Here is a 71108-nt window from a genome sequence, read left to right as displayed (position 1 = left end):
ACACCTATCTTTCTGTTCTCTACTTCTGCTGTATCTTGTGAGATTAAGGAAACATTTGACTCAGCTGGGTGACATCAGGTGTAACCAGTGTCTGAGATGTGGGGACATCACCAATTCCTACAGCACCTGAATGATTATGTCTGTTTCTGACACAGAATTTCACCTGCCATTTTCCTACCACATCAGTCAGTATCATGAAGTCCTCACTGCAAGAAGAGCTCTAGACACTGAATCAAAAATTAAAGTTGAAAACAAACTCAATTTTCTCGGCTGAAGTGGTGAAAATAAGAGAAATGGTATGACTATTGTCCACTGCTTTACAGTAACTCATCTTTGAAGAATCATAAAATCATAGAATGATGGAGCTGCTGATAGCTGCCTGCTTGATAGCACAACTTTCAAATCCCTTTTTCTTACCAGAGATGAAATTTTCCACCCTGCAAAGGATCAACATTCATATACTTCTCAACATTCATATACATACACAGGCCTTAAGAGGGGCTTAAGTAATACTTAAATTTTATACTAATTTCAAGAAAGAGAGCGTTCAGTAAGTCCATATTTAGAATCACAGAATCATAGAATCATAGAAAGGTTAGGGTTGGAAGGGACCTCAAGGATCATCTAGTTCCAACCCTCCTGCCACGGGCAGGGACACCCTCCACTACACCAGGTTGCTCAAAGCCTCATCCAACCTGGCCTTGAACACTTCCAGGGATGGAGCATCTACAACTTCTCTGGGCAACCTGTGCCAGTACCTCACCACCCCCAGAGAGAAAAATTTTTTCCTTATATCTAATCTAAATCTGCCCTCTTTCAGTTTAAAGCCATTGCTCCTCCATATGATTGGCTTTCTGGGCTGCCAGTGCACATTGCCGGCTCATGTTGAGCTTCTCATCCACCAGCACTCCCAAGTCCTTTTCCTCAGGGCTGCTCTCAATCCATTCTCCGATCAGCCTGTACTTATGCTTGGGATTGCCCCGACCCATGATTTGATCAAGAAGCTAGAGAATTGTGGAAGAAATCCCTTTGTATGCAAAATGGAGGGCACCAGCTCCATGGAGGTTCTGGCTGACACCACAAACAGTGCCCGAGTGTTGCAAGTGATGTCCTTACCTGCCACCTGGCAAATGGCTCATGGAGGTGACATCCTGCCAGGGCTGTCACCACAGGAGCTCTAGCAGCTGAGTATAACCCTGTGCTCTCGAAGAAGTGAAATAAATACAAAAGCAGCCATGTTTCTGAGCCACCCTAGAATGAATAATAGCCAGATGAATTTTGTTTTGCATGTTAGTTAAATTATTTAAAAAATTGACACTGGAAGATAGAATGCTATGCATAGTGGAGCCAGAAAGTGAAAAAAAGAAAATGTCTCTGTGAGCAAGTATAAATCCCAGGAACTACAGCCTCTGGCAGCTGCAATGGCACTACATTTTTAAGATGGCTTTAGAAGGTAGAGCGTCTACATGCAGAAGTCAGGTTCTATGTAATTATTAAGGTCTCTGGAGAAATAAGAAAATGGATAGACCAATCAGATATTTAACAGTGCATAGGCACTGGGACATAAACTATGTGCAATAAAATAAATTTAACTCTGTGCATGTGCATGTATATGTATGCTCTCATGTATTAGCAAGCCTATAAACAGCGTGCATTCATATCCCATAAACGAAAATTTCACTTTATAGCTGCTGTGGCAAGGTACTTTGCTATCATTGGTGTTCAGCACTCAGGCACTTCTGGGCAAGGAAATTAATAGTGAACATAAATAAGCCTATACTTTCCATATATAAGGAAATATTTGTTATAGCAAAATGGACTTAGTCTGAGCCACAGGAGTTTAAATTTAACTACATTTGAATCTTGATGACTACTTGTAAATGGTTTTTCTATACAGTTTGTAAAAGTATTAGGAATATTAATGAGATGTCAGAATAATATTTGGTAATTTATCTATGTTACAGCTTTAGAAGGCAATTTTGTGCACAGTTATATATAAAAATACTAAAACTATAATTCACTTAACATATAAGATTCCATTTGCAGAAGCATTTATATGTACTGTATGAGTTCATGTTTTATTTTTTGAGGTTGACAACAAAGGAGCAGGTTCCATTTTGGTCAGAGGTAGAGTGACGTAATGCACTTCTTTCTTTCTGCTTTTCCACAGTACTGTTCTATTCCTATGAACTTAAGCATTCTAAAATTTTTAATCTCATTATGATTAAGTATATTACTGTAATTCTAAATTATATTATAGAAATATTTATATGGAAAAGTTCAAAATGAGAATAAGCAAAAAGGCTGCTTTTATTCAGAATTTAATTTGGTTTATTTCCAGCAAAATAAATTGAAATTTTCCATTTTTCCTTGAATTTTTCCTCTTTGTTTAGGTATTACTCATTTTAGACTTTTAATTTTTAAACTCAAGCTTCAGCACATTCTAGTTATTTTTATTAAATCTTTTAACATACATACTCATTTGACTAGATCTAAATAACTTGCTGAACTAACAAAAAGACCAGAGATCTACGGAAATTGTTTCCCTGAATTTAATTAGACAGACAAGCTTCCTCTGGAGCTCTTCAGAGACATCCTCCTTTCCACTAAGTACTTTCTGGAGTGACTTCACTAGACTTCCATGTTTTAGGTGCAATTTAAATGATCAGATTATACAGGACACTCAAAACACACAATACTAAAGAGTCTCAATCTTAATGACTGCAAAGTAATTGGGCTGTAGTTATTCCAGATGTTTGTATAGAAATGCATTTTAAAAATTAGATAAATGATAGTCATCAATATTTCCTCTCATTTATATCCAGAACTTGTTGTATCAGCTCAAAAGCAGTAAGCCCTTGCTAATTACCTATGTCTCCTCCCTGCTGCTATGAGAAGAGGAACACTTCAGTCTCTGAATAAATGAGTTTCAGCCATACCTTAGACTATGAGCTTTACATCCAGGGTATAGTTTAATTATCCTGTAGTGTAAGTGTCAATTTTCATATTTTAGGAGTGCGGATTGTGTACATGCAAAAGTTTTTAGATGTTCAGTGGGACTTCCAAAAGCATCTAAGCATTTGAAATTATCAGAAGTTCATTCCTGGTACCCAAAAGCTCCTACAAAACCTTCACAGCACCCAGCTGCCTTGTCAGGCACTTTTAAATACAAGTTAAAAACCGGTCCCACAACTTGACTAAGGACAACTTTGGCCCAGAATTGATTTTTCAGTCATTCAATTTAACATGATTATTTTCCCAGTATTGAAAAAATAGCTGATCCACCTGTCAAAGAGGTGAGAACCCATCCTTGTAATGAGTTGCCAGCCTGAACACTGGAAGTGATGGTGCGGCATTAACATAACTTCAAATATCGGCCAGAAATAGTCCAAACCCATTTGTGTTGAGCTGACCCTAAAATTTCTGACTGCAATTAAAATAGACTCTCCCCCCTTAAAGTGCACTTGGAGATATTACTTACCAAGGCTGGGTTTGGGTTTTTTCTGCTGCATAGAAGTTTTGCCCCAGGGAGAGCATCAACAGCTCTCTCAGCAGTAAGGCATGAGCAAAGCATGAGGCTCTGACTCATATTTGCACGTGGATTTAGCCAGGATGGCTGAAAGAGTCATTGTCCTGCTGCTCCCGAGGGGCTGCTGCCCACAGAGCCAGAGCAGCATGATGGCACATGTGTCTCCCCACCCAGTGCAGTGCAGCGCAGCGTGGTGCCCTGCGTATCGGGACAACGTGACCACGGAGGCAGTTTGCACGAGTACAGCAGGCTGTGAATGGTGGCCTTTGGAGGTGGCCATGCATCCTGTTGGGCTTTTCCTTCTCTGGGGATACCAACCGCTGCAAGAGGAATGGTGCCAACAGTGGGAACTGCTGCAGTCACCTCCGTAGCCCTGCCTGGCAACACAGGCAGCAAACGCAGCTGGAGCACAGGCAGGTCGGGAGGTAACAGCCACCAGACTTCACAGATATGGCTAAGAGGAGGTTTTTAAAATCAGAATTCCTCAGAACAAGTAAAAAGTCCAGATAAGAATGAGTCTTGTAAGTGGCATGGACCAGTTCCCTCTCCTGCTGTCCACTGTAATGAAAAGCTGGTGAGAAACAGCTGTCGTCTCCACGCTGAGGGTGAGGGACTCGGTAGCTGTGGCTGCATTAATAAACTAAAGAATGCTGGATACCAGTCTCTGGTCCCACGGCCAGCTGGAATGGCCTTGCAATGTTCCCAGTGCTGAACTGGATCAGGAGACACGCTAACAGTTTAACTGCACAGTTGACTGCATTGCAGTGCTTAGATCTGTACCATAGCATTTTCTGATTTACTACCAGGAACGTGGTCTGTACATAACCCTATACTGATACTCCTCAATGGGCACTGGTTCATGGGACATAGGCAGCTCTAAAACTCTTAGTTTGGGAACTGGCTCTGGTGTTTGCTATAGCCATACCTTCCTGGATTTCCATGAATTTTTGCATAAATTCGAACTCTAGCTGCTGGCAGCCTATTTCTTAGTCTCTGGAAAAAAACACAACAAACTACAACCCCCTCCACTCAGCAGGGCCTGTCATTATCTTGCTAATCAAAGCAAGCACTGTCAAAGGACCTGCTGAAAGGAGACTTATGTATATACGTCAAGCTTGCACCAATTAAAATATTGCTCATTGCCTAATTCATTAAACAGTAGGAAGTAGAAATGAAGCTTTAAATTTAGCAGAGATGCTACTACTAATTATTAACCACGGTCTATCATTAAGCAGTTGTCTGTCATTCTAATGAACAATATGAACAAAAAAGGATAAAATATAATCTACTAATCAAATTGTAATCTAATGATATTCCATCAAACAAGTATGTGGTCATTTTCTCAAAAGATCAAACAGTGGTTTTATCTTGCTATTGCTAATTAACTGGGGCTTCAGTGCTCAAAAATAACGTGGATTATTTCCATATCACATTCCTTACTGTCACAAATAAGGATGGAAGAATACTCGGCACTTGAACAAGAAGCACCGCCACGGGATGTAACTCTGTTTGCTACCTTTGTACTCCTTTACGTGATAAGGGATAATTATCTTCACAGGACAAAATCTCCCCATGTGACTCAGATTTGACTCTTCTCATGGTCAAAGGAGTTGCTTTGCGTAGATGTTACATGATTTACCGCTCTATGTGCTGGGCTCAAAAGCAAATTTGAGTAACTCTTATCTGCCATACTCATCAAATATAAGAAGTGGATCAATATCTAATTGCTCTGTCTAGGTAGCAAGCTAGTAGTTTCAAAATCACCTGTCACAGTTGTGTTGAGGCCAGTGGTTTCTCCCTGTGAATGATTAAAGTGTTACAGTAAATGCTGCTTTTGTGAACACCAGGAAAGTAGCTGAAGGCAATGTTTGCAGTTGTCACCCTTTCCAAGAAAATGTAGATTATAATGGTACTTTTTTTTTTTTTCTGTAAAACTTGAATCAAGCTGAATCCAATGGCTTGAGATTTTTCTGCAGTTTTCCAGTTTTTCTACCTAGCTTTGCAAATCTGAAGTGGGTACTGTGGAAAAGTTACGCTTTGTGATCTCTGTGAAATCCTGCCATTGCTGCAGCTTAACTCAAAGGATTCCTAAGAAAGGATATTTAAATTTGAGCTCGCCTCTAAAAATACACTAATGAGAAGTGTCTTCCTCTCAAATCCATTCCCCTGTCTCCTACCGCCAAGGAAATCAATTACTGAGGATCCCAGTGTGACAAATCATGTAAGAGTAAAAATGGTAGGATTTAAGTGATGTGATTGTAGATGTTGGGAAGCTAGCTGCCTGTTTGTCAACTGCTCGGCCATGGTCACTTCACAGCCAAGAGGCAATTGCAGAGGGCAATTCATTTGACCCACGAATGCAGCTATCTTAGTCTGAGAGAAACTGCCTCCTGGAAAAGCCTAGTTGAATCAACTGACTGCAAGGAATGTTTCAGTTAATTAACTTTGACTTAGCCATCTTTTAGACAGATAGTTCAGCTGAGATGAATGCCACCTTACATCTGTCATTTGTGACATAAACATAATATTATGTACTGATATCGTTTGCAGTATGTAAGAATCACAGGTCTGGGTATCAAGCCTGAACAATTATTTTCTAGGCTCCCTCTTTGATCAGGACCTCAGGACTTGACAGGAACGAACTACACTCGATTCTCCTTTACTTTTCAGCACCACTGGGTTTCACAATATTTGGGGTTTTTAACAGGTAGCTTTAAAAACCCTATCCCGCACCACTTTGTTTTGCAGTTCTGAGCACACCACAATGCAACACTTCCTGGAGTTAATTAAGGGTTATCATTTTTCTTTGCTCCAAACGTTCATTTTAAGACAGATCAAAAAATGGCTAAAAGAGCACTTGAAGATGCTCTTTTCTAAAACAGGTTATTAATTAACCTTCCCCTTTACTGTGCTTGCTAAAAACTGCACAGCTCTTTTTGCTAACTCCTCATCTCTTAACCTGTTATTTAAGCCTGTGCCCTTGGCCTTCAGATCCAAACCTTCATCTTTCTTTGGCTTGCAGACGGGTCAAAGGGCTGGTCCTTTAGTCCTTTATATCCCTCTCCCAGACTTGGCTACAAGGAAGATTGTGAAAGCTCCTGTGAACTGTCAGCATTCTCCCTTGTTATTGCCCCTCTCCTTTATTATCAGTGAACTTCAAAGGTTTATTGCTGCTGCAACACCTTGATTTGTATTAGATTTTGTGACTGTCTAATTAGCATTAGGAGTTTAGTATAAAGCTACCCAAAAGGTAACATTGATCTTGCCAGGACAGTTATAGGACTAAAAATGAAAGAATTTGTCTTCAATCACCTATTACATAAAGATTAGCTGTGGATGCTGCATTCTCAAATTAAGATATTCCTACTCCTTTCCTCTAAGCAGTTAGCAGTACAAAAGGCTGTCCTAGTCTTCTCAGCTTGTTTTAATGATGTTTTAGTGTTTTCCTTGAACACATTGGAAACAACACACCCCAGTGCCCACCAGAGCCTTTCCTGCAGCTTTAGTCCTCGGTGTCCCTCTGCCAAGCACTCACGTTTGCTCCCCATGCTACCTGCTGTCTTCATCTGACACAGTTTAAGCCACAACCAATATTGTCACCACTCACCTCATCACAGCCTGGTCTCGTTAGCTTGTGATTGACTTTACCATGCTGCCCACAGCCTTGGGAAGTAGCTTATTGTCTCCAATGTCCAATACATAATGGGATATTTGATTGTATTTTCCACTTAGCCTGAAAAGGCTGCCACAGTTTGTCAGCTCTAATAACTTTGGAATAATATCCTATTCGGTTCTAGTCTGACCACATTTGCAAATAGCAGCATTCATGTATTATGTCTGGAAAAAACATTAATAAAAGACATCAAGGGTAAGAAGACTGGACAGCTGGATTATAGAAACAAATCTAGGTATTAAAAGGTAGGACCTTTACCTTCGGAAGTGAACAGGAGTGTCCTCACAGCTGTCAGTGCCTCTCTCTGCAGTAGGGACAAGATTCCAGCTCCACTTATACTCACAGCGTGGTCCTATTTTCCTCCTTGGCCTCAGTGGCCCTACTTACAGTTTAACACTACAGCCACTGGGTCTCTGCTCATCAAGGGAGGAATTTGGCAGGACTAATACAGGTGGTCCTCCATCTGAATCAGTAACCTGTGCCGTCATCGTTGATGGAGAGGCATGTAGAAGTTTTAGGCTATGATTCATCTGGTTTATTCAGATGTCTACATTAAAATGACATGAATCACATCTTAAAACTGCCTGTTTCTCACCACAGAGCTCAGAGTGACATTGATTTAAATGTATATTGTAGGCATCTATACTTAATCAAACAAAACCACTGTAGGGGTAACATCTATACTAATGTTGCAAGCAGTATCAGGGCGAGCTGGCAGGAGCAGGCCAGAAAAATGCTCTCTCAGCCTTCAGGAAAGGGTGGCAATGTGCAACCTGCCACTGGAAAAAGTCTCTAGCCTGAGATCACTCCTCAGTTCTTCTCAGCAGTGCTTTGGGGGGGTGCCAGTTGAATGAGACCAAAATCATGTCAAGGACTTTTCCAGCAAGTTAATAGTGTGGACAATCAAGTTCCCAGTTGTCGGTCCATGTCTTGCCACTCTTTCCTTAATGTATGTACCCACAGTGTCATAGCTACTCTTTAACAGAATCCTGATACTGTGTTTCTCCCTCAGCTTTAAGTGCTAAAACAGACTTGGGATGAGGAAATTTTGGTAAATGTATTATTTCTCTCTTTTCTCAGGACATCTAGGAATTTCCAGAATCAACACCTTCCCAAAGACCGACCGTATTGCTTTGTTGAACTGCTCTACTGTCAGATAAATCACAGTTTAGCATCACACGCCATCACCCGGTAACTTAAAGGACTGCACACGTCTCCATCTGTTATTAAATGTTTATTTATGGCTGGAGGGAATGAGATGCCCACACACGCACAGAAGCAAAAGAAATTATTCTGTGATGCTGTTTCCATGCAAGACCAAATCATTTACAGAGCTCCCATCCACAGCAGATACTACCTGTTCTCCAGGATGGGAACCAGATCTTCCCTGCCTGTGCTAACTTGCTGCCTGCTTACCCTGCTCATTTACCAACGAATCCTTCCAGCCTAAAGTACAAGGACGAACAACTTTGATAGAAGGGGTTCAACATCCTCTCTTTTTCATCTAAAATGACATAGCTCAATGCTTAGTTTCCCTACATGAGATGTAGATTTGAAGATCCTCAGGCAAAGAATATAACAGAATAAATAATCTACCCATACTCTATTTTACTGCAGTTTGAGTGGACTGAGCTCTGTAGGGCATCTGTCAAATCTGCAGAATTACTAGGTCTTGGCAGGCCATGGGTATGATACAGAACTCTGCACAGCTCTGTAGAAATCAAGGCTATTCTGGCACACGTAGAAGAAGTCCCAGTACCTGGTTATACTATTGTAGAGAACTGAGCTGCCTGTGAAGCTCAAGCATCTCTGGTAGTAACCACATGGGAGTTTTGAAGATTCAAGTATTTGATTCCCAAGATATAGCTTAAGTTGTTTTCATGCTCAAGGGTCTAAGCCATTTGCCCAACACAGAAAATGTCATTTCCTCATGGTGGTCTGCAAGGCCCCCAGGGAAACTCTGAGCCTTAAAGATATATTCCTAACTTTGGATTCTCTGCATGCCAGCAAGTTACATGGCTATGCCTTGAGAGTGAAGGTGGTCTTAGGCCACTGGTTAGAAAGCTCATGCTAGAATAGTCTTGACAATGATTTTTCAATTTGTATAGTTTGATGTTTGCAAGCAAGGTAATTTGAAGATACCAGATATCTTGGTGCAAAGAAAGATTTCATTTATGGTTGAAAAAGAAATCAATGCTCTTAATTCAAAACCGTTCAATTTACAAGACTTCCTACCTAAACTGATACCTCTGGTTCTTGGCTCAGTTGTAAAGTATCAGAGACCCGTATGTCTCCTAGTACCCTCAGAGCTCTGTATGGATAAAGTCATTGTGATGTTTTTTACTGGTGGGCTCTTCTTGGCTGAGGTTTCTTTTTTCTTTTTCGGTATGCTTTGTACTTTACTTGTTGGTTAGTGCAAGTAGCATGCTATATGCTACAAAGAGGCTTTCCTGTTTTCCTTTAAACAAAGAAATTTCTACTTATGATGTATATTTGCCACGTGCAGTGCAGACATACTTTCCCCTCAAATGATGATAAATCCTGAGTTCAGAGACAGCCAGTAATTAATTCACTGCTGTTAAGTCCTGGGCTCCAGGGGCTCAAGAAAAAGTCACTGTTGCATATTGTGTTGTTCTAGAGCCACACTAATGCAAACAAAATATTAACTAAAACCAGTGATGTAACCATGTACCATAATCTGGGTTGCAGTTGAAAAAAATGAAAGATATCTTCCATGCTTTCAAAAAATGTGTACTCTTTTGACATGAATCCAGATGTATTCTTATTCTAACGGGGATGCTCAGCCAGTGCAGTGAAATATGGGAACAGTGTCAGAGACATCAAATTCACCATCACCTTTGTACACAGTTTCTGCAGCTTTGCTGTACATTTAAGAACAGAACCAACGGACCTAAAAGATATATTCTCCAGATCATAGTCAGGATGTGAAGTAGGGCTGGAAAAAGCTGTACTTCTGTTTAGTTTTACTGCCTTGCATTGTCTAGAAACTATGAACTCAAATTAAATATTTTAAAAAGATCTTCCGTTCTTACTTGGAGTGAGTAAATCCTGTGTTCAAATGAGCAGGGTTACTCAACGTTTACCGTGGTATGGTTCAGACTGTGTTACAGCTATGTCATCTTCCAGATAACAGTAAATGTGTTACGAAGCAGTGAACAGCTGCCAAAGCCATCAGGCATGAAACAGGCACTGACACAGAGATACCAGGACACCCAATCTGTCTAACCAGGTGTCTGCTTGCTGGCCAGGAGAGCATCCCTCCCCTCTTCCATCTTGGTTCCCCTGATCACAGAGGCAGGACTGTCTGATGTGACTTTAGGATTTATATAGTGTTGCTGACATGCCTCTCTAGGCACTGCTGGGCTTGCAAGATTCTGCTCCCCAAGAGGTCCCAAAGACTCCCCAAAATGTCTCTCCAATTATCTGTGAAGCCCAGCCATTTCTCAAGTAGCTCCCTTGCAATGACCTGTGAAATCCAGCCTTTTCTCACAGTGCTGGCTGTAACTTTTGGCAGTCTCTCGCATCGCCAGCTGCCACATGCAGCAATTTCTCATATCACATCCCATAGTTTTCCACATCCCGCTCAGGCAGCTTCACCTCAGGCCAGTGCGCGGTTGGTGACTTGCCGTCCTAACATAGCACATTACTCATAGAAAGGTAAGCTCTTCTTGGGACAGGAGCTGCTGATGGTTATTTATTATTATTATAATTATTTATTGCATTATTTGGTATTTATTGCTGTATCTCTTCCAAGAAATAGTAATATTCCTCTCCAAGTTAATTGAAGTCCCTTTTAAAATTAATAGATGCGCTTTGGCCCTGGAAGAATGAACGGTGTCATGGCTGAGGACGAAGGAGCTGGTAGCAATGTCATAGCAGATGTTTCACTGAAATTTGTAATCAAAGCAGAGCTAAAATCCCTGTAGTTCATATTTTTATGATTAAATTTTGTCTCCATAACTCCTGCAGTAACTCTTCTGGGGTCTATTAAATTGTCTGTATCATATTTTTAGAAAAATATTCCTCCAACTATTGCTAGGGAACAATTTAAATTTCTCCATCCTGGATTTTAGTCTCAGCTTTAAGGATTTCGTCTCATCATCTGCAGCCCAGCTATATGTATCCTTAGATTACTTCTTGAAATAGAGAGCAGCTTAAAACTCACTCACAAGAATTTGACCTCTGACTGTTTACCCGACATGAACCCTAGACAAATTTTTCTCTGCCAGGAAAAGTTCAGATTGGGGAATCTTTCCCTTTCTAACAGAGCAGAAGAGTAAGTTCACAGCCTTTGTTATTCTGAGACCTTTCTATCCATAACAAGTTCTCCCGTGTTGCCCTCCTCCTTGGCCTCAAGGGATTTAGGAGGGAAGAGTTGTGATTTATCCTCTGCCTTATTAGAAACAACTCGTTCTCCCACTTCTGTGGCTTATTCCAGGCGCAGCCTCAGCCTGCACCAGCACACGAGACTTGCACTCACCTGTCTTAGGAGGTATGAACAAGGAATGGAAAATAAGACTAGGGCAGAGGGATGGAGACAGCAGTTTCAGCCAAGCTTCCATGCCCACCTCCCTTTGCTCACCTGTCTCAGCTGGAGAACTCTCTTCTCCAGCTCATCACTGCATGAACAGGATGAAGTGATTTTGAATGACAGCTCTTTATTTCCTTGTCTTTAGAGTCTGCATTAATGAGATATGCAGATTAGCAAACCAAAGTTAATTATTTTTTGACACAAACTAGGGGAGATGAATCACTGATGATTAAAGCAAGTTTAAGGTCTCTCTGCACAGCTCACATAAAACAAAGAGGAAAGCATCAGTCTCATGCAGGTCTGGTGGTGCCTATAACATCCCTGAGGAAGCAGGGATAGATGTTTACATGAGCACATCTCACAGCCACCCAAATAATTTCTCTGCAACAGAAGGTTTCCAAAACCACTGAGGAGTTTGCCGTATGTGGGCAAAGTATCTAGAGGAGCTTGTATTAGCCAAAATGGACAGGAATCCACTTGCTCAGGCTTCATCTACCTGAAGATTAGATATTGCATTTACCCAGGTTCTTGGTATAGATCCTGGATAGAAATTGCAGCTCACCTGACCTATCTTGATACCTGTCTTGATATGAAGTTAGTAGTTATCTCTCTTTCTTAACTACAAAGGCAGCACAAGATCCCTTCATCATCTATGTAACTCCTAGAAGTTAGGTAGATGACTCCCATGCTAGATGTTTATTTATCTGTGTTTGTCCTCTGTGTTTTCTATTTAGAAAGAAACTCAAATAAATGGCTTAAAAATATGGATCAAGTGTTTTTAGTAAAAAAAGTTACAGGGTTTTGTGGAAGAAAAAGAGTCACATGGAAATTTTACTTTGCATCTCATCTCCTAGCTCTAGAAGTCATGTAGGGACTGTACCTACCATGAGAAAAGAAGCTATTCTGAAATGTATAAGACTATATTTGTACTAATAAGCTAAGCTAGAGGCATAGGACACTTGATTTTCTAGAGTGGCTGCAATAATCTATGTTACAGTCTTGTCCCAGGCCAACTAGGACTTCCTTACAAAATCTTGCTGCTTACAACATTAGTATAGATGTTCCCTCTACAGGGGTTTTGTTCAATATCGAATATAGATTCCTACAATATACATTTAAATCACTGTCACTCTCAGCCTGAGCACAAGCAAGGCAGCAACAGAACATAGAACTACCATGAAAGATACAGGGGTTCTTTTTGGCCAGCCTGACCAGGCCAGTTGAGTGATAAGCCAGAAGCTGGTCATCTCAGATGCATCCGTGTATTTTTTTGCTATTCCGTTTAATTTAATATTCCAATAACTTGATGTACACTATCTGACTAGAACCAGCTAGGATCCTAACTCAGTGTTGCTCCTCTGCCTACATTTGTTAAACCAACCCAGGTCGGTTTGACTTTCCCTGGAGTGATGTTCAGTTTTGGAGTTAATGCAAGCCAGGGATCAATTCAGATGGAGAAAACATTTTTCAGAAGCTGAAGAGCTCCATAGCATGGAAGTGGTCAGATCAGGTCAATTGGTCTCAAGGCCAAAAAACGATCCAGGTTTTGTTGAGTTTACTAGTAGTTGTATAAATGCAGTATATCAACAACGCAAAGCAATGAAGCCAAGAGAGTCATGATCTCCCCTCAGCAGTTCTGCTGTAATTACATTGAAATTGATCAATTTGATGGTAAAAAGAGGAAAACTTGCCTTATATGTTTCAGGCTAAAAATATAACATAAAACTAACCATCAGTTATTCCCCTTTGTGAAATCTAGGCATCGTATTTTGCATTCACTGTTGGTGTTCCTGTCTTCATATACAGCAGTGTAAGGAAAGGACCTGGCTTTTTTGAGAAGTTTAACAGAAATATCCTGAGCAGATGACTACAAGAGCAAAGAGCCAGAGTGCAACATCAGAGCTGCACAGGCTCAGAGGTTCAAAGAGAGGTTCTAACAATAATGATACTTGCACAAATTATACCTCACCTCCTAATAACGTGTACTTGTATATTGACCTCTCTCTAATCACACTTCCATGTGTGCCCAGCTGGTATGATCATATTGTTTATTTCAATATTTCTTTAGCACCTCCAAAGGCTAAAGACATAAATTTGAAACTTAGATGATAAGAGGCAGATATTTCAATCCATCATCTGTCTCCTGTATTGTAGCCCTGTCAGTAAAATTTCAGAAGAGGCTTTAGCTATGTAAAAACAGGCCTCTCTTTAATGTACCGAAGCCTTGGGGTCTAAGCATCCTCCACCTGAGCACAGTAGGTCTGTTGATTCATAGAATCATAGAATCATAGAATGGTTAGGGTTGGAAGGGACCTCAAAGACCATCTAGTTCCAACCCCCCTGCCATGGGCAGAGAAATCCTCCACTACACCAGGTTGCCCAAAGCCTCATCCAACCTGGCCTTGAACACTGCCAGGGATGGGGCATCCACAGCTTCTCTGGGCAACCTGTTCCAGTACCTCACCACCCTCAATGTAAAGAATTTCTTGTCCTATCACTACACACCCTTGTAAAAAGTCCCTCTCCAGCTTTCCTGTAGGCCCCCTTTAGGTACTGGAAAGCTGCTATAAGATCACCCCGGAGCCTTCTCTTCTCCAGGCTGAACAGCCCCAACTCTCTCAGCCTGTCTTCATAGCAGAGGTGCTCCAGCCCTCTGATCATCTTCGTGGCCCTCCTCTGGACTCGCTCCAGCAGCTCCATGTCCTTCTTGTGTTGGGGACTCCAGAGCTGAACACAGTATTCCAGGTGGGGTCTCACGAGAGCTGAGTAGAGGGACAGAATCACTTCCCTCGACCTGCTGGCCACGCTCCTTTTGATACAGCCCAGGATACAGTTGGCTTTCTGGGCTGCCAGCGCACATTGCCGGCTCATGTTGAGCTTCTCATCTACCAGCACTCCCAAGTCCTTTTCCTCAGGGCTGCTCTCAATCCATTCTCCGCCCAGCCTGTACATGTGCATGGGATTGCCCCGACCCACGTGCAGGACCTTGCACTTGGCCTTGTTGAACTTCATGAGGCGTGTACAGGCCCACCTCTCCAGCCTGTCAAGGTCCCTCCGGATGGCATCCCTTCCCTCCAGCGTGTCCACAACACCACACAACTTGGTGTCATCTGCAAACTTGCTGAGGGTGCACTCAATCCCACTGTCCATGTCTCCAACAAAGATGTTAAATAGCACTGGTCCCAGTACCGACCCCTGAGGAACACCACTCGTCACTGGCCTCCACGTGGACACTGAAATCAATTAACCTCTAATCAGTCAGCCTTTTCTCGCCTGTCCTGTTGAAGGGCAGCAGCATATTGGTGGCTGCTCATCCGAGAGCCCAATGTCATTGCTGCAAAGCTCTGTGGAGTCCAAAGTTGAATACAAGCCAATAAACACAAAATCAGCATTTTGTGAACAACTGTGGCACTCAGGTCTCAAGTAGTGAAACGTCCTGCAAGCTTCTTTCAAGACTGTGCATTAGTCAGTATTGGGAAAAATCAGCTAAGTACATACACATTGTCTTTACATCTCACCCAAGTAACTCTCATAAGTGATGAAGAATGCTGTGTTCTTAAAGCTTCACATTTCACAGTGGGAATACGGATCAATTTTGGTAATTACATGTACATGAACCTTCCTGAACAGGTAGTATTCCTTTGAATAAAGCAAATGTTCTGAAGCAGTCACTGACAAATACACTCCTCAATTTCATAAGTCTTCCTTTGAATCTCTTAGTATCCATACAGGACTCTGCTCATCAAACAAATGTCCTTCAACATTCAAGAAACCACTTGTTCCAACTTTTAGCAACAATGCATGGACACATTCTTGCATTCCCCTTCATTACTACATTGTCAGCCTCCAAAATTAACATTCAAGATTTTATTTCCCTGTCATAGACTGAGTTGACAGGAGAACTCATGTTTTTTAATTTGAAATATTGCCCTGTTCTCTGCAATTATGTTTATTTCTGTAAGTTTGGTGAGAAGGAAAATGTCTTACTCTGCTATGTCCATTTCCCTTATACCTAGTGACTCTGCACTAACATTTGCCTAATTTAAATGCAGTGTCCCTATATGACTGGTGACGTTAAAATTTGTAACAGAAACTTTAGGATGGGTCCCAGTGGAGAAAGGAAGGAAATGTCCAGATGTGGATGCACCAGAATGCATGGAAGAAATGGAGGTATAAGAATGGCTTGTATTCATGGCACCTAGATTAGCACGTCATCAAGATCATAGCATATCTACCAACGGCTTCTGCATGTACCACACTTGGGTTGGAGAAAAAAAGGAGAGCCTAAAACAAATCACAGCCTACATCAAAAATAAAACAAAGACTCAAGACATTACAAGATGATGGTCAGAAGATAAGGAATGGGAAATTTCATTCAAACATAAGAAAAAAAAAGAAAAACAAATGAAAGAGTGGTCAAAACTGGTAGTTGTGGAGTCTCCACTCTTGGAAATACTCAAAACCGAACTTGACAAGGTCTTAAGCAACCTGCTTTGGTTAACCCTGCTTTGAGCAGGGGTATTGGACTAGACAATCTTCAGAGGTCCCTTCCAATCTTAACCATTCTGTGACTCTAACAGGGCTGGATCCTTAAAATGCCCTCATAAGGACACAAAGGACCATGAGTAAATTCTAATGAGTGAGATGCAATGGCATGGTGAGGCAAAAGATCAAAATCACCGTCAGCTTCTATGGGTGCAAAAAAGTTTATCCAAAACTATCAAATAGTCATCAATTTAAGGAGAACGCAGAAGACATGATGCCTACTCAGTAATTAGGGTCCTTTGTACATTTTTTCACCACAAGGAACCTAGACCAGACCTACCTTGCCCACCTGATCCACCAGATCACCTTCTAGATGCCTGAATGCTAGGCAGGCCACTTGGACACACACGTCTTGGTGCTTGAGATCATGAAGGTATGAGAATGGGAGAAACTGGATTTTTTTGTAAATAAAATAACCTTTCTCTACCTATAACATCTGGCTTTGAGCTTGATAATATTGTTTCGACAACAGTGCAGCATTATTTCCTACAATGATGTGATACAACATAGAATCATAGAATCATAGAATGGTTAGAGTTGGAAGGGACCTCAAAGATCATCTAGTTCCAACTCCCCTGCCATGGGCAGGGAAACCTTCCACTACACCAGGTTGCCCAAAGCCTCATCCAACCTGGCCTTGAACACTTCCAGGGATGAGGCATCTACAACTTCTCTGGGCAACCTGTTCCAGTGCCTCACCACCCTCTGAGTGAAAGATTTCTTCCTTATATCTAATCTAAATCTCCCCTCTTTCAGTTTAAAGCCATTGCCCTTTGTCCTGTCACTACACGCCCTTGTAAAAAGTCCCTCTCCAGCTTTCCTGTAGGCCCCCTTTAAGTACTGGAAAGCTGCTATAAGATCAGCCTGGAGCCTTCTCTTCTCCAGGCTGAGCAGCCCCAACTCTCTCAGCCTGTCTTCGTAGCAGAGGTGTTCCAGCCCTTGGATCATCTTTGTGGCCCTCCTCTGGATTCGCTCCAGCAGCTCCATGTCCTTCTTGTGCTGGGGGCTCCATTGCTGAATGCAGTATTCCAGGTGGGGTCTCATGAGAGCAGAGTAGAGGGGCAGAATCACCTCCCTTGACCTGCTGGCCACACTCCTTTTGATGCAGCCCAGGATACGGTTGGCTTTCTGGGCTGCTAGCGTACATTGCTGGCTCATGTTGAGCTTCTCATCCACCAGCACTCCCAAGTCCTTTTCCTCCATGCTGCTCTCAATCCATTCTCCGCCCAGCCTGTACTTTTGCTTGGGATTGCCCCGACCCACATGCAGGACCTTGCACTTGGCCTTGTTGAACTTCATGAGGCGTGTACAGGCCCATCTCTCCAGGCTGTCAAGGTCCCTCTGGATGGCATCCCTTCCCTCCAGCGAGGGAGTGAGCATGAGGCAATGTGAGCTGTTTCTTCTACTGAAGCACTGTAAAATTCAGTGCCAGTGATGGCTACATCAACTTATGAGTACTCAGTTAAAAAAAAATACTAGTCAGTACGTCTAATTTTGCACACAGGAGTTTCAATTTTGATGTTAGCAAACAATGCAACTTCTCATGCTAATGCAGTAGCTCCAACTAATCTTACTTGTGTTATCTTTGATGAAAATCATAAGGACTTTAAGACTCACCTCTCATCACCCCTTTTTACTCTTCTCCTCCTCCCTTGATCTCCGTTCTCCAGCATACAGCACTTGTTTGAACAAACTGTTTTGACAGTACCAACAGTTGGATACAAGATGCTGTGTATCAAAGGTAAGCAGCACCATCTGCCAGCTCTTTCTGAGCACTGCATGGAGTAGCAGGCTCAGACTGAACTTCCGCAATCCTGTGGTAGCCATGAGTGAGAAAAGGGAATATCATATTCCCCACACACTTCTCACTTCCCTATAACGTCCTATAGTAAAGACAGCTGTTTGTGTGCCATTGACTCAGTTCATGACTCAAACTAATCAAGAATTTTTGAAACACACCGAGCTACAACAGTGCAAATGTTCCAGAACATTTTGATTTCTTGTAATAAAAAAGTATACAAAGTAATATGTTAGTTTAATTTAAAGACTTTTGGGTCCAACATGGGTAGCTGGTAAGAGAGACTCTGCCTCCACTTGACTACAGGCATTTATAGATAATCAATATTCTCTTGTCTCAAATGATCCTCTAATTTCTCTCCCAGAGAATCTCTAAAATAGAGCATGAGGATTACTATTCCACCCATTTCTATTCCTTCCCTCTCTTCATTTGCCCAGACACATTCCCTTCTAGATGTGTGAGTATCTGAATGAACATGCCTTTCTGCACAGGCACAGCTGGTTAGAGACTTTCCAAATATTCTTTTTTTAAAAACTTTTGGGAAGCAATGCAAGCAGGTTAGTTAGGAAAATAGCCTACAGGACTCTTTTGAGGACTTGATCCAAGTCATCCTCCCTGACAAAAAAAAAAAAAAAAGGAAAAATAAAAAAGATAAAAATTAGATAGTCTTCTAGACCTTTAGCTTCCGAAGAAAAAACATGTCACATCTCTAATCTGCCAGCGATACCCTCTCCTCAGCCTGCTCCTCTGTACAGTAGTGATAATTAACTTTCTCATGGATGACATGTTTTAATTAGCGACAATGGCAGGCTGAGTGAGAGGAAAACAAGGTAAGTTAGTCTGCAGACTTGTAAATTCTGGCACACAAAACATGTGGCACAGCAAGAACTAGAATCCAGCAGGATCCAAACATTAACATGAGGAAAACACACGCCTTTTCAGATGCTTAATACAGAGTCTACATATTTCTAAATGCCATCAGTTGATTTCAGACAGAGTACCAGCTGGCGTCTGGAGATAAGGTGCTTTGATTTCTTGCTTGTCACTCATTTGTCACTCAAATGAAAAAGTGCAGAACTCAAAAGACAATCGAACCCATATTTGAAAAATAAAGGGCATCACTCCAGGGAAAGTCAAACCGACCTGGATTGGTTTAACAAGTGTAGGCAGAAGAGCAGCACTGAGTTAGGACCCTAGCTGGTTCTAGTCAGATAGTGTACATCAATTATTGGAATACTAAATAAAACAGAGTAGTAAAAAATACACATGTGCATCTGAGATGACCAGCTTCTGGCTCATCACTCAACCGGCCTGGTCAGGCTGGCCAGCTGCTAGACAAAAGGGGCACCTGTAGCTTTGGTGGTTCTGTGTTCTGTTGCCACCTTGCTCATGCTCAGGCTCTCCTTCTGTGGTCTACTGTAAATGACAACGCTATTAACACTCAATTGACTATATTTAAATGTTTTGGTACTGGAAGGACTCAAGTGAAACTGGCTGCTGTTTCCTTTCAGCTTCCTCCCTGAGAAATTCTGTACCTGTCACATCTTGTCTTTGTCACAGTATCAAACATACACGGAACTGCCATACAAACACGTGCCTGCACCGTAGCCCTCGCTATCCATACGTTCACAAAGATGTGCATGTGGCAAACAAGGCTAAAAGCAAAATGGAGTGCATAGGAGAAAGTTACAAGACCTTTTACAAGATAAAAGTATTTTTTTGTGTTTTCCGATGTATAACATTTACATATTCTCATCTCCTTAGTATTAGCTTAATAATGAGTAATCTCTACTGTTTGGTTTTCAGAAGGTTTTAAAACCAGTCTATTACAAAGGTTTCTTGTCAGAGATCCACCAGCTAAAGTGAATTAGAGGCACTGATTTCATCCCCATATCTAAGCGGTCTTTGGCCAACGGCTCAGCCTAGTGTTGAGTGCTGAGAGACCGAGACAGCCCAGAGCTGCAGCTGAGATGGAGCTGGAATGGGGCTGCCAAGGAGGGCTCGGGCTGCAGAAATGGCACTGTTTAGCTGGAGGAAAGGCTTGGGTAGCTCACCTAAGGTCCAGCCAAGGATTACAGTTCGTTTCAGAGCCAAGAGATAAACTGAAAGCTACAACTGTTAAGGACTAGAAATTATCTTTCCATGTAAACTAAGGGCTGCTGCCAGAAGTCACTTTGGAAGAGTGCCGTCAGCCCTGCTCCTGCAGCTCTGGGCTTTCTCTTCCTCTCAACTCAACACTGAAGTAAAGCATTGGCTTTACTAGAGCTCTTATCTGAGGAATAATTAGCCCCTGGATTGAGCAAGGCCTCTGGTCTATGGCTTACTTAATAGCTAGGGTCAGGATTAGGTCTGAGAGCATGAGCAAGACCACAGTTGGAGCAGGGCTGGAAGAAGACAGAGAGGGCAGCAAAAAGTATCTTCTCTTGGACATGGCGTAACTGGGAGAAGGTCTGGGATGCCCTGTCCAAGGGACACTGTAGGATTAGGGTCAAGTTGAAAGAAAAAGTCAGCCCAAAACTACAGCTGAAATAGGACAGGAAGGTATATCCCAAAGCAAACGAAGGACTAATGCCCTAAATCTTCTCTAAAGGATATTTAGCCCTGGGGAAGCTCTTAGCTTGGAGCAGTGTGTTTATCCCCACCAGAACCTTCTAAACCTCACTAAAATCTTCTGACTTAACAGTGATCAAAGAGGTTGCATACGACAGCACAGGTAGTGTCACAAGGAGGTAACAGGTCACAACACAGGCAATGTGAAGCAATGTTAAAAAAGGTGGCAATATGTTGCGGCATGGAAGATGTCACTTTTTTTCTTCTTTTTACTCATGCTTACGTGCATTATAGAGCTTTTGTGAGATTGTAATCTCACTTGGTAGCCCTGAGTGAGGATTTTGCTGGCTGTCCCCAAGCTCACAGACACAGGCATGTGGCAACTCAGGCTAAGCACAACGAAGAGCTTGCAGGGGAATGTTACAAACCTCTTAAAAAGTAATGGCCACTGTTGCTTCCTATTGTATAACCACCAATCTCTTCAGCGTTACCTCACTAATGAATAACCTGCCCTGTTGTTTTCTATGACAGTGTTGTCATTAGTCTCTGTGGGATTATATGCACACAAAACTACGCATACACATCTTCAAATGTTCTGCCAAGATCTCCATCAGCTAAAAGTACCAGAGCTGCCACTGAGAGGAACATATTCTGCTCCGGTCTGCAAAAGGCATCTAGTCTCACACAGATTGAGAAATGGCACAGTGGCATCTAGTGGGTACCCGTTGCATTAGCTGATAACCAGCAATAATTCTGGATTCATTAGGGCCATACTCTGCACCAATGCTGAGAGAAAGGAGTATAAAAATGGTGGCAGGGAAAGGGAAATAAGGAGGTCTGCCCTTCTGTCTCCATCTCCAATGCAGAGAAAACCCCTGGCATCAGGGGCCACTCCCTGGGCTCTGCCATTCTCAGTAGCTCTTCCAACAAACAGCTTAAATGAACTTGTCTCTAATTTCTTTCTACCTCTCCTTCTGCTTCCACATACTACAGTAAAAAAAACCCTTTATTACCCGGATATTTGTAGTATACAGATACTTGTCATCTTTTTTCATCTACCTACTCAGTGTTTTCTCATTACTTAGGAAACAGGTCATTCCAGTTCATCTTTCTAAACCTTCCTTGCTTTGATACCTTTCTCTAAAACAATTTCAATTTATTGAAGGTTTTTTTAGCAAAGCAGTTTCAATTTTTTTGTCATGGTGCAAATAAATTCAGGTTTATATATTGTTCAGCCGCCCATTAGCACCTCAAGCTAAGAAATTACAAACAAATTACAAGCAAACAAGTTTGGTGGTAACTGCCCTAGGAAAGCTTTTTACACCCCATCCCCAAAACAATTAACTTGTTAATGAAAGATAGATAGGTATTTGACAACATAAAACAGCAATGTGAAAGCAGGCTAAGGAGCCATCCAGCTCTGTATCTTGGAAGAAGCTAATAACAACAAAAAATAGATACATTTTCCCAGTGCAGTCTCAGCCCCCATCATTTTGTGGTTAAGGGACTTTCCAAGACAGGGTTCATGGCTAACCAGCCATGAGTGCCTTTTCTTTCCATTACTTTGTCCAGTCACTTCTTTAATCCATTTAAAGTTTTACCATTCAAAATATCCTGCAGCAAGGAGTTCAGTAATGTAACTACCCATCAGAAAAGGTATCTGCATTTTCGGTTTTGAACCAAACGTCTATTATTTTCATCTGTTGTTTCTTAATGACTGACTCTAGTTCTTGTATTACACAGTAAGCAGCTGTTCCCTATCCGCTGTCTCTATGCCACTCACAAATTAACTCCTTCACTTTTATCATATGTTAAAACAAAACTTCACGAGGCTATGCAGAACAGCTTTTTACCACCATGTTAATCTGTAATGTATCAATGTGTTGTTAATGCGACAGTACATTACAATTTGTAATCACTTATTCTTCATCTAAGTCATGTCTCCTTCTCCTGGATTCATGATTCATGTGAGAGCAAAACTAGCTCAGCTTTTCCACTCCATACAGTGCCTTTACCTTTACTTTACGTTTGCTGCTCACCAGAACTAACTGAACAAAAATCCTTCCTCTATTGAAGTCAGGGGAAACTTGCCATGGTTTGTAGTGGGGTCAGGATTATTCCTCCAGGTATTTTAGGCTTTGATGGCTCAGAGTGCCAGAAGTTCAAGCCAGTCTCCCAGGCAGACTAGCCTGCAGTTCCCCAGACTCGGTCTCACTGATCTCACTGATGGTTCCCTTAAGTCTTTGATATACTTCTTTGTATCTAACAACTTCCAGAATAACACTGCTTGTGGATCTCATTGATGCACTTTTTTCTTTGACTTCCTGATCCTGGTCCTAACCAGATATGTTTCTATTTTACTGCAACCTTACCTGTACTGTCTACAGCCCGACGGCCAATATTCAGGCTATACTTTCAAAATGTCTCGTATAGTTCAGTCCTGATAACATTTTTTTTTTTAGCCTGAGTTTCCCTTCACTGTTGTTTATCATTTTTAATAGTTTATCATTTTTAATAGTGTCCTATATGCCTTCCCAGTGCAGAAGATGCCACGTGGAGAAGCCTGTGCCTTCAGGACAAGATAAGGCAGAGCAGTCAATCACAGTAAACACAGAGTTTGCCCGCCAGCCAAAAATACAGCCTGCCACTGTGCAGAAATACTCTGGTGGAGTGTACTGCCAGCCAGGACTGACCAAGGTGAAACGAGAGGAGCAGTACAAGGCTGCAGCACCCTGCCCCACCAGCCAGCACCCCGGGGTGGCAGGTACCACTGGAGCTGGCTGGGTGCGTGGGCTCCCTTCCAGCCAGACTGGGCTTCCACCTGCCTGACACAAGCAAGATAGTAGAGATCTACACCTATAAAACCTCTGAAACGCTCCCCTTCTGTCATGGTTTCAGCTGGGACAGAGCAAGCTCTTCTTTTTAGCAGCTAGAAGAGAGTTCTGTGTTTTTGTTTTAGTCTGGGACTCGTTATGACACCTTCACTGCCATGTTTGGTATTTTTCCTTTCTTTTCACAGTTTCCCTTGGTGCACACACACTGCTGTATTTTTCAACTCCCTCAATATCTGCTTTCTCTTAGTCTTTTTCCACTCAATTCTTTACTCTTAAAGGTCTCAACCGACCTTTAAAATCGACAATTCTGAAAGTTCCACTAAAACACAGGCAAAGCCAAGCTGGCCTTAAGAGACGTGTTTATTAGGTTTTAAGGTGAACTTGCCTGTTCAGGGGTAAAAGAGAACCAACCAGTACAGTCTAGAAGAGCTGAAGGAACAAGGTTTCTATATTCAATGACTTATTAAGCAAGACATCAAGAGGGGGAGCTGAGGCAGCCTCATGAGCTGTATGTGAGCTGTCTGAGAACACAGATTTTTGCAGAAATACATGTTTCTAACAAGATTTATGTAGCTTCAGCCCTTCAGGGACAACTAGAAATCACTTGATTTGTTTTAACTTATTTACATTCCCTCTAACACAATCTGACAGGAGTTTTAACTCAGGTCTGTGGTGCAGGCCCTTAGCTTTTCAATGGGCTGATTTTTTACTTTATTGAATGGAGATTTTAAGTAGCCGTAGAGATGCTGTGCATATACATGCAGTGCTTGTCTAGTAGAGTTCCAGTGATTAGATGTGTAAAACCACGCACAGCTTTTATGCAAAAACCCTGTGTGGTAAAAATTTACCTCATCAGAAAGCCTTGCACAGAAATACAGTTTGTCATGCAAAAAAAGCTTTAACTATGCAAGTAATGCTGTGTTCATTGCATAGAGCAGATGGCAGGGATGGGCCTTCTGAGAGTTAGTTAGGACCACTGGAGCTGATCTTCAGAGCCAAAGTTAGGTCTGGCTGCTCAGGGTCACATTCAGCTGAGTTTTAATATCTCCAGGGATGGAGGTTCCAAAATCTCTCTGCCTCAATGCTCAGTCACTCTCAAAGTAAAAAAATATTTTCCCAACATCTAACCAGAATTTCCCTTGTTGCAATTTTCCTTAGTTTCAGCATTTCCCACAGTTCTTCCTCAGGGTAGGCATAGTGGGAATTCAAGCTTCAGGAGTGAGGTTCTCCACACCATGGAGAACAAGCTGTGCTCACAGGAATTCACAGTGAGCTCCAAGGCCTTTCTATACAACAGGTCAACCTATATGTGATACACAAATCAAACCTATTTGTCCTAACAAAAGACAGCTATACTTACTTATTACAACAGATTTTTCTCCTTGCCACAATGGTCAAATAAAACAAGCCAGCCATTAAACTGAAAAATGACAAGCAGCTTACTGGGCTGCCATAACATTAAGTATCTATTATACTTATCTCTTCCTGACAATCCCAAGGTGACTTGCAAAGTGACAGATAGTCTAGCTTTCTATACAACATATATATATATGTATCTATATATTATTTGTATCTATATACAATTTAGTCAGTCCTGAGATTCATGAAGAGACCTGAACTTCCATATTTAGTTCCATATTTAGCACAAAAGAGAGGCCCAACCACAGTAATGTCAATCACCTGGAGGTACTCCTAAAGGATACTGTGGTCTGGGGTATGATGTCCTCCCCACCAAGTATCATGTTACTTCCTGAAAAACTTACTTGTTTAGTTGATATGGTTTTGTGCCATGCTTTTCTTTTAATCCAGAATGTTCTGGTATATCTGTCAGGAAGAAGTTAAATATTTTATTTAGCTGCTGAAAATGCTGTTTCTGTGCTGCCAAGCCTTGTTAGATACTTCAAGCTAGGAGGATTGAGAATTGTTGTGTTTGCAAATAGCTTGGTCAAGCTGAAGAAAACAAAGAAATGGATCCAGAAGCACCTCCAATTTTTTTCAGCAAAACAAGAATTCATTTTTCCATTCTGTTCCTACTCCCTGTTTGGAATTATGGGCATAGGAAGCCTTGGCATCATGTACTCTTCTGGACAAATTTTGGAAACTCTCTTATGTATTAACTAACTGAACTTGAAAAGTTTTCATGCCTCTGATATTACAAACTAGATGCTCATCTTCTGTAATCTCTGATCTCCTCTTATCTGGTCTGACACATTTCCTCCTGCATCATCCACTTCTTCACTGCTCACAAGTTTCCAATCAGTACAGAGGCATCCTCAACAAACTACATCCTTATTACCAGTTTTCCTTCTGCTGCTGAAATCAGAAGGGTTCAGTCTATGGTACCTTAAGCTACTAAAAGTCAGGACTGTTGGGGTCCTGCCAGACTCTTGCCTCTGAACCTGCACCATCCCTTGTACAGCTGGGTTGGGGAATTGAGACAGATGTAAATGAACGCTGCTGAAAATAGAGCTATTAGCTTTCAGCTGAGTGTCCCTACATTCCTGCTCTCACGGCTTCCAGAGGCATCAGAATGAAATGAGGCCAGACTAGTAACTTTGCCTCCATCAGCACTGTCCACTCCTCTTCATAGGCAATGGTAACACTGGTCTGGCAGATATTAAGGTTGTAAGTACTAAGAAAACAGAGCCTTGCTGTTGTTTTGAAGGAGTCCGTGTATATGTGGGTAACAGATATATATTCATATATATATATTCACGGCTCAAGGGAGGGACCTCTAAATGGTATACTGCAGGAAACTAGAATCTAGAAAAGGCCACTGGAAATCTTTCTGAAGCATATTACACTCACGCTGCCTCTCACACGAACCACTTGAATGGCAGGTGACTTTCTACAGCAGTGTGTCATTTGCTATCCAGCTCATTTGTTATCAGGATATAACCTAAGAAAGGAGACATCTGGGTCTGGAAAACCTTCTGTTACGCAAAAAGAATAAACCTCATATTGGTGCATCACGTGACGTGGTGACAGGAAGCTACATGATCGGTCAGAGTAGGTGCATCTAAACCAACTGGTTTTTCAACGCCATTTTAAGGGTCTAGAAATGATTGTAGAATGGCTATGTAACAGGCTAATCCCAAATAAGTTATGATATAGAAAAGGGGAATGACAGGTCCTGTTGGGGACCTGAATGACCATGCCAGTAACAACTTAGGAGAGAAAGGCCTGGATCTGAATAGGTGAATGCTCCATTTAAGTAACAGAGAGGAAAGGTGGTGGATTCCAGCTGTGGTGGGGGTAAGGCTAAAACAGTCGCATCTGTATGAGGATAATGTTGAAGCTTGAGAATTTAATTCACTCCTTGTGATGGCCTCTACCTGATCAAGGCAAATGGGCTTCAAAGCTGACGATGTCTGCTGCTGTCTCTGAACAGCAGATGCTGGAGCCTGGAATATTTGTGTGGCTACACCTGCTAGTTAGTGAAGGCCCCTCAAAATTTTTGCTGCCTCCAACTCTTCCTCTCCTTCTTCAAATATGTCTTCTGGTCATGTGTATCAAATGAGCCATCAAAAGGCCTTTTTACAGTTTCTAACCTTCAACTCAGTCTCATCCTAAACAGATAATAAGCCTCATTAAGCAGAAAATAGCTTGTCTTAAGCTTCATCCATTGCTCCTTCTGAGGCTGTGCAGCAGCTGGCTCTCCTCTTCTAAGAACAGACCAGTTGTAACAGGGAGCAATCCTTATCCCCACCTGGTTTTACTAGCTCTAAGGCTTCCCCTGGTTTTTCTGTCTCCAGTAAAAGCCTCTGTCCACTGCCTCCTGGCAATCACAGGCCACTAAGATTAAATGCATGTTAATACCACAAATGAAAAACGCTTCTTCAGGCGAAGCTTGCTTTACTGTGAATGGCATTCCAGGAAACCTCAGCCATGTCTCAGTTTTGGAATTAGGAAGTACCCAGAACCTGTAAAGCCAGAATCCCTGTGTGTTATACTTCTCTACTCATCTGCCAGGGCAGGAACCGGGCAAGATCCCTGGAATGCAAGAATATTCCTCACATTTATAACACTAATCCTCTCGCTGCCTGTTCTGTACAAGTGTTCTTCAAACACTGTATTTCCATCCCCTGGTAACTGATTTCAGGTTTTGTAACAGCCGGCTCCCCTGCACACATCCATGGGCTCTCAGACTCATATATGGAATGATGTCTGCTATATCAGTGTGCTGACCTCAGAAATCTGCAAAGTCCCTTCTAATCCTGTCCCTGTGATTACCTATACATTTTAAAACACAGGCTCAATAACTTGTCTCATGAACCTCTGCAGACAAAGTATCTTTCCATTATTCCCCTTTTTACATAGCCATGACTCTCATGAGGTTTTTTGTCATTAATGTCACAGAAGTTCATGCTGCAACGGAGAAACAGCCTCTAAATCTCTTTCAGACTCCATTCAAGGATTGCCTTCACTGAGATAGTAAAGCCGCAAGCGAACTCATTAAAACCCTTAAGGCATTTTGTCTGAAAGCAGCTCATTTATCAAATACTCTGTATCGTTGCCCTGTTTTCATTGTTATGTATCACTCTACTAATATTTGTGTTAGCGCAGGTTTTATCAGCACTATCTTATGTGTATTTCCAGAACACACATCAAAATGTTGAATTGCTCCTGGTGTAGAATCGTTTCCCATAGAAACTCACTAGGAATTTATCGAGTCAGTAAAGATCTGTGTTAAAAGCTTCTTACTCAGCAAAAAGTACTTTCACACATGCTTCTTGGTGCTACAGAAATGTTAAACGCAGCCATTCAACTTCCTGTTGCATGACACTGATGAAAAATAAAACACACTACTTCTATGCAGTTCCTTCTGTTAACCACCACCACCCCCAAATTATCAATTTTCTCTGCCAATTTACATGCCATAAAACTATTGTTCAACTATTTCTGGTTTTAAGGATCTTACTTGAAGCTAATTTTGTACTAACTGCTCAATAGTGCCCCAAGATGTCATGTTCACTTTTTGCATCATACTGGTGGAACATAAGAGAAACTCATTCCCTTGGGAAGGGTGGTCAGCAAAGCAGCTCCTGTTTGCTTTAGGAGTAAAATAAGAGAAGAGTTATGTTTTATCTTATGATCTAGGAATCACCACAAACTTGAACCTGCCTGCTTAGCAGTCTGCTCTTTTATGGATGGAAATGCCAAAGTGTCAGTATTTTGTAGCCATTCTGAGTAAAATTTTTATTTCATGCATCCCTGTTCCTCCATTTCTGAAACAACTTGAGGGTGCAAATGACTGTCTGGTCTCACTGACGTGCTAACAATTTCATGCTCTTAACAAGCAGGACTTAAAAGTACGGGAAAGTGCTACTTGTGAGCATGAAGCAATGGGTGTGTGGATGGGGATAAAATTTAGACCACTTCAGATCCAGCTGCTGAAAAATTCTATTTCAATGGTACATTAAGTCCAGCTACTACTACTACACTAAAAAAAAAAAAAAAAATTAAAATCACAGCTCACTTAATTGTTGACTCCTAGCTCAGCAAAAGCCTCCATCTGGATCTCTGCTCCCCAACTCGGCCTCAAGCTCCAGTACCCCCCTGCAAAGTACAATCATTGGTGGGGGGAAACAGCCAGCTTTTCCCATCAGTTGTTTCTGGAGCTTTTGAACTGGGATGCTGTTTTTTCATACAAAATAGCCATATATGTGTTGTGCTGCTGAAATCTTCCACGTCTCTGTTGGATGCAAGCAGGTTTTAACAGCGCTTGGGTTGACACGCATCAGCCCTCCTCTCCCCCTACTTCTGTTTCCTTGGCCTAGGGCAGATGCAGCTAGCCTAATTTCTACTTTTACATGCAAGCTTGCGACTTGTAAACAGATTTATTTATTTACTTATTTCAAATCTAGATGCCTGCCTTGGTTTTCACAGTGACATCATTTAGACTGCCAAGTCCCTGAGACTTATGTTTGCACTGAGAGGCAGTACAATGTTCGGGCAGCGAAGAGGACAATCCACTGGCCTGCCTTCCTTATCCCTGAAGACCAGCGTGGATTTCAGCCTAGGCCCGGACAGCCCCCACCGCGGAGGCAGGGCGAAGCTGGAGCAGGACCACGGGCAGCCGCTAGAAGCAGGCTGAGCACTGTCCCCAAGATAGCGCGCTGGCCGCGCTCACGAGGCACGCCTCTGCCGCCCTCCGCAACTCCCGGCCAAACCCAGGGAGCCGCCAGCGCAGCTAAACCGAACCCCACCACCCTCCTCTCCCACCACCCTCCTCTTCCTCCTCCTCCGCCCCTCAAAGCCTCCTCCGGCCACTCGCGCCCCGCAGCGATTGACGCGGCCGCCCTCCATTGGCTATCGCAATGCGCGAGCGCGGGCACCGCCAATGGGCTGCGGCCACGGCAGGGAACGCGCGGCGCGTGGGCGGAGGGGGCGGGGCGGGCAGGCTCTAGTCGCGGCGGCTGAGGGAGTTGGGGGCAGCCATGGGGGCGCGCGCCGCGGGCCGGCTGTGGTGGGGTAGGAGCCGTGGGCTAACGGGGCGGCCGCTGAGGGGATGAGGGTGCGGGGGGGTGGTGGGCCATGGCTTCCCTCTTCCCGAGCCCCGCCGGGGGTGTGGGCCCGTCGTAGCGGGAGGGGGGCTGGGCGCCGGGCTGAGCGGGAGCCGCCGTGCGCCCGTCTCCCGCCTGGGAAGGGGCGAGGGCTGCGGGCCATGCGGGGCGCTCCGCGGGGTGGCCGGCGGTGGGGCGGATGGCTTATGGAGTCCGGGGGCAGAGCCCACAGTCGCGGTTCGGCTATTGCTGGTGCGAGCCGCGGTGCCGCCTGCGGTGGGGTGGGGGGCTCAGTGGGCTGCGGGAGCGCAGGTTGGTGGCCTAAAGATCCCAGCAACAACACCACAAAAATTAAGAAAACGATGCTTATCTGTCACCTTAATAACAACAATAAAAAAGGCTCTGCGATTTGCAGTAAGCGGTGATGTTTTATTTGCCTGAGTGCCGTGATCCGAGGCTGTAAGGGCAGGAAGAGTAATGGCCGAAGACAAAGGGAGGAGCCCGTGGAGAACTGTACTTCCTTTTCCCTTCCCCCTGCTGCGGGGTCGCCTGTGCCGAATAAGTCGGTGAAGCGGTTAAAGGGTCCCGCTCGGATGCTTCTGTAGAAACAGCGACGGTGCCGGTGCTCGGGGCTGAACGGGGAAGGCTCTCGCTGACCGGGCGCACGTGTGCAGGGCTGTGGGAACTTCAGCACACCGAGCTCTGCTGCAGAAGGGCCGGGTATTTTAGGGAGAAAGTTCACAGAATCGCTATCATCATCATCATCCTGTAGAAAAAGCTTTTTTCCATAGCTCTTCAGACTTACAACTCGGTTTTTCGATGAGGGCTAATAATACCAGCGTGGAGCTGCTTTAGTTGGTTTAACAACACTCCTGTCTGTGTAATTCACTTACATTGGAAAACAACTTTTGAAATCAGATTATCTGAGATTTTTTTTTGCGTCATATTAAGGACAGATTCGCATTTTCCTGACTTAAATGCTTGTAGGAAAATTATCTTTTTATTTGCTAAAGATGAATTAAACCTTGAATATTTTACTATAGAAAGGAAAATTATGCCCCCAGTTCATGAGTCATAGTTTAAAAAAATATAATGCAGTGATATGTGACTAGGTGAATTTTACCATGTGCTTCCTTTTGTGAGCTCCCTTTAGCAGATGTTTTTGCGTAAGCTAGAACTTCTCTATTTGAAGTGACAGAAAGGGCTGGGTGAACTCTGTTCAGCTTCCGAATATATTCTGCCACAGATACCTTTAGGTGATGCTAAAATACCCTGATTTCAATTTAATGGTCTCATTCCATCTAGAGAATGGTTTCTGTCTTGAGAGTGGCTCTAACATTCAAGTAGCTTTTTCCATCCTTGTTTTCTTTACCCCAGCGGCAGCTGCTGCTGTAGGTCACTGTAACATGCTGTGACAGCCACAGATCGCTTTAGAAGTCAGTTGATCAGTGCTGATGAAGTGCAGTTTGTGTGTGGGCATGCTGAATGGAGAGAGCCCATCTAATGTGTAAATCTGGTGCTGGAAACCAACTAGGATCACCCCAAAAGAAAAGGGCTGGATACCAGGGTTAGAAGAAGCCGTTAGGAGGGGGAGTGGTGTGACAGGCAGGGTGCTGGGTTGCAGTGTGGCGATTCAGTCCTGATCTCTGGTTGAGTAGCCTGGAAGATGTTATTTCTGTCAGCTTTTCTCACCTGCAGAGTAGGTGTAATGCAACTGACTTTTCTTGAGCGGGACTGATAAAGCGTAGGTGATGCCATGCAGTCTGTGTGCCATGTGCTGTAGACTTTCTGCATCGCTGAACTGTATCTTCCTCTCGCGTTCAGTCTTGAGAATGTACAGCTTCCTATGCAAGTTATTAACTGCTCACAGCAAAGCTGATTTTTGCCTAGTTCTAACTTAGATGTCTGAGCTCTTACCTCCACCCCGGCCCCCCCCCACCCCTACTTTGGTAGATTAAGAAAAGTCTTTTCCTGTATGGATTTTATTAGAGATGCTTGTCATCTTTCATCAGGTCATCTCTTAATCTCTCTGACTAGGTAGAAGGAAGGATTATGAAGTTTTACATGCAAAGTCTCAAACAATAATAAGATCCAGAAGTGACCAGAAGTAGGAAGTTTTTCTTAAGATAAAGCAAATTCCTTGTATCTTTTAACGATTTTTTTTTTTAATATTCTAAAAGTGCTTGGCTTGTTAACCAGAGAGCTTTAGCTGTTGTTCTCCAGTCTGACACTAGAGAGACAAATCAATGGTAGATTAAGATCCTCATGAGCTCTTGAAGGAGTGAAGAATGAAGGAGCTCTTTACACTACCAGTGTATCAAGTGCTGGTCCTAAAATCAGTGTAACTGTTCCAAGAGTTGTTGAGACAGTCCTGAGTTATGTGATCCTATTAAAGATGTGCTTGAGTGCCTGGTGTGCAAGAGGTATGGGCAACTGGCTTAAGAGTTTCTGCAAGAAAGAACTGAAATAAGATGTAGCTGATTGTCAGGATCCGTGTGGAAATTCTGCTGGTCTTGTACCAGTAGTAGTTAGGGTAGAAGCTTTGACTAAATGCTCTCTGGAGAGCCGTAGCAGGAGTGGCATAACTCCAGCTAGCTTGAAGCACAGAGAATATATTACATGATCCCATGGAATCATGATGTTAGGTGAGGAGGAAAAGAATATATCTTGCCTTAACTTCCTTTTTTTTTTTTTCCAGTCAAGCTGGAATCCCTTTTCCTTTTTTTTTCCTCTCTAGAATCATAGAATGGTTTGGGTTGGAAGGGATCTGAAAGATCATCTAGTTCCAACCCCCCTGCCATGGGTGGGAACACCTTCCACTAGATAGGTTGCTCAAAGCCTCATCCAGCCTGGCCTTGAACACTTCCAGGGATGGGGCATCTACAACGTCTCTGGGCAACCTGTTCCAGTGCTTCACCACCCTCATTGTAAAAAATTTCTTCCTTATATCTAAGGAAGGTGGGTTTTTTCCTGCTGATTTGCAGGGAATGAAGAGATGATTTAGCCATGACAACAAGAGAACCATAAATGTCCTCCAGGAATGCTGATTGCTTTGCTTTTTGTTCTAGGCACAGTGAGCTGCACATTATTCCTGGCAGTTAACGGTTTATATTCAGCCAGTGATGATGTGATAGAGCTAACACCAACCAACTTCAACAAGGAGGTCATTCAGAGTGAGAGCCTGTGGCTCGTGGAGTTCTACGCCCCATGGTAAGAATTACAGCTGCATACTTGCTTCCTCTTGTCATGGAGGAGCAGCACATGAATCTGTTGCTCATCAGTCCAGGATTTCATTCAGTTGTTGGCAGTACAGTTATTGGTTTGATGGCCTTGTGACTAGCAAAATAGCTGTAGTTGGGATTCCCATTTTAAATATTGTCACTGGGGAAAAAAAGCAGGAATTGGTTTCAAGTTTGCAAATGGGGCCTAACAACAAAACCTTATACGCCATTTTACTACTTCAGTTTTTTTACTGAGATTAGTATTAAAAATGACTGATCAAAGTGCAATAGGTAATTGAGAAGGCCTCTGACTTCTGTCTTTCTGAACCTGATTCTGATGTGAAAACACAGGTCCGAATTCACACAGAATTTCCAATTTCTGTTAAAAAGTACTGGCTTTATGCATCTTAATTTAGCACTTCTGTTTCCCATCCTGCTCATGTCCAGATTATGGAGTCTTTTCATCTTCCATGTAAATTCTGGTGATGCATATTCCATCTTTGCACAAATCCTCTGTAGTATTGTCATCCAAAGCTCCACATTCTGGAGAAAGGGGCCTTTCATTGCAACAGCCTGTGTCTGGACTGAGAGGTTTATGGGAAAGATTGCTGTGCCTCTTCTAGTGTTGTTGCAGCTTTATGGGCAAGGGGAAGCTTTACTGAGCAATGACAATAAAGTGTAGAACAGGTATAAGTAAATTATAGAGAAAGCTCCTTTTTCTCTGCGGACTTGTGCTGTGATTATACATTAGTTGCTGGTCAACTGTTGGTTTTCTCCCCCCAGACACCTCCAGGTGATGGTGTGCTACAAATTCTTTCTAGTTAAGAAGATATCTCTAGAATAGACTTTTCAGTCCTCATCACAGATCTGTTTTAGCTTGCAACAAGCAGACTAGTGTACAAATCTGGATTTTGGTGCTCATGTTTGCATCTGTGTTAGGAAAGCCAGGTAGCTTTTGAGAGATGGAGGTGTGTGCATATTTTTGTATATATATGTGTGCGTGTGTGTATGTATGCACCTATATAATACACATGAAAGCTTTTCTTCAGAAGTCTGAGTGATGATATGATGTTGTGGCATGACCTTTTCCTCTTTTCAGGAGTAGGTCTAAAGTCTCACATAATTTGCTGTGTGTGGCTGTTCTGTAATTGCAAACCCAACAAGGCCACTCTGTACTCTGTGAAATAGTTATCAGAGCTGAATGACAATTGCTGTTTGTTGTTTTTTTTTTTTCTAAAAGGTGTGGTCATTGTCAAAGACTAACCCCTGAGTGGAAGAAAGCGGCGACAGCATTAAAGGTAAGTTTAACCTTCCAAATGTGCTTGTAGCAGTGGATTGAGGAAGGTTTGTCGTCTGGCCTGGGAACATGGAGGTGGGATTTGGTCCCCAAAACCGTATCACTTTAATCGTTCTTGTACAGCCAGAGATGGGGCCAGTCAGAGGCATTCAGTCTGGGTTTTTGTGATTTTTTTTCGTTTTTTAAAAGAAGGCATTGAATTGTAGAGGAAGCAAGGTAAATTCTGTCCCTGTGGATTCCCACTGCTATTTTCTAAGGCTGCTTTTAACAGCACCAGAAGACATTAGAATCCAGCTATCCCCCTAAAAAACATGTTTTTCTTTTCTTCCTCACTATCCTGTCACCTGCCTTTGAAGTACAGGCACAGCACGAACTGAATGTTTTACCAACAGCTTAAAGTTGTGTTCATGAATATTTCTTTAATTACAGAAAACTTGGTTATGTAGTGATATGCAGAGCTCTGGCCTATGTAAGATATAGTCTCCTTTTTAAAAACAAACAAAAAACCAACCAAACAAACCCAACTGCAAACCAACCAAACAGAAAACCCTACCAAAACACCCCAAACAAATGGACATATGTGGTGTTCTGTAGTTTAATGCTTGAGTGGATAACACGTCTCTTTTGGTGACTGTTTTGTTACCCTCCTAATAAATCTCTCTCCAGTATGCACAGAGTATAAAATGCATTAAATCACTGTCGAAGTCTTGTCTTAGTTTTCATTTTTGTTTCCACAGGGTGTAGTGAAAGTAGGTGCAGTAGATGCAGATAAACATCAATCCTTGGGTGGACAGTATGGAGTCAGAGGATTTCCAACTATCAAGATGTTTGGAGCCAACAAAAACAAAGCAGAGGATTATCAGGGTAAATGTGGTGCTCTTTCATGCATTGCATGCCTAAAAATTTCCCTGAATACAGTAATTACGGTAGCTGTTACTGCTGTCTTGTGTGGTGTTTCCTTCCTGTCTAGTGCTTCTTGTAACTGAGACACAGATGGGTGGGACTTGTTTGACTAAATTGTGCATGTCTTAGCGTGGGCTAACAGTCCCACCTGCTGTTTGTAGTTGGTGGAGGTTGATAGACGATTCCAAAGAATTACTCCTTTCTTCCTGTTTACTGGGAGCTTGCCACAGTCATCCCCATCAGATAAGGTGGATAGTTAAAAAGTGGTGTAAAGTCAATCCTGCAGCTTGTGTTGAAGTTAGTGATGTCCCACCACTAGTACCGTATCACTCATAGCCCAGTCCTGCTTTTCCTGAAAAATCCTTAGGGTGAGAGAGTATTAAGTTTGTAATTAAGTCATGGGCCTGCCTTAAACTGGCCTTTTGATGCTTTGATCACTCATTTTGCTGTGTTGCAGGTGGCAGGACAAGTGACGCTATTGTTGATGCCGCTCTAAGTGCTCTTCGGTCCATGGTGAAAGACCGCCTTAGTGGCAGAAGTGGAGGATATAGTTCTGGAAAACAGGTATTTGAGGGAACGTGTGGGTTTGTTTTCAACTGGAGACTGTCCTGTACAGGAGATCAGGGCTCGTGCTCCTGACTCAGTTGACAGAATGGTTGAGGTTAGAAGGGACCTCTGGAGGTTGTCTAGTCCAGCCCAGTACAGGATCAACTAGAGCAGGTTGCTCAGGGATGTGTCCTATGAAGTTTTGAGTATCTCCAATGACTGACTCCATACAGACTGCACTCTTTGGGTAGCCTGTTCCAGTGTTTGACCACCCTCACAATAGAAAAGTTTTCTCTAATGTTTAATTTAAATTCTTGTATTTTAGCTTATGTCCTTTTTGTACTGTCACTGGGCATTGCATAGAAGAGTCTACCTTTGTTTTCTTTACTCCCTTCCACTTGGGTATTTATCAACGATTAGGATCCATGCTGAGCCTTCTTTCTTTCCAGCTGAGCAATCCCAGCTTTCTCAACCTCTTGTCATATGTCAGATGCTCAAAGCCCTTAATCAGCTTTGACCCTTGGCTGGACTTGCTCCAGTGTGTGCATATACTGGGGAGCCCAGAACTAGACCCAGCGCTCTAGATGTTCCACACAGTAAGGGAAAGATCACCTCCCCACACCTGCTGGCATCTCTCTGCCTAAAGCAGCTTAGGAGGCTGTTGACCACCTTTGTCACAGGGGTGCATTGCTGACTGATGGTTCAACTTGTCCATCAGAATCCCCTGGTCGCTCTCTGAAAAGCTGCTTTCCAGCTAGTTGGTCCCCAGCATGTACTGGTGTATGGGGTTATTCTTCCCCAGGTGGAAGACTTTGCATCTCTCTGAACTTTGAGGTCCTTATTAGCCTCATGCTGCAACTGGTTGAGGTACCATTTGCCTAGTCCTAGTCTAAACTAGATGGATGAGGCTTTTTTAATGGGGTAGTGTTCTTCCGAAGTTGGCTTGCTTGATTTCTCCCTGAAGGTAAATTGAAAAGGTTCTGACTGCTACTATGGTTTCTAAATCATGGAGCAAATTCACTCCAAGATCCTGAGGCTGGCCAGATAGAAGACCTGGATGGACTGTACCCTGTAGAGTGTATTGCACTCAGATGTTTGTTTTCCCTGGAAACCAGGGCACAGTGAAGTGAGGGGGTTGGAGAGCACTTTGTTCTCAGATAAATCAGAGCATGAAGAACTGAGGAAGTGTTCCCACATCTTCCTGTTAGTCAGTTTGACCTGATTTCTCTTTTTTTAAAGAGAAGGTTCATTTGATGTTTCTTGGAAGTGCTATGGGAGTAGGCTGTATGTATCATCAGATCTAAAATGGGAAAGCCTTATCACCTAACACTGCCTGTTTTGTATCTCATTCAAATAAAGACCATTTGGTACAACATAAAATCATAGAATGGTTTGGGTTAGAAGGGACCTTAAAGATCATCTAGTTCCAACCTTCCTGCCATGGGCAGGGAAACCTTCCGCTACATCAGGTTGCTCAAAGGGGATGGGGCAGCCACAACTCCACTGGGCGACCTGGTTCAGTGCCTCACCACCCTCAGAGGGAAGAATTTCTTCCTTAGATCTAATCTCAATCTACCCTCTTTCAGTTTAAAGCCATTGCCTCTTGTCCTATCCCTACATGCCCTTGCAAAAAGTCATTCTCCAGCTTTCCTGTAGGCCCCTTTAGATACTGGAAGGCTGCTGGAAGGTCTCTGCGGAGCCTTCTGTTCTCCAGGTTGAACGACCCCAACTCTCTCAACCTGTCTTCATAGGAGAGGTGCTCCAGCCCTCGGATCATCTTTGTGGCCCTTCTTTGGACCTGTTCCAACAGGTCCATGTCCTTATGTTGGGGAGCTCATAGCTGAACACAGTACTGCAGGTGGGGTCTCATGAGAGCAGAGTAGAGGGGCAGAATCACCTCCATCGACCTGCTGGCTACACTTCTTTGGATGCAGCCAGGAGGCAGTTGACTTTTTGGGCTGCTAGTGCACATTGCCGGCTCATGTCGAGCTTCTCATTAACTAACATATGACACACAGGAGATGGCTTGTGTGGGAAACCAATTTTGGTTACTTCTCACGTGAGGGTCTGTTTGTTTCTTGCAGAGCCGAGAGAGCGGAGGTGGAGATAAGAAGGATGTGATTGAGCTGACTGATGACAGCTTTGATAAGAACGTCATGAATAGTGACGATGTGTGGATGGTGGAGTTTTATGCCCCATGGTGTGGGCACTGCAAAAAGTAAATGAGGCTTTTCTTTGACAATTCGGTTCCCTTTAGTACTCGTTTTTGTGCCATACTTTTATTCTCCTAAAAGGGACCTTGCACCTCTGGTATATCAGAAGTGAAGTGGAGTTTTCCATAAGGTGTTTTAATGAAAACGTGTGGGCTTTTCCTGCTCAGGGCACCTTGGTGCTGTTCTGGCTGCCCTCCTTCTTAGCAGTAAAACTCCCATTGGTAGTAAGATCCAGAAGTTATGTTAACCTTTTCATTCTTTCAAATGCAAGACTTGAGTCTCATTTGGGATAAGCCACCTAGCTGTCATTCTCTGCAGAGACTTATATTTTTCCTGAGCAAAGTATGTGATGTAATGTTGGAATACGATATACTTTTGCTAACTCTAACCTTGGAGAACTCATAATCTTTATTTTTCAGTCTGGAGCCAGAATGGGCAGCTGCTGCCACTGAGGTGAAGGAACAAACAAAGGGAAAAGTCAAGCTGGCTGCAGTAGATGCAACAGTCAATCAGATGCTGGCAGGCCGATATGGGGTGAGTGTGCTTTGCAGCAGTTAGTTTCCTTTCCATCTCTAGAAAAGTCAGATTTCCCTTTAATGCTTGCTGAACTGTTTCTTAATCTGGTACCACATAAATGTTTTGTGCTAAAAATAGTGTTCAGTGAAATGTACCATTTTTCCACAGAGAGTTCATTCCTGAATGTCAGAAACAGTATAAATAAATGGGGTGAGAGGAAAGGAATAAATCTGGATGTTGCTGATGAAAAAAGCTGTTTATTTCCATGAAGTCTTGTATAGCTTTATCATCTTAAGTGAGAGGTTTCTCCTTTCTGACTGTTCGTATGCTGGCTGAGCGTCTCCAGAACACACACATATACTTGTACGTCTTGGAGCCAGTGGTCAGGAGTCAATTTGACGATATTAGCTGCCTACATCAGCTATTCTGTGGGCCTAAAGTGAACTGATAAAGTCTTTAATTTTTAATACAGTACAGAGAGCTTGCAATGTGCTACTTAGTTTCCCTAAGTGCATGTGGCTGGCAGTTGGCAGGAGCACTGAACAAGTTTTACTGGAAGTGTAGCAGAGGGATCTGAAGGTCCACTTGTTGCCGTGGAAGCACAGTGCTGTCTTCCCACAGACAAATCAAGAAACTAATGTCTCATATGAAGAGTTAAGATAGCCCTCCTGGTACTTAAATTGGCAGTGCTTTGTGCTTCTAAACTGAGATGAAACCATTGCTGATTCATCAGACTTGAAACAGTGTTTCAGTGTGTGTTAACATTGTTTTGAATTGTTGCACAAATAGGAAACTACAAAATTGTACAAGTTCAGCCATAACATGCTGTGAGACTCGGTTTTTGTAGACATTAAATGTTGCTCATCAGCCTGGGCTGCGGCTCCAATGACGCTGTTGCATCTTCCACAGTCAGGAGGAAATGGCCCGCCTTTTGTAGGCAGGGTCTAAATGCCATAGTTAAATCTCTTCCCTTTCTCTTAATCTAGAGCATGTCAGAGTAGCAGGTAACTTCCACCATAAGTATTCAGATTTATTTGAGCTGATGGCTTAAACTTGTCTTGCAGATTCGTGGATTTCCCACAATTAAAATCTTCCAGAAAGGAGAGGACCCTGTTGATTATGATGGTGGGAGAACTAGATCTGATATCATTGCTCGTGCTCTGGATCTATTTTCTGATAACGCACCACCGCCTGAGCTCCTGGAGGTACTTCCATGTCATTTTCTCAAATTGCTTTTCCATCTTATCCTTTGCAGCAGTTTTTACAGGACTACGTGAACCGCAAATAAAACAGCCTAAGTGTGTTGCTGGCACACTGTTTAGCAGCAGAAAGTCAAGGATGACAAGTCTGATCATTCAGCTTTGTTATTTAATTTTTACTGTGAATTTGTTGTTGACCGAAACATTATGGGAATTGATACAGTGAAGGCACTGGCAGGATGGTACTAGGGTGTCTGAATCCTCTCTTGAGGAACGAGTGAAAAGGTTGGGTTCTATGCCCCATCTTTAATTACAACAAGAGTGCAGGGTTTTGTAATTTGTAAACTGCCCCCTAGGTCTTGCATGGTGACTAATCTTGCCTGTTGTCAAAAAAAACTCCACCTTCTGTATGGTGACTTCTAGTTTCAGCTTGATGGTAGATTTGAAATGGTGATCAGTTGTCTCCAAAGTAGGGTGCATGCAAGACAGTCCACTGAGGTGCAGGAAGAAAAAAAAATTGTGCCATTAATAAATTTTAAAAATATATTTTAAAATGGTGTTTATTTTATCTTTGTCATCCTTTAAAAAATGTATATTTTCTGTATGCTTTATAATGTTAGTACAGTAGTACATGTATATAATTGACATACATATTTTGAGGCTGAGTGCTTAGAAACTTTTTTACTGCTGGGGGTGCACAATCAAAGTGTGGAGACCACTGGTGTAGATAAATGGATTGATTGCTTTTTTTAAGGTAGATCTCACAAAACTGGTGTTGCTCTGTTAATGTCGATTAAATGTCCTTATCTTCAGCAAATGCTGCATCCTGCTGCCTCTCCTTACACTAGCAGTACCATGAGTTAAACCTGCAGGCACAGGTTGGGGTGTGCTGTTTCCAGCCCTGGTCCAAAGACAATGACTGAGCAAGAAGTGACATCTTACTGTGCTCTCTGTAAGCTTTATTTGGTATTGCTTGCTTTCGTGTTTCTGCAAGTCTTAACAGAAGACTTTGAACTCATTGTAGTTAGTCTTTTAGTTGAGAGACCAGTGAAGTGGGAGAGGCTTGTAAGCTTCTTATGTCAAGTTGTTTCAGTGCTTCTTACCTTGTAGGATGGAGTTGATAGACTGTTGGAGGGAAGTGCAGTCACAGCTGGGTAACCAAGTCTTGCTCTCATTGACTTTTTGCTGTTTTCTTCCAGATAATTAGTGAAGATGTTCTGAAGAGCACCTGTGATGCTCATCAGCTCTGCATCATTTCTGTCCTGCCTCATATTCTTGACACAGGTAGACATACAAGCAGACAGACTTCTGTATGAATTTGTGACTTAAAGCATGTAGTTGTGGTTTTTAACTTGTCCAATTCTGTCTAACAAACAGGAGCTTCAGGGAGGAATTCTTACCTGGATGTCATGTTAAAAATGGCTGAAAAATACAAAAAGAAAATGTGGGGGTAAGTGTCATTGTAGGCTGGTTGTGTTGGAAAAAATGTGAGTGTTTTTAGGGGTAATGGGGTAGAATTTGTGTGATAGTGATTTATGTGCAGATGAGAATTGTTCCTTGTTCAGGATAGTATATCTTGTTACTTCACTAACTGTACTGCAGTAGGGGATGCTCTGCTGATTTTTTTTCTCTTCATCCACTTGTCAAATTCAGCATTTACAAGTGATATCTAAGCGTTAAAGAGATCAGATTAAGCATCTTTTACTCTTGTCCTAAATGTTAAAATATTTTTGGGAAGTATTTATCCTGTTTCTTTTAGAGTCTTTTGCTGGTGGGTGAGTCTGCCAATATGACTACTGAATTCTTAAAAAAAAAAAAAAAAATTACAGTTCTTTAACAAATTTCATGGTCTTAAAGAAGCAAGCTGACAGACTTTGCCGTTTCTCATCCTTCTCTCAAGTGGAAGTTAGGATCTCTGGGACTTTTCTGGGAAGAGAAAGTTGTTCTCACACACTGACTGCTGTGAAAAAGGGACAAAATAGCATGAAAGCTTGGGGGAAAATGCTGAGATTGGTTGATTCCAGAGGTTCCTCAGGGAACTTGCTAAGCATTAGAGGAAGTGAATCCTGACTAGTGAGGAACTATACTGGGTGAAGTATTGGTCTTGCAGCCTTTAGCCAGAAATCTTCTACCATGGATTTGGGCATTACTTTTGTCATGTTTGTATCTCTGACTCAAGCCATTTTAAACTTTGCTTAATATATGGTAAAGTGCAGCAATTTGTTCAGATTGGTAACATAGTTCTTTCCCTGGACTGTCTTTCATGACTGTTCTTTTCATCCAGCTTTCAGTGGCTGTGAGCATGTGGCCGGCCTGGAGGTGCTGTTCAGGAGGGGCTTTCTTCTGTTACATGGCTCAATGTTGAGGCTCTGCTGTTCCCCGCTAACTTTAACAACAGTTGACACTGTCAAGGGCTGTTCAGAGCCCAGCTTGAACTCTGCAGGGTTGCAGGATATGCGTGACTTCAAAATGATTGTAGTGCCTATCCTAATTATTCATTTTGTATTTTATCTTTTCCTCAAGGTGGCTGTGGACAGAAGCAGGTGCTCAGTCAGATCTTGAGAGCTCTTTGGGAATTGGAGGTTTTGGGTATCCAGCAATGGCAGCTGTTAATGCTCGGAAGATGAAATTTGCCCTTCTGAAAGGATCATTCAGTGAGCAAGGGATTAATGAGTTTCTCAGGTACAAAATCTTTAGGTGACACAAATATTTCTGTAACTGGGGCTGTGACTCTTTAAACCAAAATCAGGCTGTCCTGAATTGGATGAGACTTGCACAGTTAAGAGAATTAAGATGATGAGCATTCACTGGAGTAAGGGAATAATTTCAGTGGGGATTGCCACTAATGAAGCAGTCTTTACCTTTTTGCAGTGGACTGAAATAAGAAGCTGGCATTTAAACTTAAATGGTAGTTGTAGTATAACTTTTGAAAACAGAAGTGAGCATTGATCTTAAGTTCTGGTTCTCTGGTAACCCAAGAAATTAATGAGTCAATACTATTTAATTCAAATGGTGTGTTCTGGTTAGTAATTGAGAAGTTTCCAGTTTGGGAATCTAAATGGGTGCTGTTGAAGTTCTTGAGGTTCTGTATGTTGCTATTCATCTTTCTGGTTGAGTCTGGTCTTGCCTTCACCCTCACATTCCCTTGGCATCTCAAACTAGTTGGGGGAGCTGAAGCAATCTATCCAAAAAGTCAGTAGCTCTCTGCTTAGCTCAGGTTCCCTGAAACTGCCTCTTGTGTAGCTGGGCAAGAGTCAGTGCTGAGAAGACTGAATGGGGAAAGGAAATGGAGAGGAGGACAGAAGGTGGCAGCAGCAGCACTGAAAGAGAGCAGCTAAATTTAAATTGTAACTTAAGCATGGTCAAAGTGAAGTGGAAACTCTCCTTCTAGGTAAACACCAGCTGTCATAAGGTGTATAAGAGCCTTTGAGAACTTATATTAGCAGTGTTGTTGCCATGTCCTTGCTTGGAGACTGGCAGAGGACAGTCAGAATTGCAAAAGGAAATGCAAGTCTCTTCCTACCTTGCCATAAGAAGCACATTAATTGAACCCTGTCCCTGCTGGATTACTGGGAGCAGTGCTATGTTCTCTTACCTATGTAAGTGATCAGACTTTCTTCATAACGTCCAAAAGGGAAGGTTCTCAGAGCATCAAGTAAAATTTAGGATTCAGACGCAAGAAAAGTATTAACGGACAGTTTGTACACATGCATGAGGGAGAAATGCCTGCCTTTCTCAGACATGGCAAATTTGCTTAGTCTATAAAATCCATCTTAGTGAAGCCTCTCCTGGTAAGGGTGGATGGTGCTTCCAGGACATAATAACCAACTTAACAGCTCATATTGCATTAGATACTTGATTTGGTATTGTCTTACTACAGACAATACTTGCTGGAATAATCTTACTTGACACTTCAGCTCAACTGTGCTGCCTAGGGAAATCAGCACAATAACAGGTGGTGTAGCTGGCTGTTAACTCAGCCTGTTGTGTGCAGGCTTTGTCATCTAATAGGCAGTCTCAACAGTGTTGACCAAAAGTAAGGAAATCACCACTAAGAAGAGCATAAAAATTGTAGACTCCACCTTGGGGAGGAATGCTTATTCAGTCTTATTTGTCTCTGAAAGAATGTTGAAGGGATTAGCTCTTCAGGATTTTAGTATTAGGCTCTTTGAGCAAGCCTAACTTGCAAGTGCAAGATGGGGTGTCTCAAAGCAGAAGCTGGTTGCTTTGTACTCAGAGTAACCTGTGGAGACTTAAGAGTCCACTAATAAAGATCACTAGAGATTTCAAGTAACAGTTCCAGGTGACTTCCAAAATCAGAATTATAGACTCCTCTTGGAGTTGCCTGAAGTGATAAATAACAAACTGTTAAAGGGGCTGTATTTGTTCATGAGTGTTACCAGGGACACAGCTGAAATATGAAACAGTGTAGCTCACATAATTTGCCCCAAAGTTAGCAATGCTGCTTTAAGGGCTCTCTTATTTTCTGTTTCTCAATTTGAAAAGCTTTTGCTTCCAGACGGTTTAGATTTGCTTCAAGAGATGTAAGCAGATTTCTAAGTTAACTTCCCTTTGTCTGAGGCAGGCACTGTTCCAGGTGGATGGAGACTGGAGAAATTTCTTAAATTTAACTTTTACTTTCTTTTTTTCCTCAGGGAACTGTCTGTTGGTCGTGGCTCTACAGCACCAGTGGGTGGTGGAGCTTTCCCTAAAATTCATTCAGTTGAACCTTGGGATGGCAAAGATGGTGAGGTAAGAGGTTCTCCATCTCTAAAAGTGCTGGTGACTTGCTAGGTTCAGAAGGGACTGGACAGAGTAACTAACAACTGGCAATGTGAAAGTTCTTGTTCTTCAAAGATTGTGGCAAGTTGTGTATGATTTCCCAGTATCTAAATCCTGCCACTCGACCAAACACCAGATTCACTGTCTGACGTGGACAGATACTCCTGCCTACATCCTGTTGGGTTTTAATCTGAAAGTTGAATCCCTTGAGGCTGAAATGTGTTACCAGCCATGCTGAGCGAGAGAGGTGGTAGTGTGTGCATTCAAGACCTGAATGTTTGTGGAGACTTTGGTTCTGCAGTATGCTGACCTTGCCATCGAAGTTTTAATGTCAGAAAGTCTGTAAGGTAAAGCACATGTAATAACACAGTGATCAAGTATGTTCTTAAGTTCAACATTGCCGTGAAAAACAAAGTTACTATAATCCTTTGATCTACTTCAGATGGAATTTAAATATAGAATATGGTAGTAGTTCTGTTACGTAGTTTATCTTTATTTGCCTTTATCGGGAGTATTTTTATTAGTAGACAACAACCTTCTAGTCTAAACTCTGATCACTTGTCTTGTGCTTAATATGATTTGAGTTTTTATGAATTAAGGAGATGACAGGTGGGAGCTTTACTCTCAGGATGAAGTAAGCATCTTTCAAAGTCAATGATGTCCCAGTGTTAGGTGCTTCTAAACACATGCTCAAAACCTTCCCTTTTTCACAGCTTCCAGTTGAAGATGATATTGATCTCAGTGATGTGGATCTGGATGACTGGGATAAAGATGAGCTGTGAGATCTTCAGGAAACTTCTTTTCTTGGGAGAGTTTGTGCAGCAGTTTGCAACCTGGTTCACAATCAGATGGATATTCCAGTGGCCTTTTTACAGAGAAATGGCATGTTACACACTGTGCTATTTGATGCACTGCAGCAGTGAACTGTACGCATCTCAAGAAAACATTGCAGAAATTCTATGAATTGTCATAACCAGTAAACTTGATTGTATTCTGTGTAACAAATATTTTGAGGACATCATAGATATTTCTTTGGAACGTCTTGGTTTTTATTTTGTTGGTAGTGTGCTGTTTGAGTGTTACTGGAGACTATTAGCGTAACCAACTTTAAATGTGATTTTTTTTTTTTTTTATGGAGGTGGACCCTGGTCAGCTTCTGTTTCAATTAAAGAATAAAACAAAATATTTTTAACACACAGTGTTAGTCTTGTATAGAGTAACAAAGGTGCACATGATAAAAACTATCCCAGTTTGGATGAATCTTGTACTGTAGAATAGAGAGAGGCTGGTGGAGAGGGGAGTCCTAAACCACCCCCTTGCTGTGAACGATCTTGGTAGTTTGGCCTAAAGCCTGATTAGACAGACAATCTTAGTTTAAATGCTCTTTAGTCTTCCTCTTCCTATTCCTTCTCAGGGGCTTTCTCTTTCTTTGTGCCAGACTTTGTAAGATCATTAATACCATGGAATTGGGGTTGCTGCTGCCATGGGAGACACTGGGAGCTGTTGGTCTTCTCCCCAGGATTAGCAGTGAAGCTAATCCTGTTTTTAGGACATGAGGATTTCCAGGTGCTAACAGAAAAACACCACAGTGCTGTCTCCAGCAAATTGGATCTAATATTTCTTCACTTCCCATCTGGCATCGTTTTGAGTTGAAATTGCTATTTCCTTGGAAGAGGAATCAGAACTGGGAATGGGATGGTTACTGCTGCTTTTTTAAAATAAAAATACTATTATGTTTTGTTGCTTTCTGTGTATTGTATATCGGTGTCTAGTGAAGTGACACTCATGATCAGCTTGTTTATAAGTAAGGAATGAAGGAACTGAAAGTTTCCCTTCCTTTCAAGGAAATAACTTAATATGGGTGTTTGTCATCTAGTGTCTGTAAGAGATGGACAGTAGCTCATCCCTATGAAAGTCAGTGTAAGAACCACTGTGAGCCAGCAGTAACTTGGCTGTTGATTTGGGGCAGGAAACTGCTCCAGCTCTGTCAGCCCAGCAGATGAGATCTACTGGAACTGTTACTACTGAAATGTCTTGGCAAAAACTGAAATTATGAGTACTTGGGACTGCAATTCATATGAGAATAAGTTCCACAGCAATTTTGAGGATCTTTCTTCTTAAGCTTTTCTTTAATTAAAAAAAAAAACACCAACAACAAAAACAACCAAAACTTTAGGCTTTTCTGTGATGCTTTCTGCTTGTTTTGGGTTTTTTTTAAGTTTGCTTTGTTAGAAAAACAGGACTGTACAGACTTAGTAGATCCATTAGCCACTACACTTTTGAAATTGTTTTATTTCAAGTCCAATAGATACTCCATCTTTGTAACTTACCAGAAAAAAATAAATACTACCATAGTACCTCCTGCCTCTGAAATATGCTTTTGTAAAACTATGAACAAGAGAGATTTATATTGAAGTCACTGTAAAAATTACTGGAAAGGGTAGGAAGATCTTAAGCAATTATCCTGCTACAGCATCTGCACTTTAATTTCACTTTCAGCAGCTAAAGATTGTTTTACTGTAACATTAGGGTCTTGAAAATGAATAGATGAAGCTTGAGCAATTTTTTTTTTTAACTGCAGTCAAGAATACTGAGGTCAATCTTGAAATAGACATAAGGATAGTATTCTTGATTACTCAGTTGTAAACCAGGGATGTCCATGCCAGGCTGCAAAAGGAAACAATATGACTTTAGTACCAGTAAACAAACTTGCACAGTTCCAAGCCACAGTGGATTGCTTTCATGCTCCTCTTTCACAGGTGGAATAGTTTTGTATTTGCTGTGCTTAAGATGGGGAATTCACTGCTGAGAATCTGGTGTTGGCTTGGTGTTTTCAGTGCTGCCTAATGCAGTTAGTGTTGAGAATTCACGCTTAGTTGCAACTTTATGAACTAGCATTTTTGTGTCCTGCAGCTCCTTTCTTTCTCCTCCCTTCATGCACTGGGAATGTTATGCTTGCTGGTTTTAGGCTGTTTTGACACCTACTGGTCTATAATTGGTTTATCCTAAATTGTTTGTGCACTCGAGATATGGGGAGGGAGAAAGCAAACACTGATGCTTGCTGAAGTCCTATGTTGAGGTATTTAGTCAATGACAGCCTTCCACAGGGGACAGAGGTGTCACAGTCCTAGCGTTTAATTCTGAGTTTATTCTTCCTTATGTTGATCTGAATGTTTATAGATGTGAAGCTTTTTACCTAGAGGAACTGACATAATTGAGCAGACCTATTTCAGTCCGGGACCTGTAAACATCAGATGCTTCAACAGAAAGCGTAAGCAATCTATGCATCTCCATCATAATCTGAGCCTACCTGTTACCCTAATCCATCTGTAACCCCCAGGGATTACAGCTGCATCCAGGGATCTGAGCACTGCAAGGTGTGAGGAGCTGCTTGCTCTAGCCCCTGGGCAGTGAAAGCATTCACCTGGCTAAACTGAGACAAGCTACAGCACGTGCAGTCATAATCCAAATACATACGTCCATTATGCTTGCTGCTGCGACTTCATCCAGGTGCTTGAAAACCAGGTTTAGGACATCTCTCAGGCGTTTTACAGACTTCCTATTTGGCTGCAGCAGCATTGCTTGGAAATTCACTGGGAGGCCGTACCTTGAAACACATCAACATACATGATCATCTGCTGGGAAGGGGCACACCTTTCCACTCCCGCCCCCCTCCCTCTTCACCCTCCTGGCACACGAGCTGATTGTGTGCTGCAGTGCACAATCTCAGCGGTGGTGTGCTGCCTCCTTATCTAAAAGCATTTTCTTTTTGAAGCTGAAAGCCAACTAAACAGTGTCTTTCTGTTTTCTGCTTCCCTGTAAGTGCCCCCAAAAGAACTGTTTTTCATCAGCTTTGTATGTCGTCTCTTTTTGTGGTCATCTGTACTGTCTCCTGTGAGCTTCTGGAGCGTGGTGTGTAAGCAATGTTCTCTCTACACAAAGGAACTGCCCCAGGAAGAGAGCTGTAGATTTTTACTTCTCCAGGAATCTCTGCCAGCGCTACACGTTTACCCACTTACCTCAGGACAGATTCGACAAAAACTCTCAAGGCTTTTACGTGAATCCATGCCACAAACGCTTCACTGAAGTTCACCTTCAGCCAGCGCAGTAACGGGCCCTGTGAGGACAGACACAACAGTTGCCATCTCACCATGGGAAGTGGCTCCGGAGCTGACACCACGGAAGCCACCGTGGGCTGCTGAGATAATTCTCAGGCAGCCTGTTAGTGGCTCGCAGTTCATCAGAAACTCAAGTGACCTTGGGCAAACTGTTATCTATCCTGTGCCTTGGTCTTCTGGGCTAAATGGAGCTCACAGGAGTCTGCTGAAACTCAGCCATTTCCAGTGAGAGGTGCTTAGGCACGCTGGTAGCAACAGCTGTTGTTTTATGGGCCATCAACTTGATGTGCTACTTACATATTGTTGTTTCTTATCAGAAGCTAATTTCATCAGCTCTTCCTTTTCACATTTCAGTTCCTTCTCATCAAAATAAAATTCTCGAACCATGAACCTACAATTGAATGACATTTGTTCTCACAAGCCATAGTCCAAGCAATACGCATGCTCATCTCTTGCCTCTGGAGAAGCAGGTATGGGATATTTCAAAGCTGCTAGCTATTCAACCAGTTAAAGTATGGGAAGGGTGGGAGTTGAAGTCACCCCTACAAAGCAAGCTTCCTGCTGTCAGTAGTGTAAAAGCAGGAAGGACAGTTCCAGGATGTGTAGTTTGGTGCCTAAAGAACAGGATCACTGTTACCTGCTGCCGCAGCTCCTTCCCACCCTGCCTTCTCAGGGGCTTTAGGGCCAGCAGCAGCCCAAACAGTAAAGAAGTGCTGAAAAGGGGTGATGGATTCAGCTGTACCGCACGCAGAACAAGCCTCACCTTATCATCTGCTTGCTAGCCTGCCCTGCCTCGCAGTCAGTGCTTCTTACCTGTTCTCCCTGGCTTTAGCCTTGAAATCATCCATCACTTTTCTAAATAGGGTCACAGTGAAGAGTCCTCCCTCTGCATCCTCAGCAATCATTCTGTGTGGGAGGGAAATCCAAATGACATGGCAAATCCCTCATGCTTGCTTTACCTTCCCCTTTTGAAGTTCTTTTTTTCATTTATGATACTGAACAACACCCTGCTTTTTCAAGAACTGCTGTGACTGAAACAGGGAACAAAGACTTTACTAGCACCAGCCACGCTATCTCCGAAGTAAAACTCCCACGAATTAAGTTCCTGAACCCATCGTAGCACACACACGTTCTGCCTGCCTGATTTTTCTGTTTCCTGATAACATCCCCCCGCTTGCCATGCACTTGTGTTTTTGACACAGGCAGTAGCACACAGCTTTCTTCTTCCTCTGTGCTTCTCCCATTTCAGGTAATGGCACTGTCACCTCTTGTGTCCTGGGTTGGACCCCATGGTCTGCGCAAGCTGAGCAGTGGAATATTTAATTCCTAGGAAAGATTTTTCACTCCAGGTGAAAGGATAAATTAATATGGCATTTGCTAATGCAAGTGACAGTACACTGAATTATCCTGTTACAGCAGGAAGCAATTAAAGATGCAAAGATAGTGTTTGATCTTTGTAAAAAGTAGCTTCCACGACGTATGTGATTGCATATTGCCTGAATTATGCCTGGATTGCTGTAACGAATTGTTTGTCTGTTTTACACAAAAAGCAAAGGCCTGGTTGAAAGCGGAAAGAACTGGATTACTGGAAAACAGAACAACCAGCTAATTGTAAGAAAAACAGTGATGTTCTTTTTGCTTTCATCTCCACTTTCCTTAAACAGCGTAATTTCTGATTTCAATTGAGAGTGAAATTGGGCAAATCTGTATGTTAACATGGAGCCCATGTGTTAGATAAGTGATTCCTTCCAGGATCCAGCAATATGAGGGGCTGAAATATGGCAGGGATCTCTGAAACAAACAGGGACCTTAATTTGGAATTTCACTTACTTGGTGGAGCGAGGCACTACCATATCAGAGAGGGATTCATAGGTCTTCTGCCACTGTATGTAGCTTGACCTTTGGGCAACACAAAGAAAGCATGGTAAATAAATGTATACTAGAAAGCAAATTTGTTGATAAACACAGTTAATTAAGCTAACGGCTTAGGGTAGAAGGGCTGGAACTCTTTGTGCTGGGTTATGTGATTAAGATACATCAAGCATCTCCTATCCTTTCCTCTCCTAGTCACCAGTTAGGGAGGTGTCTCCCTCAACTCTGGACCCTCAGACCTCACTTTGGGTCTTAGCATGAGGAAGACCCAGAGCAGGAGGCTGATGGTGGGAAGCATGTGGCTTTTGACACATACTTCCAGGCTGCCACACAGTGTCCCATGCTCCAGGACCCCTACACAAGCTGCCTCGGATCCATGGGTAGGTGTGGGACATCTGCTGTGTGCAATCCCAGAGCTGATCTGGTGCTACACTGTAAACATGGCAAGTACCAGCACCAGGAGAAAGAGGTGAAGGGATGTTAAGAGTTTGCAAAGCAAGAAGTCTGCTTATAGGGGTGTCCTGGTTTTAGCTGGGACAGAGTTAGCTCTTCTTTTTAGCAGCTAGAAGAGCTCCGTGTTTTGGTCTTACTCAGAGGCGCGCTCTGAGAAGAATGCTGATAGTGCACTGATGTTTGTAGTTGGCACTGAGGTCTCAAGGACTTTTCAGCTGCCCTGTTCTTGCCAGTGTGCAGGAGCACAACAGGATAGGGGGGAGCATGGTCAGGACGGGGAGTCCACGACTCTCCTTAGGATTTGTACTTGAACTTAAAATTGAGGGCCAAACTGGCCAATTAGTATTCCATATCATGCAGTGTCACGCCCAGTATAAGAGTGAGGGTCAGCAGAAAGAAGGGCTTTTTGCCCTTCCAGGACTCTCACTTTCGGACTCTCAGAGTGCTTCCTCTCTCTTGCTCTCTATTCCAGGCCTCCCTTTCATCCGGGATTGCGGTATCGGGATTTATCTGTTTCGGGATTGCAGCTTTGGGAAGAGACTGGCCTCGGTCAAGGGGTGGTGAGCAATTACACCGTATATCACTCATTTGTATATGTTTATCCTTGTACATATCTGTACATATATATATATATTGGTAGCAGTAGTAGTAAATTGTTCTTATCTCAACCCTCGGGTCTCTTTTCTTTTTCTTCTTTGATTCTCTCCCTCATCCCTGGGGGTGGGGGAGTTGAGCGATGGTGTAGGGTTTGGTTGCCGGAGCGGCCTAACCCACAACAAGGGGGAATCTGAAAGAATGTGCACATAATAAACTCAACAAACTTACCTCAGATAGCTTTTTGTAACGTGTTTTTCACAGACACCAAAGTGATTGTACTCTGTGTGTGTGTGTTGGGACAGGGCTATCCAGAGAGGAAAAGTTTTGAGTAGACTTCTGAGAAGTACATCGCATAACTTCACAACTGATGGTGATGACAGTCATCATGCGTGCAGGCACTTATGAATACACGGCCAGCAGAGACCTTGTTAGCTTGACAGGTCTAATTCCTTTACAAAGTGACTAAGCTCCAGTAAGAATCTGTTTTTTGCTTTTTTTAAAACTCATTCTATTCCTACCAAAAGGCTTTTTGAGAACCTACTCTATAACCAACAAAAACCTGCATCCTGATTCTGCCCTGCTCTGAGTTCGGAGCAGTCTTTGCCTCTTTCTTTTGTGCCAACACCACTCTTGGCAGAACCTGTTCTTTCCTTTTGCTAACAGCTCCACTCGTGCTCCAGCCATGGCACTGAGGAGCTGCCCCAACCTGACCCAGGTTCGCCTGGATCTGGTGCTTCGGCCTGAAACTCAATGCCACGTTGAGCGTGTGTGCATGTGCTAATGCCTTACTTTGGCACCACGACGAGCAGCGTGATAAGATACTCGGAATTCAGAACAAAGTCTTCTTTCTGCACAATGTCTGCTAGGGTCCGAGTCAGCAGATTTCCCCTACAGTGAAGAAGACAAAGGAAAAACAGCATTAGCAGGAACCCAGCAGCAGCACAGTGGAGGTATTGTGCTGTGGGTATACTTGCTAATAGTAGCGAGTGGAGTAGAAGGAGGCCAGGAAGGAGGTGGCTAAAGGACATGTCTACACTTCTAAAATGGCCATTTAGTTACTTTTACTACAACTAAAAAGAATAAAAAAGCAACTAATACTTGCACACCTGAAGTTCCCACCCCACTGCCAGTCACTGTCGCATCTTGCCGGAGGCACCTGCGTTCTCAAGGCTGCCCATTGAGCTGCCTCTGTGACCATGCTTCAGTCAGAGTAAGCAATGTTAGTATGGACCTAAGCCATCAAAGCAACTCCATCATACTTGGGCTGCCATGGACAAGCACACAGAGATACCTCCAGCTGAAAGACAGTGGGAGCAGCAGTCTTGTGCACAGGTGGGATCTGCAGGAGGGGGTCTCTTCAGAGGGACTTTTTACAAGGGCGTGTAGGAATAGGACAAGGAGTAATGGCTTTAAACTGTAAGAGGGTAGATTGTGATTAGATATAAGGAAAAAATTCTTCACTCTGAGGGTGGTGAGACACTGGAGCAGGTTGCCCAGAGAAGCTGTGGCTGCCCCATCCCTGGAGGTATACAAGGCCAGGTTGGATGAGGCTTTGAGCCACCTGGTGTAGTGGAAGGTGTCCCTGCCCGTGGCAGGGGAGTTAGAACTAGATGATCTTTATGGTCTCTTGAAACCCAAACCATTCTATGATTCACAGTCTAAGCCCACTTGATCACATGAAGTCCCACTAGTGCTGCACACCAAGCAAGTGTAGGTGGCTGGGGCTGGCTGGGCAGGGCTAGTAGGCACTAGGTGTGTACGGGAAGAGAGCAGCTGCCCTCTCTGTCACTTGGCAGGAGTGAAGAAGGACCTAAACCAGTAGGTTTTGATTTGAGGTTCACTGTGCCAGTCTAAACATTAATTAACTGGCCAGTAACATCTTATTAGATGTTTGTTCAACCCAAGCTAGCTGGCACTGGTAGACACCAGAGATGCCAGCATGTAAAGGTAGATGGGACTGTGAGAGCAAGATAGGCCTGGACCATGGAGTCTCTGTTCTTCTTCCTTATCACCTTGCTGGAGGCTCAGCACTGCTCACGTTCCCCATACAGAGCTTCTGCCTCTCTCCAGCTGATTAAAGCTGATGTGGAAGCTGAAAAGATGCTGCAGGAGTAGGCTGGGAATATGAACAGTGCCAAGAAATGGGAAATGGGAGTTAACGTCCCCTTGTCCATGGCACCCGTGACTACCCACATGCACGTGGCCTGCAACACATGTCTAACACCGTCTACGCCACGCTGGAAGCACAGCAGTGGTGCTGGCTGGCGGTGGTGAGGCATGGACACAGGAACTCAGCAGAGAGAGGGGGAGATATAACTGCCATATGGCTCTTCTGACCCCCGTGGGCACTGTAGTCCCCCTGTTGAGCAGGTCTCCATGAGGGCTACCTTTTTTTTTGACAAAGTCATTCTGAACCACCACACGAAAGTATTTTTTCTGTGGTTTCCAGTTGGGTTTAGCGGAGCTGGTGCCAGGCATGCTCATTTTAGCTCCACATTCAGAGAAAATTCCAATCACCCTTTGATGATTTTGTTTTGTTTGAGGCCCTGTGAGTATCTTCTCCCTTGGGTAAAGCCTGGTTTCTGGGCAGGCTGCCAGCCTGGCTGCAGTGCCAGGAAGGCGAGGACCTATGTCTTGTGCCCAGAGCAAAGAGCTTGAGTAGGAAAGAGTGGCACATACAAGCATGTGTTGGGCGAGGGCTTGCACAGCATCATCTAAGTTGGTCTAAATTTACTACTTACTGGAATTTACTATTCTCCCCAGTGATACCCCAGAGAAAATCCAGGTCTCAGCACTGACACAGGTGAAGACCATAAGCAGTTGAAGAGAGGAGAGAGAACATTTAGGAAGCCCTGACAGATCATTACCTGGACTAACAGAATGAAACAAAGAAAAGAAAAAGGTAAGTGGGCTATGCTGGTGAGGTAGGCACAGTGGGTAAGAACAGACGCCTTTGCCTGGAATACTGTAAAGCCGACTTTCTGAACAGCATTTGCAGAGCTCCCACAGGAAACAGCTCTGACTTGCAAGAAAGTCCACCGGTTGACCCAGCTGATCTAATTTCTGACTCCCTGAAATCTCATCAAACAATACAGTGCATTTGGTTTCGACTCTTTCCCAAGACTGTCTGCTCGCACTGCCAATAAAATCCTATTAGGAACTGCAGTCTCCCTGAGCTCAGTCTTAGACGTGCTGCTCCCCGCTCCTGGCTTTCGCTGGCTCTGTAGATGCTCAGCGTGCCCCAAAGCCAGAAAAATTTGTTCCCACCAGAGCACACATGGCCCACAGCACAGCAATGGGTGTGGGCACGCGCTGCCGTCCGTTCAGCCATGCAGTGCTCCAGATGGGAGCACGCACTATACTTACACAGTTTTTTTCTCCAGGCTTTGCAAATTTCCTTTAATGTTGTTGTATGCAGCTGATCGGGTCTTTAGGTCTGTTTCTATTTGAGTCACTTGCTAAAATAAAGCAAAAAAATTGAGTCAACTCAGTGCCTGAGGTGTTGTCCTCACCCCCCTCCCACTACCTCTGCACCTTAACGTGAGGACACAGCTGGCAGCCCCTCGTAAAACCACCTGATTTTGTCCGAGAGGGAGCCGGTGTCAGAGCTTCCCTATGGCAAAGGCCTCTGCAGAAAGTGGGATTCAGTGAGGTGCTGCTGTGTGTATGATATCTGTACCTAAGGAGCAAGTTCACGGTTTCATTTGTTATCTATATTGAACAATACATCATGCCTTCCTGAGCGGGCTGACAATGAAAAGAATTCACCCAGCCTGCAATGCGTCCGATTTCATGTCAGGCCAATGATTTAGCAAGAGACCTCCGAAAATGGAGAATAATATGGTAGTATATAAAACCAATAAAGTATTACAAGGAAGGAGATTAAAGTGCAAAAAGTACGTCAATATATTCTAGTAAATCTGATAAAGTGCCATGTATTTACAGAGTGGATAAGTTTAAATATATGTATCGTTATTATTACAGTAGAAATTAAAATAATATCAGTGTTTCAGTACAGTGTGTGCTTCTGAGCCTGTTCCTGCCCAAACCAAAAGCAAAGCTCTCACTGACTGCCGTGACAGGAGGGACCAAAAACTGCCAAAACAACATGCTTCCCCATGCTGACGTCTTCCAGAAATTTGGAGTACAATTTACCTTTGCTAATGCTTCTGTTATATTCTTCAGCGGCTGCTTTATGGGATATTTGGCCATGTCCCACTCAAACCGTGTCAGGTAGCTAATTAGGTCAACTGAAAATGCAAAGAGATGCATTAAAGCAGACAGCTTAGCAGCTGGCAGGTCACAGTTTGGGTAGCAGTCCTTAGCTATAGCCTAGGTAATTAACATCAGAGCTGGCTGTGAACCAGAAGCCCACCTCACAGAAATCTTCACAGAATTTTGATCTAGATCAACTCTGCACAAATCATATGCCCAATCTTATCACCTTTCTAAACAACCCCAAACTTAGAAGCTGAACCTTCAGCTGAAGCTGATCTTCTCTGCGTTACACCTAGCAGTATAGAACAAGCTTTACTGTAAAATTAGCTGTATCAGCAGGACAGAGTAATGTGCAGCTGTTCTTCTTCACAGTAGAAACAGCTTCACGTAACCTCAATCTTGATTACTGCAATATGCCTGAATTTAATCCAGGCAAGAGCTACCAGAATAATACTTTGTGGCCACGACCAGCAGTAATGCTCAGGGTTGTTGAGGGTTTGATGAAGAGGGTACCGATGTTACTTCTCTGTGACTCAGTCAAGCGCTTGCTGGAAATCAAACCAATTCAGGTGCGATGGGGAATTCCTCATTGCTTTCACTCACGGAGCTCCCCATCTCACACAAAGCCATGTGGTGTTTCTCTAAATGGATAAATCCAGTCACAGCACTCAGTAACAGAAATTCACAGCAAGGCCTAGTGTGCATGCAGACCCCAAAACAAGGCACCTTTGGACCACAGGGAACCACGGCTTCTTCCCAGAACCAAGGGGAGATGATGCATATGACACCCGTCTCCTAGAACAAGATCATGCTATTCCACTTTGTTTGAAGACCAAAGCTCCTTAACTTCAGAAAACACTAAGGCTTGATACGTTATTGTACTAAATCAAAATTCTCCTCTAGCAGCTCATGAAATCAGACAGCTCTTTGCCTAAGCTGAGTCCTGAGAGCCCTTAGGAAGCCAAGCATACCTCTACATTGTGTTCTTGGGCAACTTTATGGAATGGGATAAACTCACAAAAAGCAGAGGTGCTGCGACTGTTCCCTTGCAGATTAGGGAAGCTCAGGGAAGGCAGCAGGCAGGGCCTCAATGTCTAGACCAAAAAGCCAGAGGTACTGTCACCTGCAGGGTGGGCTTCCCTCCAGACTAGAAGGGTAAACATGGAGAACATCTGAGAAGTTGCTCTGGGGAGATGGGGAGCAAAACAAGCTCAAGGTGCTAAGTAAAAGGAGAGGTGTGCTGGGGCTGCTCAGTGCTCTTCACTGCCTTGTCCAGAGTTACTTCAGTTCCCCAGTGAGGTTTGGCTACAATTTCTTGTGGCCTGGACTTCCAGGGTGTGGGGAAAACTTTATGAACTGAGATGCATGAGAAGGAATGTCAAAAGTTGTGTAACTGCCGTACTGCCAGGCTGAGGGTACTACCCTGTCTCGTGTGATACCCAACACCCTTGGCAGGACGGTGCTATCCTTTCCATGGGCTTCTCTCACCCCACAACAGAGTCAGTTTACCCTATTAGATTTCCAATGCATGGAAAGTCTTGTTAGGAGGAAACAGGCTTCTTAGCAAAGGATAAACTGCCTTGGAGGCGGAAGTATGACAGTGTTCTCCCCCTCTTTCTAAAACCACAGCCCTGTAAACCTCCCACACATCCCATGGACAGGAGTCACAAGGCAGAGATCCAACTCCTGCCAAGGTGTGATTGGGAATCAACAAACTCTCCTGCACAGGGAGAGTATGGGAAGGGGGCAAGGCTGCAGAAGGCAGGGAAAGCTATCACACAGCTCCCGTGTGCGTGGTCCTCCAGTGGTGCTCGCTCATGGTCTCTGGAGGGAAGGTAGGGAGGTCAAAAATAATTGAGCAATAAAATTCATGAAGCATTTCCAGCACGGGGTATGCGACACAAGGGTTTCATCTTGCTGCCTCTCTTCCAAGCTTTCTTGCTTAGGTTTTGCTAAATTCAACAGGAATGAAACCTGCAAAGAGCGTGGTATTACTGGGCTGTGCAGAAGAACAGTGTATTCACAGGCTCTTCAAAGACAGCTGCTGACCTATATATAGCTGAGGAGATACAAAAGTTCCCTGAAGACCTACACATGCCCTTTCTATCCTCATGTTCCTTAAATCTCAGCAGAATTCCAACATTAGGCAGTTAAGCACAACATGAGTTCTCAGTCCGTTTTACAAGTTGCCTCCTGAGCAGTGCTCTGGCACTGGTGCGGTTTAGTTAAGCAGCCTGATCCTGGGGATGGCACAAACTGCTGTGAACACGTTAACAGAACTGAGCTTAAAATGCCAAGCAGCCCAAGCACCCTGATGCTCCTGGAACGGCACCCCTCATTTATGGAACCTGCCAAGTCACTTCTAAAAGACCTCACACAGCTGCCTATCCAGGAGAGTCTTCAACTCTAAGGTCCTTTTGCTGACCAGGAAGGGGAGGAGGAAAAATTTGTATGGAGAAGTTGCTGCTGCTTATGAACGATGACACTGGAATGTATTAGGAGAACCCTCATATAATAAAGCTGATTCAATTTTAGGTTAATGTCTTAGGTTAATATGATTTGTTTGAATGACCAAATCCAAGAGACAGAAAATATTAACACATACAAGTAATTTCCACTTTCTTCTATTACAACACATGCAGAGCTGATAGGAAAGGAAAATGGTGTAAAAAGAGGAAACAAAGGAAATAAGTGAAACCTGTTGTTTCTCAAGTCATAGGGATATCGTGATCAAGCTACGAGGTTGTTACTTGAGAAATCCATCGTAACCTGATCACTGTATCTCTACAACCAGACCACGACTTGTCTCTAGCACTAATTCACAAAAATGCATGCTTGTAACATCACCACAATCATCAATCCTCAACATACTTTTTAGACATTTCATTTTATCCTTTGTCCCTGAAACACAATAAATGGGATTATTGTACTCATCAAGCAGTTGCACTCATCAAATGTCAGTCTTATTTCATGCAAGAAGGACATTTCTAAAAGAACTTCCTCCTCATCCTTTACTCATACAGATCTGAAGTACAACACTGCAGACAGTCAAAGGGTGATGGAGTGTGCACTGTTAATTCGTCTGACAGTTAATAGTGTCACTTGACAAGCCTGTGAGTAGCATGTGTAACACATCCAGCTTCACTGAACTTTTCCAGGATAGCTGGGGAGAAATTTGCCCTGAGACACACTCAGGGTCTAAAAAAACATGCAGACATCTAGGAGCCATCAGTTCCTAAATGTTCATTTTGTCCTTGACACAGGCTCCCTTTAGAGCTGTGAGTACCACACTCGATAATAAAGGGGGGAAGTTAGTTCATGGAGGTTGTAGAAACACCACATGGACCACTTAGAGATGGTGCAGGGGAGCACGCAGTAAGGCAGTGGGCTCCCACAGCCCTCTGGCATGTCGGAAGCATCCCTTCTGTCACTGCCTGCTCTTCTCCTGCCTCAGCTCTATCTTTTGGAGCTGTTGCTTCACACGTCCATCTGTGATGTCAGAAATCCACAGTTAAAAACATGATCTATCCCAGCACTGTGGGAGGGAAGGCAAATCACTAACAGATCACTGGCAGATGTCATGCAGCCATACAGAATGAGATTTAGCCACCTGGAATTAATCAAGCCCATACAGGGCACAGAAAGGTGCTAGGTCATTTTAGGAGTGAAGAAGGATGTCCCTTGCTTTCCTCTTCGCTTCTCAGCTCTGGCGTTAGAAACTAGTTCAGTGTTAGAAACCAGTTCAGTATTAGACACTGAACACTCTCCTGGAAGCAAAGTTGGTGCTGGATAAAGCTTCTGCTAACTTTGGGAAAAATGGGAGCAGCCTAGTGTCCTAGTTTTAGCTGGGACAGAGTTAGCTCTTCTTTTTTAACAGCTAGAAGAGCTCCATGTTTTGGTTTTACTCAGAGGCTCGCTCTGAGAAGAATGCTGATAGCAAGTTGATGTTTGAGACTCCAAGGACTTTTCAGTGTGCTGGAGTGCAGAAACACGGCAGGATAAGGGGGGAGCATAGCTGGGACAAGGGGGACACGATTCCCCTTGTGATTTGTGGTGGAACTTAAGATTGAGGGCCAAACTAGCCAATTAGTATTGCATATCATGCAGCGTCATGCCCAGTATAAAAGTGAGGGTCAGCCGGGAAGAAGGGCTTTTGCGCTTTGGCTCTTTTGCGCTTGCTGCGCTTTTGCTCTATTGCCCTTTTTTTTCCCCTCTCTCTCCCAGTACTCCCACTCTCGGAGTACTATCTCTCTCTCTCTGCCCCTCTCTATTTCGGGGCCTCGCATTCATCCAGGATTGCAGCTTCGGGATGAGACGGGTTTCGCATACGAGGGGGTGGTGAGCAGCTACACTGTGTATTAAATCATCTGTATTAAATTGTTCTTATCTCAACCCACGGGTTTCCCGTTTATCCTTTAATTCTCTCCCTCATTCCTGGAGGTGGGGGAGGGGGAGTGACCGGATGTGTGGGGGGGTCGGCCTAACCCACGACACCTAGATATGTTCTTAAAAAATGTTGCTGATGGTTGTCCTTTCTCATATGTGAGTATTTCAATTCTGCATGTTCATACTTTGAAGCAAACACAGGCAGCATCAATGCATTAAAATATCCACATTCACAGCACCTACCTCCATTGGCCAGAAGATTTTCCTGGACTTTATCTTTTGAGTCCTCCATAACTTCTCCTATGTACTGGGCTATTTTCTTTATTACGCTTAGATGTAACAAGAGAAGCTTTGTTAGTGAAGAAACAAAATTAATATAAAACAGTTGCCACAATAAACATGGAGATGCCCAAACAAAACCCTTCTGAAGCAAGGTAGGTTAATTTGCAATTCATTCAAATAATGATAAACAACTTATGACACATTGCAGAACTAAACACCTCCTTTTTAAAGACACTCATCTCTGCAAACACATAGGTAATATCATCTCCTCAGTGCTCTAAGACTTCCAGAAGATCCAAGATACAAGCTTCTGTACGGTCATGATACTCCTAGCAGAAACCAGAAGGCAAGAAATCCATGTTTAAAAGTCTAAGGGTGATGGAGGAACAAGAGGCTACCTACACACTAACACTGGCTGCTAAATAAACCCTTAGGGCTTGCTGAGATAAGGTTCTTACTAAGTACTCAGGGGAAAAAAGACAATGTTCTCTTGTTTGACAGGGAGAATTTCCTTCTTATTCATCTTCTTTAGAGGACTCTCTCTCTCTTGTTTTTAGCATGGTGGACAAGACACTCCTTTAAGGTGTGGAAGAACTAGATTCAAATCCTCCTGCCCAGTTCAGAGCAGTGAATTGAACAGAGCCTCTCCTGGAGAACATTGTCTCCACACAGGTACTTATTTTTTGCTTATTTAAAAATATAGTTTCACTAAATCCCTCCAGCAGTAGGTCCCCCTGGCCTTAACCAAAGTACCTATCTCATACAGGCCAAGAGCCTTTCTGGTTCTTGTAGTATCCTTCTGTATCCACAAGCATTAATAGAATTTGGCCTTCAGTTCCCTAACTGTTCCAGGTTGACTACACCTTGTAAAGAATGCTACAGCTAAAAAGTAACTGCTTGATCATGAAATTGGCAGAGACACGAATTGGACATAATCCCTGGTGTGGCCACAGGCAGCGGAGCATAATGGCAGGCTCTCCCTTTCTTTCCTTACAGAGGGAAGACTACTACAGCTGCAGATGAGCTGGAGACTGAAAGGGCACCTGCAGTGTTCGGACAATGTGTCTTGTGACATCCTGTGGCTTTCAAGAGTTCAGGAACAGGACTCCAGGCCAGGTACAGATATCATGAGAGCATCAGAGCAAAGGATTTTCTTTGATGTGCTGCAAAGCAGATTTACAGGCCATTTAAAAGCAGTAATTCATAGAGGTTAAGATTCCCTCTATCTCCTTTCCGGTGAAGGAACTCACAGTCTTTGGAAAGGTTTTCCAGTCCTGTGACAGGGAGGAAAAATATGAGATTGCTGATGCTGCCAAGAATGCAGTAGTTGGAATTCTTGCTGTTTGGGGTCACTCAGCCTGGAGAAGATCTTATTGCAGCCTTTCAATATATAAGGGGGGCTTATAAGAAAGATGGAGAGAGATGTTTTACCAAGGCCAGTAGTGACAGGACAAGGGGCAACAGTTTTAAACTGAAAGAGCGTAGATTTAGATTGGACATAAGGAAGAAATTCTTTATGATGAGGGTGGTGAGACACTGGAGCGCGTTGCCCAGAGAGGATGTGGATGCCCCATCCCTGGAATTGTTCAAGGCCAGGTTGGATAAGGCTTTGAGCAACCTGGTGTAGTGGAAGATGTCCCTGCCCATGGCAGGGGGGGTTGGACTGGATGACCTTTAAAGGTCCCTTCCAACACAAACCATTTTTCTTATGACCCTGGACAGGCGCAACTCAGCGTGCCTGTAGGAGGAATCTACACCATTGCATTCTAGTTCACATCTCTCTCTCAGAGCTGCCACAGTTTTTCACCATCTGGCTGCAGCCACTTAGGCACCTGGTGCCAGCTTAGCACTGCTGGAGTACAGCCCGTGTTGCCCGCGCTCGGGCTGTGAGGAGGGCGCAGGGACCCACACAGCTGTTCTCTCTCAGCTATGACCTTGCCAAGCACTTCTGCAATTTGCACCTTGTAGACACAGCCGGTTTTCAGCTCCTTCATGATACCCAGGGAGCCCAAAGGAACTCGGAATAAGACAGTACTCCAGCCCAGTTGGCAAGAAGAGTATAGAAGGAGGCTAAAGATGTTACAGAGAAAGCAACAACAGGAAAGTGTACAAACCAGTAGTTTTTCCAAGGGGCCTGAGCCACTTTCATTACTGTTGAGTGCAACCTGATAGCTGGGAGACAGTTAACTCTGGTCTCTTTCCTTAGCTTTAGATGGTGGGACTGGTATGTGCTTTCATGCACTCAACAGTCCTAGCTGCCCAGGTGAGACTTGGCTCCCTTCCAGCCCACACGCCCCAAGGTCCCTGCAGCAGGATATGGCCAGAATGTATGTACATGCTGGGCCAGAGGAACGTTCTCCAGTCCTGGCTTAGTCTCTGTGCCATGCCTTTCATCCTGTGAAATGCAAGCAGGATTCACTCATCCGACCCGTTCCCGATGTAAAGACAGAACACGCACCTTGTCTACCGCTGAGGTCTAAGGCAAGCAAGAGGAATCAGACCCCCGGAGGAGCCACATCAACTATAGCGACACCCAGCAGTGAGCAGTGTTCATAACCAACCCTTAAACTTCTGCCTTTACATGAGATGAGCAAATATCACGCTCAAATGATACGTTATAAAAGGAGGGAGTTTCGGCTAAACTGCCTCAAGATGCAGTAATAAAAACCTGCGAAGAGAATAACTCCATGTAGCCTGGTATTACGGCTTGGAAGACTTACACATTTTGCTTGTGAATGTGCTGCAATGTCACTACTTGGAAAAAAAAAAAAGTCTAACACTCTTTAAATGATGCTGCGTGTCAAATGGTGTTACCAGCTAGGCCTCCAAAACGCTGCGGGGAGCAGAAGCCCTTTGATCTGAGGCCACTGCAGAATGCTCCGCTGACCGAGAACCCCCAGGTAAGAGTGACCGAGGGGATCGTCACCTTGAGCGAGCACCACGCTACCACACAGTGACATGGAAAAACACTCTGCCTCCCTGTGTAAATAAATAATAAAAGTATGTGGAAACAATAGATCCTGCAAACTCCTGCCCCTTCTCTGCTGTCCTGGCAGGAGGCAGCGCTGACAGGTTTGCGCTGCCTGGCTTTACTGGCAGTTGTGTTTATCTAGCAACAGTTCAGCAGGTAGCTCTTTTAGAGGAGCAGGAACTAAATGCTCAGGTCATTTGAACAGGCTTGTAACCCTCTGGATGCCATTTACTTCAACAAAGTCTGAGAGCCTGGCATTTTAACCCTTGAATTACAATTTAGACTCAAAACCCTGGGCATTTATTTAACGCAAAATGCTTGTGTACGTCCTTGTGGGACTTGATCTGTGTTGATTATTCTCTGCTATTACTCTACTCTAACACATTTTTCTTATTTTTTAACATATTTTTCTTATTTCTAAATCATGTTGATCCTTCTTGATTGCCTAGCTGGAGAGGCAAACAAGGCAAACAGGAAGAGTTCTTACCTCAGTGGCTTACAACCTCTTTGCTCGGTGCCTATAGCACGTCATACTGTAAGAGTCATACTGGCATTAAAGGGACAATTAGTGAAGGAAAGTGACATTCAGCTCGAACAAGGAGCAGTAGCATGTTGTCAAGTTAAGACAAAGGGAACAGAAGGAGACAGAAGGGAGTTTGTACTGGTATTTCTCTTAAAATGACCCTCCCTGATCTCACATGGATCCTGCAGCAGGCTTTTCAGAAGTGCGAATTCTTCACAAAGCTTGGAATCAGCAAAGTCCTTCTGAAAATCAGTTCTGCACGATTTTTGGCAGCCCTCAAACCCAGATCACACAGTTGCTTGGCTATCTGCTGCCATGAGTAGAGACACCTTCCATTAGAAGAGATAGCAGGTATTGGCACTGTCTCTCCCCAGATTTGCCCCTGTTACCACTTCATTCCAGCATGAAAAATCTCTGCAGTATGAACTGGAGGTCTGAACATGTTTACAAAGAATTTGGAGCAGTTTTCCCCACCGGATGGAGATGGTCACAATGGAGAAGGTTTTCTTGGTGAATTAAGTATTAAATATCCGTGTCTTGCTAAAAATCCTGAAAAAGCCATTCTAAAAAGATCAACACTGTGTGCAACCCAGAGTGATCAAATGTAATCATCCCAATACAGTCCCCCCAAAAAATCCGACAGAGAAAGGTATTCTAGCAGACTTAGTATTACCCAAACTGCCTAGCATAGATGTAAACAGCTTACATCAGTGTTTCTGTATCCGTTTGCAACCACCAGACAAAATCTATCAAGCATATTTAGACAAGCAAATCCTTATCAGTCCTGGCTGGGGAAAAAATGGCAAAAAGCTCTAGAGCTGACACGTGCCTCTGGTGACCAAGACCACAGCTATATGTGAGGTATGGTTCCAAAAAAAACCAAACCCGCTCCCAAAAAATCACAATCAAACAAAAAAAACCACCAGCAGCTTGTAATTTCATTGCCTTAACAACAGAGTCTACTTTGTGCCATGAAGTATCTTAGGACCTGGCATTTTCTCAGCTTGCTCTATTATATTATCCTTTGTACACCCAGGTTAGTTTGGCCCAAAAGGCAAACTGGGTAATGATCAGCAAGGAGATCATGTGAGTTTTTGCATAACCAGGTTTGATACAATGTCAGTCAATATTCTGATTTTCAAGGACTTTAAAAGTCTGGACATGCTCGAGAATTCATTCAGAAGAACTTATTCCTTAGAACTCCTCTATCTGGTTGAAAAGGAGCAGAAGGCTTAAGACAAATACTCTGGGAAAACAAGATCAGAGAGGGCTTCATATTCTCCAAATGCCGTTTTATTAATTTAAGTTTCAGAATGGGGCAGAAAGATGTCCTTCAAAAAAAAAAAAAAAGAATCTTTTTTAGCAGCTTCCCTTTGAGAAACAGCTTCCCTAGCACTGCTGCTCAAACAGATTGCTGTGCAGACAAAATTATCACTGACTTAATTCATCCAAATTTAAAGGAATGGTCCTTTCTTTGTGATGACTTCATGACAATCAACACAAGGGTTAAAAAAAGCCAATCCACTTTAGTCCAGTTGTAGTTCAGGCTGAAATGAGTCAGACCTAGGTGAACACAAGGACATACCGTCCCATAAAAGCAATGTCTGTTTCTCATTTGTAGGTAGTTAAGTACGATCTGTTTTACCTTTCAGCAGAGCAATCGAGTTTTCCCAACTCATCTGACAGACCAACAAGAGCATCCAGTGTCCCCACCTGTGCAAAAGAAGAAGAGAAGTAGGTGAAAGACGCACAAGGCCATCTAAGGCTTCTGTTGGCAGAACTTTATTTCCTTAGTGGAAAATAGCAGCAATTCCTTTACTCAAGAACTAGAGCATAAAAAGCCTTTTCCAATAAAGGAAAAAACATACGTGTAGTCTCAAGATTACACGTCAGTGTCTTCCTTCCTGTTTTCATTCCTGTATCATCAAGTAGCCTAGACTGGTCTTTGACATGATAAAACAGTGGCTAGAAATGCACATAATATACACACAAACAAATGTGATGTATTGAGAGAACCAAGGGAAGCAACACTTACTCAAAAGGGGGTCTCTGTCTGTGTTCTTCACTACTACCAAAGACTAAGCCTCTCACAAAGCCATTTCCTCCAAGACCAACATCTGCTTTTTGTATGACTCTCTGTAACAGTCATAATCTTATGTTTGTGCTATTGTAATATATTGCTGAACCTTTTCTTGTAATGTTGCCAGCTCAACATTATGAAGGGTCAAGCTGAAGGGGAAGAAACAAATTTTACATAGAATAATTATCAGAAAATTAATGGTCTGGTTGCATCTTCAGGTACTGCAAACACTTTATTTCCTTTGACATTAACAGATTCGCACCAACACCAGCTGGGTAAGGCCCATTAGGTGGTAAAATCCAGCAATCTCAGGTGCACAGGCAAAAAGCAATATTCCCAGTCTGAAACATTCATGTGAAAATTCAGCAGGTTATTACTTGAGAACAGGCCATGCTCCCATTCTACTTGCATCCTTATGCAATTGGGATAGCTCAAGTTATAACTGTTAACAATCTTTTTGGATTAACGCCAGATCCTGGATGCACTTATTGTAGCTTTGTTAAGTGATGGGTGATGGCAACTCCCTAAGGAACGAAGTTCTACATCTGTGGTAGCTCCATTGACTTTAATAAAGCATATTTGTATTTTTCATATCCACAAGTGAAATAAAAATAAGGTGCAGATCTTATAAAATAAGGATTAAGTAATGGAAATATACAAAAAAACCCTGTGGATTAATACTCTTCCTATTTATATGGCGATATGAAGCTGGGTAATGTAGCTGAACATAGACATACATCCATTTCCCAAGGAGTAATGCGCATTAAAGCACTGGTTTCCCTGTCAGCAGTCTCACTGGCACGGTTCGAGATACTCAGCTACTCCCTTTGCATTAGCGCTCCAAGATGCAAAAGCTGTACAACTTCCACAACTGGGAGCAAACCACATCAAATACAATAAGTTAGTTATTTAACTGGTCGTCTTCACTCCTTATACACATTATCGTTCCAATGCAAAGGTCGGCTTCAAGCACAATGACTTCTTTTCTCTCTGATCAATTTTCAGTTGGCTTAACACAATTCATTCCCTGACTGCAATCTTCTGCTCTCTGCATATTATCCCAGAAGATAAATCCCACATTTATCCCAAAAGCCTTTAGTCCTGGCTAATGCTGCTGTATCACTCTCACCCAAACCCTTTCCTTGTTTACCTTTAAGTCTGGAATATGGAATTTGCTGTTGATAGACAGGTTGGATTTCGATGTCACCGTGTTCATCCTCTCCCATGCCTGCAGATTCGTTTTGTCTCCTGGGGCAGAAATTAGCCAGAACTCCGACATGATCTAATATTTTCCCTTCGCTCTTGGTCACTGTAGAAACACAAAGCAGGTAAAGTGGCTAAAAGAGCACAGCACAAAACAGGCTCCTCCCTAAGAACAGAAAAAGTTGGAGCAGATTAATTTTTTTTTTTTGAGTCAGTCCTGTGTCTCAGGCTAAAACAGAACATGACCTTCTCCAGAATGTCACGGAAAGAGTGTGTCCGTTCCTCCTTTCTCAGGGTTTTTCCAGCCAGTTTCTGAATGGAGAAATGAAGCGTCCTCCTCCCCTTCTCCCTCCAGCCCGTTCCCTTCCCCTTGCACTGCAAGTCCACTCTCCATTGTGGCAGTTTGGGGACTCCGCTAAACCATCCAAACGTAATTAAGGATTTCTGCTTGATAAATATTATCTCTGAAATTTTTGGACACTTGCAGGCAAAAGTGAAAGTGAGATGTAAAAAAACCTCTCCTGAACATAGGCTGCAAAAGATGCCACTGGTAAGATGGAATATTGCTTTGCCCTGTGTTTTTCTTCCCAGGTTGGAGAGGACAGAGCTGGAGGAAGGCAAGTCGCGGTGTACAGAGACGGTACCAGCAGAACAACATCCATGTAATAGTCGCAAAAACCCACGGGGGACAACTGCACTGGTGTCAACCAAACAGCCTGGGGCAGGACAGCGAGAAGCAGAAACCACCCGGAGATCTCCCAAAGAGATCACGGAGATCTCCCGCAGGCTCCCCCGGAGCCTCCTTTGCCCACGGGTGCGTGGGACCGGGAAGACGTGACACCTGCCTCTCACCCACCCCGCGACGTGGCCCGGCGGTGCCCGGGACCGGCCCTTCCTCCCCTCCGGGGGGCCAGAGCACCGCCGACGGGGGCGGAGGGGCGGGCGCTGCCCCCCTCCTTGCTGGGCGCCGGGCCGGGCAGCCCGAGCTCCGTGAGCCGGGGGGGGGGGGGTGGGAGATGCTGCCGGCGCGACGCCCCTGCCCGGTGCCCTACCTGCGCGTGCTGCCGGTGCCTCCCCGCGCCGCTCCCAGCCCGGCGGCCGCCGCTCCCGGCGGGGCGGGCGCGGACATGCTCGGAGAGGCGGCCGGGGCAGGGTCGGGGCGGAGCGGGGCGGGGGGAGGCCAGGCGGCGGCGGGGGCGGGTAGGGCAGTGGCTGGATCCACGGCGACGCGAGGCGGGTGGGTGCGAGGGGAGGCTGCGGCTCCTGCTGAGACGAGCCCTGGAGAGCCGGGAACAGCTCTAGCTCCTGCGGCTTTTCATGGAATCTATAGAATGGTTAAGAGTTGGAAGGGAGCTCAAAGATCATCTAGTTCCAACCCCCCTGCCACGGGCAGGGAAACCCTCCACTACACCAGGTTTCCCAAAGCCTCATCCAACCTGGCCTTGAACACTTCCAGGGATGGGGCATCTACAACTTCTCTGGGCAACCTGTTCCAGTTGCTGTCTTTTAAACTCGTGAAAATAAGGCGCAGTGTCTTTTCATTGAACACTGACTGCCTTTAGAAAGTCTGAAGGTTTTGAAATAAATAAAGAAACCTTTAGAAAACTCCTGTTTCTGGGACTTCCCTGGGTGGTTTATTTAACAAATACTCCAGCGGTGCAGGAGTCTGCAAGGGAGCGATGCTTCCTCCCCTGGTGATGCTTCTTCCTTGGCAAAGCGGAGTCGTGGCTTCTAGTCCTCACTAACTCTTGAGTTTGCCTTATGTTGCCTTAAGTTTGCTCAAGGTATCAGAAGTGTTTCGTAGCTCATGTGGAGCAACGTCCTGCAGATCCTTCTAAACCAGACATGCTCTGAAGGAAACAAACGCCTGAACACCCAGTGGCACCTCTGCAAGCGCGAATTTAACCCCCTCGCATGGAGTACATGGTGCGTCCACTTCTCATTTTCCAACTGAGTGCTCTGATCACTTTGCTGTCATATAGCACACTATTAGCAGTGGTTTTTTTTCTTCAAAAAACAGTGCATCTTTTGCTTCTACTTCTGTGCATCAAATGTAAATGAAGCCTCACAAGAAATTAAACAGAAGGATGCTCGTTTATCCGCAGAATCTGTTCTAAACTGAGGGCTGGAGTTGCCTGGGCCAGGCAGGTCTGGTTATGCACAGAAGGAGACCTTGTGACATTTCCAAGAATCTTTAATGAAGATCCCTAATGGGTTTAAGTATCTCCTGCACTAGGTGGAAGCAGCCGATGGAAGACATCCCAAGTCTTGGACTTGGACTGTTCCATCTTTGGGTGGCTTTAGGTAGCTACCATACAGGTCAAGGTCTTAGACTCCAGATTTACAGACTCTTTAGATTAGCCAAGGATTCATCCTCCTTTGCTTCTCTTTAACATTTTTAGTGATATATAAAAAGCAACACGTGTGGAGGAGGAGAGACTCTACTGAAAGCTCTCCAGAAAAAGATGCTGAGAAGATCTGTAGCTGAAATAACTACTCTGGGATTTTTTTTTTTTTTTTTTGCTTGCTTATTTTCAATCGTAGAATCATAGAATGGCATAGGCTGGAAGAGACCTTAGACATCATCTAATCCAACCTCCCTGTCATGGACAGCAACGCCTCTCAACTAGATCAGGCTACTCAAGGCTCCGTCCAACCCGGCCTTGAACACCTCCAGGGAGGGGGCATCCACAACTTCTCTGGGCAATTTATTCCGAAGTCTTACCACCCTCGTACTGAAGAATTTCTTCCTAAGATCTAATCTAAATCTGTTCTCCTTCAACTTAAACCCGTTTCCCCTTGTCCTATCAGTGGACACTCTTGTAAAAAGTCCCTCCCCAGCCTTCCTGTAGGTTCCCTTCAGGTATTGGAAGGCAGCTATTAGGTCCTGCGAATATATATTTTGGTTTATTGTTTTTCCTTTCTAGGCTAATTAAGCACTTAGTGTTCATAACTGTGATTATTCCAGTTCTTTTCATTCGTGGTATCCCCTAGGGCACAACAAAGGACTTTTCAGAAGTTATGCAAAAAAACCTACCATAGCGATGTGCGTGATGGCACTCATAGGAATAGTGATTACTGTCTCATCTTTTTGTTTGTTTCTTTAGACTATCCATTTTAATAATGAAAACAGAATTAGCTGACATTCGAGTACGTACATCATACATTTCTACCCCCAGACTAATGGTCTAAAAGTAAACCTCATCATCTAAATCAGGCAGTTCTTTCCCATCTCAAACCAAGTACAGAGTTTGCATTGGATCCTTGCTACAGTCTCAAGCCATGGAAATGCTTTGCATGATTAATTTTAGCAATGTTTTGTTCTCATAAGCGTCTTAAATTTAGAATTGTGTCAGTTGACACTAGTGCTAACAGACATGAAATGTTACTTGCTGCAGTGGCACTAGCTGTTGGGGATGATTCTGTACACAGGGATGTTACAGTGAATAAGGGTTGTCGGATTTCCAGGTTCTACAATATACGCTATTTCCTTCCTAATGTCACTTTTCTGTTTCTTATTTTTTCATATAGAATCATTTGCTTTGGTTAGTTTTATTAAAGTGGAATATTTTACTACTTAACTTATTGTTTTAATAGAAGATTATCAAGGAAACATGATGTTAATGCCTGAGAAATTACCTATTGGATGTTTTCTATTTTCTAAAACTAAAACTATTTTCTAGTTTTACTGTGACTTTTAAATCTTTTTTTCCCCCCATTATACATATTTTTTTTTAGGCT

The 71108-nt window shown here is 43.4% G+C and overlaps 2 protein-coding genes across 3 annotated transcripts; one reads left to right on the top strand and one right to left on the bottom strand.

Annotated features, from left to right (window-relative positions):
- The first annotated feature begins 29918 nt into the window (after positions 1–29918).
- On the top strand, positions 29919–45854 carry PDIA6 (protein disulfide isomerase family A member 6). Its single transcript, XM_086608387.1, has 13 exons — positions 29919–29955; positions 33056–33197; positions 34449–34506; positions 35243–35369; positions 35866–35972; positions 38039–38172; positions 38587–38701; positions 39748–39888; positions 41082–41166; positions 41260–41332; positions 42406–42564; positions 44538–44634; positions 45378–45854. Exons 1-13 carry the CDS (start codon positions 29922–29924, stop codon positions 45444–45446), a joined length of 1341 nt encoding a protein of 446 aa, XP_086464513.1. The 5' UTR covers positions 29919–29921; the 3' UTR covers positions 45447–45854.
- A 1381-nt stretch (positions 45855–47235) lies between these two features.
- Positions 47236–67443, bottom strand: ATP6V1C2 (ATPase H+ transporting V1 subunit C2). 2 transcript variants are annotated; one of them, XM_086608386.1, is made up of 13 exons: positions 67315–67443; positions 65730–65797; positions 60552–60637; positions 58794–58823; positions 55860–55954; positions 55071–55162; positions 52494–52592; positions 50613–50681; positions 49596–49688; positions 49080–49173; positions 48684–48781; positions 48142–48271; positions 47236–47331 (listed from the first exon to the last, which is right to left on the bottom strand). In XM_086608386.1, the coding sequence occupies exons 1-13, from the start codon at positions 67441–67443 to the stop codon at positions 47236–47238; spliced, it is 1179 nt and encodes a 392-aa protein (XP_086464512.1). The 2 variants fall into 2 exon arrangements, with proteins under 2 accessions (XP_086464512.1, XP_009981654.1); XM_009983352.2 differs by lacking the exon at positions 58794–58823.
- Positions 67444–71108: the final 3665 nt, after the last annotated feature.

This window comes from Tauraco erythrolophus, chromosome 2 (assembly GCF_009769465.1).
Source record: "Tauraco erythrolophus isolate bTauEry1 chromosome 2, bTauEry1.pri, whole genome shotgun sequence".
NCBI lineage: Eukaryota > Metazoa > Chordata > Aves > Musophagiformes > Musophagidae > Tauraco > Tauraco erythrolophus.
Note: the sequence above shows the minus strand (reverse complement) of the source record. Positions and strands in the feature narration are given on the sequence as shown.

What these genes read in the sequence shown, in the direction of transcription:
- ATP6V1C2 (XM_086608386.1), bottom strand. Translation starts at nt 67,443, where the DNA reads ATGTCGGAGTTCTGGCTAATTTCTGCCCCAGGAGACAAAACGAATCTG. An exon ending in TCCATATTCCAGACTTAAAG is followed by an intron (nt 65,798 to 67,314) that starts GTAAACAAGGAA and finishes TCTTTTGCACAG; the next exon opens with GTGGGGACACTGGATGCTCT. An exon ending in CTGCTCGTCGTGGTGCCAAA is followed by an intron (nt 50,682 to 52,493) that starts GTAAGGCATTAG and finishes TGTTGCCCAAAG; the next exon opens with GTCAAGCTACATACAGTGGC.
- PDIA6 (XM_086608387.1), top strand. Translation starts at nt 29,922, where the DNA reads ATGGGGGCGCGCGCCGCGGGCCGGCTGTGGTGGG. An exon ending in GTGGAGTTCTACGCCCCATG is followed by an intron (nt 33,198 to 34,448) that starts GTAAGAATTACA and finishes TTTTTCTAAAAG; the next exon opens with GTGTGGTCATTGTCAAAGAC. An exon ending in TACAAAAAGAAAATGTGGGG is followed by an intron (nt 41,333 to 42,405) that starts GTAAGTGTCATT and finishes CTTTTCCTCAAG; the next exon opens with GTGGCTGTGGACAGAAGCAG.